General features: G+C 38.7%; 1 protein-coding gene and 2 long non-coding RNA genes across 7 annotated transcripts; 1 reads left to right on the plus strand and 2 right to left on the minus strand.

Annotated features, from left to right (window-relative positions):
• The first annotated feature begins 17769 nt into the window (after positions 1–17769).
• LOC125305425 lies at positions 17770–18453 on the plus strand. Its single transcript, XR_007195418.1, has 2 exons — positions 17770–17827; positions 18334–18453. It is a non-coding gene; the product is annotated as an uncharacterized LOC125305425 (long non-coding RNA).
• Positions 18454–21650: 3197 nt separating this feature from the next.
• On the minus strand, positions 21651–47798 carry etv1 (ETS variant transcription factor 1). 5 transcript variants are annotated; one of them, XM_048261321.1, is made up of 14 exons: positions 47598–47798; positions 47114–47232; positions 46677–46755; positions 46441–46488; positions 45683–45922; positions 43144–43191; positions 39375–39504; positions 38035–38160; positions 36748–36995; positions 25963–26031; positions 24927–24995; positions 22926–23095; positions 22504–22605; positions 21651–22406 (listed from the first exon to the last, which is right to left on the minus strand). In XM_048261321.1, exons 5-14 carry the CDS (start codon positions 45741–45743, stop codon positions 22185–22187), a joined length of 1245 nt encoding a protein of 414 aa, XP_048117278.1. In that variant the 5' UTR covers positions 45744–45922; positions 46441–46488; positions 46677–46755; positions 47114–47232; positions 47598–47798; the 3' UTR covers positions 21651–22184. The 5 variants fall into 5 exon arrangements, with proteins under 5 accessions (XP_048117278.1, XP_048117275.1, XP_048117274.1 ...); XM_048261318.1 differs by having other exon boundaries at positions 38035–38223; positions 45683–45918; positions 47598–47796; XM_048261317.1 differs by having other exon boundaries at positions 38035–38223; positions 47598–47796.
• A 3310-nt stretch (positions 47799–51108) lies between these two features.
• On the minus strand, positions 51109–52461 carry LOC125306137. The gene is made up of 3 exons (XR_007195500.1): positions 52438–52461; positions 51718–51748; positions 51109–51189 (listed from the first exon to the last, which is right to left on the minus strand). It is a non-coding gene; the product is annotated as an uncharacterized LOC125306137 (long non-coding RNA).
• Between the last annotated feature and the right edge of the window lie 19628 nt (positions 52462–72089).

Raw genomic sequence — 72089 nt, forward strand, 5'->3', positions numbered from 1 at the left:
ACGAAGTGTGGGTTCCAGCCCCTGTCTGAAGGCAGTAATGAGGGCGGCTTCGTTCCAGCCACTTGCCGCGGCTAGCGTGCGGAACTGGAGTGCATATTCGGTGATGGCCCTTCTGTCCTGTCTCAGGGCATGCAGCGTGGCCTGGGCGGTGGAATGACCCTCTGGGAGACCAAAAACCTCCCGAAAATGGATCACAAAGTCATCCACTGACCGGGTCGCAGGGCCGTCGAGGGTCCAGATGCTTTCTGCCCATTGCAGGGCACGTCCAGTGAGTAGAGATATTATGTATGCAATCCGTGATCGCTCCGTAGGGAATCGGTGAGCTTGCATCTCTAGGGCCAGAGAACATTGCAAAATGAACCCTTTACAGGCCTCCGGTGAGCCAGAGTAAGGTGTGGGGTTTACCACTGGACTGGCAGGACCTGCTGGTGGTGTTGGGTTTGCAGCTCTGAGAGCATGGCGAAGTTCATCCACCAGGTCCTGGAAGTGGTCTCCCTGTTGTGAAATCTTTCGTTCTGTCCTTCTGTCAGGATACCCACACACTCAGGTCAACAGGATCGGTTCCAGCATCAAAGCTGTATTTATTAGAAGAATACGTGTCTCAGTCAAAACTCACAGAAGATCAATCCAAAATGAACAGGGTAAAAAGAGAAGCCTCCAAAAACACACAGAAGATCCAGAAACAGCATAAACGGAAATCCAAAGAGAGTCCTTAAAGAATGTTCAAACGCACAGAGGATAGGCCTACTGACTTAACTGAGGGAGAGAAAAGTCCAAGATCAAGGGTAGAGAGCACTGTGTGACAGCCAAGGGTACCGATCTGAGTCTCTGGTAACAGCGACGAGGACAGACAGGTAGCCCAGGTCTCAGCTGCTTAAAAAGAGTTTCAGTGTGATTACCCACAGGTGTGGGTAATCAGTATTCAGGGGAGAATGATTGAGTGGCTGCCGGCGATTGAGGAGTGGGTGTGGCTGAGGCAGAACCTGGCATGGTTGTGACAATTACATTTAAGAAGAAATATTTATGTTACCAACAAGTCAACATGTAACTATCCCCAACGTGTATCTATCCTCAACAATAAAAAAAAATGGACGGAACATGAAAACTGCAATATCTGCTGCACATAAGCCTACAAATGCGCTGATCATTTCTCAATTTCTCAGTTCTCACCGAGTGCAGTGAAAAGTAGAATGTTACCATAACATAGTGATACGGATAACGCTTAACTCATGCATGTACATCTCTTCTGTTTCCAGAAGCTTGACCTTTTCAGACATTGTGGAGCAGATGTCCATAAGACGTTATTTTGTTCTTACATGCATGTTCAAACAGTACACACATTAATAAAACCACATTCTACCTGCTACAGGGGTGCTGTAAGCTGTGCTTTTTTTACTCATGCATATGCATTTATGGGAAGGTCGAAGGAAAAGCAGGAGTTTTGCACAAAAACGTGGGAGAAGTCTTCAAGGGCAGTGGATTAGGTATTCTGGCATATGTATGAAAACAGCTAACATCTGTTTTGCAGTAAAGAATTTCTGCCTTTTAAAAGCATATGTAATCCAATTTCAGTTAATTATCAATATACCTCAACAGTGGCCACTCCATTTCCAGAAGTAAAAATCATATTCTTTTTCTCTATTGACAATTTGATTATAAGCCATAATATTGCTACCATCCAAGGTAGACTTAAAACCAGCTATGCGACGATGAAGGGATTGTATATGTCCATGTAGACGCCACAAGTTCTTATTATATCAACCTTGTTTCAAGAAAAAAACTTGTTTTAATGTGATTTCATGGAAAAACACACTACCTCAAAGTGTCAAAAGCAGAGACTTTGATTAGTAGAGGTCACCATTGCCATGGTAATGTGTATGACTCCTGCCTCAATGCCATCTGACGAAAACTGTTTTTCTTACATTGAAAGTTAAATTTGCTCAATTTAGATGGTAGGAAGTTAATCATCTTGTTGTCTTTCATTCAAAAGGAAGTGTGTTAAACTATCATTTGGTTGGAAATAGTTAGAAAATGTATCATTTGCAATAGCTGATGGGATATGTAGTTCCTTCGCTTGGAAATGTACAGAAATGTGCCTGGATATCTTTATCCTTCCTCCACGCACAGTAAGGAGGATGGTAAGAGGCAACAAAAATCCATGAGGACCACTTTTGGTGGTGCAGGAAAAAGTAGCATCTTGGGGTTACCAACTTCAGAAGTGGCCTCCAAGTTAGCACACTATTCAAAACCCATGATAGGGAAAAAAGCCTTTCTTGTCATTTAATTACAAATATATCTGGATGGAGTTCCTTAATGCTATTTGGTCTTTGCCTGGAATCATGTCTCGTGGTTAGATGGAATAAAAACTGAGCTTTTTGGCAACATGGTGGATCTGGTGTCATAGAAGGTTAACAATACTGGAAAGAACCCCATGCCTACTGATAGGTGGAGGGTCTGTGAAGTTTGGTTGATTTTGTTTTACAGGCCCTGGGAATCTAATAAGGGTGCATTGATCTAATTGTTATACCACAGATGAATGAAGACCCAGTCAGGTGGTATGAAAAATCAGGATCAGTTTTATTTACAATGTTGCATATAAAAGGAGAGACATCATGACTCTGCATAAAGATCAATCAGCTGCTCTAACTAGACAAGAAAATAGTTAGGGTTTAAGTATCCTTCCAGGTCTATGGGAGATGGTGTTGGTCATCCCATCTTACATAGACCACACTGAATCAGACCATGATTACTGCCAATCTGGAAATCGCAGATAGCTACTGATGCAGGGGACACATCCATTGCGAACAGTGAAACACTTCAAAACCATAATATTCCCCCTTGACTCTAAACACATAGGGCCATATTTTGACAATCAGAAACGCAGTGCATAGTGTATTCTTATCACAACGCTACGTTTATTCCTATCTTACACTCAAATTTGTTGCCATGCCCTTCTCTTTTATTACACAATGCACTCAGGGATGTGGCAATTAAAGACATAAGGTGTGGTCTGGTGCGTGATCTAAAAATCGTTATCTTACATCATCTAAAAAGCATTACGCCACTGACCAAGAAAAACCTGGTCTATACTGAAGCGAAATCAACCATGAAGCACAGCTGAAGATGCACTGTCTTGAGAGATTTGAGCAGCAACTCCTGCAGGATAAATGTCCTTAGGTTTTTTATTCAGTCATTCGAACATTATTGGGGTAAGTGTTGCTTTTTTCAGGCTATGTTTTCGATGGTAACCCATTGTCAGTCAATAGTGAAAGTAATTAACTGTGTATAACTGTTTTGTCGTTGACTATGACACCATGGTGAAGTTAGTTTCACTTTGCCTATGAGTTCAAATAATAGATGAGTGCAGAGGTGTGTAGCCTATACTCTTCTAGTCACAAACAGGTTTTAGTTAAGCATGGTTTAGTGGAATACCTGTCTTGTGTGCAAGCAGATTCTTTCAAATGTGCCGCTGACTATCAAAATTCCGATGCGCTGTTTGAAGTTGCACTGCTTGCTGTTAAAGGGAATGACAGATGTAATTTTCATTTGTTTAATGCCTAAAACACACTCATGAGTGATTAAGAAACATAAGACCAACCTTTTTGCGCCAGGCACCGACGTTTGATAACAAAACCACCACTCAACTGGACTGGACAAACCCCGAAATTTGTTTATGCTATTCACCGGTAACCGTGTTGGGTAACCATGTGTTTTAGATCGCCAAGATATAGCCCTCAGCCATGATGTTTTTATGTGTTCTTAATAAGTATTATAACACATAAAAACACCTAATGGACATGTTAGAAAGTTAAAAAGTTGACTTTTGCCACAGGGGTCATTAAAAAGATTACAGTACCCTCCACAATAATTGGCACCCCTGGTAAAGATGAGTAAGAAGTGCTCAAAGAAATGAACTTTTTGGTGAGTCTCATTCTGAAAAAAATGTGGAAAAAAAAAAACAATCAAAGAAATAATTGTTTGTAAAAAAAATCACATGTTAAGTGATATTTTTTCTGGTCGTGATAATTTGTGAGCACGTTTTCCTTTAATTGAGCCCTCAAATTAATAAAACGTCAGCACGCTTTCCTTTAATTGAGCCCTTGAATTAATAAAACGTGACTCCGTTGTAGGCCTAAATTGAGCTCTCGAAATATGTATTTTTTGCTCACATTTAGTAATTTCCGACATTTTCTTACCGCTCGCTTTGCTGTGGTGGCAACTTTGTGTTACCTAGCTATTGGCACGGACTAGGCCTACTATCAGGCTGTCTGTAACATTACAGTTCATATTGGTATTGTGATGATAACTGTAGGCAGTTAATTAAAGCCTTTTTAGTTTTCACCATTAGGTGGTCAGGATGGTTAGCGGACTTCTGCTCTTTGTAGCAGGGTCACCTGTGGTGTCAACCGCCAGCTATGGAGATCCATAATGGGGAAATGTAACTACTAGGCTACATAGGCTACTCGGGCTCTGTTGTAATGACCGGTTTCCACTACCTCCTTCTAGATTGTTGACTAAAGCAGTGGTTTTCAAAGTGGGGGCCGCGAGAGGGTGCCAGGGGGGCCTCAGCAAGTTGGAGGGAAAAACAAAAGCAACAAATAAATACATTTGAAAAAATTCAAATATACCTATTACTATGAGGGTTGTTATACAATGCCATTATAATAATGTGAAGCATATCTGAACATTATATTTTCCATGATAATGACTGGGAATAATAGTCGTGATAGCTGTCATATAGCAGAAAGCCCCAAATAATTGTTTTACGCACTGTATGCTCCATCGTGAAGTGTTTGTGGCTAAAATAATTATTAGGATTAGCTTAATGTATTTTTACATTTGCCGTAGTATTGTCAATGGGTTTAATAAGGGGGTCCTTGGCCAGAACCTAGTGGTATTTGGGGGGCCTTGTGGAAAAGTTTGGGAACCCCTGGACTAAAGCCTACGTTTTTGTGCACACAATTTAATTTCTTCGAGCACACGTTTTAATTATTCGTGGGTGCGTTTTAGTAGATCGAGATCTCGAATATACTATAATGTGCTCATGTTTACATGTGTCAAGACAATATTGAGTGCATGTTTTACAAATTGTGGCCACGTTTAAGTAGATCGTGCACACAATGTTCTATAACCATGTTCACTAAATTGTGCTCTCGTTTTAATAAATCGTGCCCTCGTTTTAGTAAATAGTGCACTCGTTTTATAAATTGTGCACTCGTTTTAATAAATTGTGCCCTCGTTTTACTATGCTTAAAATGAGAGCTCAATTTAGTAAAATGAGCACACACTATAGTAAAACGAGAGCACAATATAGTAAATTGTGCACACGATTTAGTAAAGCGAGCTTACAATTTAGTAAAACGAGCGTACGATTTAGTAAAACGAGTGCACAATATAGTTAAACGAGAGCACAAATTACTTAAACAAGAGCACAATTTAGTAAAACGAGCGCACAATGTAGTAAAACGAGCATACGTTTTAGTAAAATGAGTGCACAATATAGTAAATTGTGCGCACAATAGAGTAAAACGAGAGCACAATTTAGTAAAACGAGCGCACAATGTAGTAAAACGAGCGCACATTCTCTCAACATGCAAAACATTTTGCGATGACACCTCTAGGGCTCCGTACATTAGAAAATATTATCTACAAAATATAAATGACATATGTAAGAAATGGTGGGTGAGGTATAAAAAATAAGGTGACACAGATAAAATGCTCCAGTCTTCAACGTGAGAAAGACAAGAGAATACACAATTCAAGTTCAAAAAAGTATGTTATTCTCTGTAAATCAGGGAATGGCTCAGGAAAAATAGCCATTTGTCTGGAAATGACACTAACTACTCACACACAGTCAGGAGGATGGTGAAAGAGCCAAAAAAAAAGGATCACTGTTTGAGATTTACCAAGTTTCCAAAAACATTATATGCAATATCCAATCTTATTATACGGCTCTTTACCATGCTAATAGAACGCTCCATTAACTTGAATGGGATTTCCCAACGTTCCACGGTAAAATAAATGCGGACAGATAAAATGGCAATATTTGGCAATAAAGACTCAAGGTGAGTTTGCATAGATAGAAGAATAACTGAAAGAACCCAGTGCCTACTGCCAAGTGTGGTGAAGGGTATATTTTCCTCCAAAAGCACACCTCATTAGTGTGCATGGTGTCAGGAATTCCATGAAATACCTGAACATTGTTAATCAAAATCTGTCTGTCTCTCTTAAAACAGTAAAAGTTAGTCATGATTGGATTATCCAGCAGGTCAATGATCCAAAACATGTATCCAGATAAACAAAACGTATGTATTGAACACAAAATCAAACTGCAACGGTCATCTCAGTTGTCTGACAGTTTAACAAAAACTGTAAATACAGGGGTGCCATGAATTGTGGCACCTTTGTATTGTTTTTGCTCCACGATAATCACCAGAAAACATTTTTAAACCTCTTTTTTCTCAATTTCACCATGTACACCAATAATTGTAGAGGGCACTGTATATAGTCAAACATGTGGAATTTTTAAAATCAGTTCACTGTTCTTGCAGTGAGAGATTCTGTTGTTGAGAATAAAAGACAGAGGTCGGCATGGGTTTTGAAGTTTTTCTTACAATGGAAATTCACTTAATAGAAAAATTAAGTAAATAAATTGTGTGTCGCTTTGGACAAAGGCGTCTGCAAAATCCCATAACCATAACCATAACTAAATAAAGGGGCTGTTTTACCATAAAGTTTATACATAAACAAGGGGACAAAAGGCACCATTTCAGCAAGTTGTAAACATCTTGGTTTTGGCACAAATGTGTGATCACTGCCTGCTCTCTCATTCATTTGTTTTCACACAATGCAGAAAAGCCATATTTGCAAGATTGCAGGTGTCTGTGGTGGCTATGGTGTACTTCTCAAGCAAAGATTTGGCAGGCGCTTGGAGTAACAGTATGCTTGGCCTGCTCTCCTTATGTTCACCAGTGCATCAGAAGACGGCAAACTGAACTGTTGCTCACACCCCCAATCCTGTTGTTGTTGGACTTAAGCCACCAATAGGAAGCCAACTGAGTTAACAGACACTTCCGCTGAACACACAAGTAACCATCTGTTTTAAAGGTGACACAAAATAAAAAAAGAAGTTTCTTTTTAGATGCATGCATTTTTTTCCCTTTAGTACAATACTGCTACCGTTATTCTCCTCTGCTACAATTCAACAGAAATTCCAGTGGCTGTGATAATTGGCTGAATTTGTGTCCTTGTGTACCAGTCCTATTAGTCACTTCCTAATCTATTACCAGACAGATCAACATCTCCTAGTGTAATCCTCTGTTTTCTGTGAAAGAAAGAAAAGAATGATGAGTTAAAACTTTCATGTTCAATTTACAGATAAATAAAAAGTGACAGCATGTATTTCAAAGAGTGCATTCAAACTTTGAAATAGTATTTACCTGTAAAATGCACTTGTCAGTTTGTTTCATGTTTTCTAATGGTAGCATATTTCTTGGATTCTTTATGAGTTGTGTTTGGCTATTCTGGTGAAACACTATATCTATCACTCAACCAACAAAATATCTAAGGAGTGACATATTTACATCCCTGGACACAGGAAAACCTCTCCTTGGGTGTAGGTCCCTGAGTCTCAACCATCGTATCATTTTATTTGCTAATGCCATGTTTTTAGCTTAAATATTTCCCTTAAGAGAGTCATTCTTAACATTGTTTTGAAATGGCAGCACCACTCTAAGGTATATTAATTCTTTATAACAAAACTTTTGCTTACAGCAATAGATTGGCATTTTTGTGTCCTTACTTGCTCTTGTAGTAATATTAATTTCCTTTAGGGTTTCCAATTGTGGTAGCTTGGCCTGAAGACATTACAATAGCATATTAATTTTGTCATCAGGGAATTATAGTGCAATGCAATATATTTATTATTAAAAGCATCACACAAATCTATTCCTTTGAGAAAATGTAGGTAATAGCCAAAATGAACATATTATTCACAAGAACCATTTCTTTATTTATTATAGAGGCTATTTCAGGAGGCATGGGAGTTATAAATGTGTGTCAACCTAAATTTACCTCGGTAACATTTATCACCCTTATGACTGGATTGGTGTTTTTTCAGGCTGTGTAATGACTTTCAGTATTATTACATATAAATGACTATATCTTTGATAGCAAGTGTAACTGTTCCTTGCTTTTGGGAAAGTAGGTCTAATTGCCCTTACGACGAGTATGTATAGTCGACAGTGAGAGTGCTAATGATGTGAGTTAATGAGACAGATAGGTGTATATGTGTGTGTGTGTGTGTGGGGGGGTTGAGGAATGTTGAACAGCTGGTTTATCAGCTGGTCCACAAAGATGTTCAAGGTCCAGATGTTAAGTGTAGGGGTTTTGTGTCTCTTGTAGGCTGCCATAATGACAATACTACATTAACCTTACCCTCTTTACATACAAAGAAATATGATCAGTCAGCCATTGTAATGATCTTTTTCTGTTTGAATTACAATGGCTTTTACATACAGTACATAGATGAATTGCACATTCAGTAGATGATAATATGACTCAGGACACCATTAGATAGATAGATAGATAGATAGATAGATAGATAGATAGATTGATAGACACCACATACACCATTGTCTGATGATATATAAATTATAACATAGTATAATGATTTATTTATTGTTGATTTAAATGTATTGTTGACGGGAGCTTTTGAAGGCATATCCAATTCATATGTCAGTAGGTACACATTCTCATTATTTCCTCTCATGTGAATTTATATTCACTCTCTTTCCCATTTCTATTTAATGGCTGTAATTCAAACAAAAAATAATAATTATGAAAATTGAATACTAATTTAATTCTTAATAATTTAATTCTTGACTGTTTTTACCTCTAAAATCAATCAATCTGCATGATTTATGGGGGCTAACCAAACACATTTCACTATGTTCAATTTGTGGCAGTTGACAATGAAGAATGGTTAATTTACTAATATTTACTTCTGCTGCTTGTCAGATTAATTTAATAATCTGATCAAAAGAAACACATTTCGAGTTTGAGGCTTTGAGTTGAGTGTACATTTTGAGTTCTGACACTTTTGCACACATAAGGATGGACACCAGACAGCGAAGGTTGTGCTGGCAGGAAACATGGAGAAGCAATGGTAATTTTCTTGATGGAGTTTTGTTATGACATCTCATTTTTTAGAAATAGGATTTCCCTTTTCAGTTATTTCAGCTGTTATGTTGACAACAATCCCTGACATGTTTATTTTGTCTATGATTGAACTAGCCAATGTCAATTTGTTGCATCCTAATATTGTACATGATGTTCTTTCAGAAAGACTTGAATGTCACAGCATACAGTGTGTCATTGTCATGTCCTTATTTGCAAAAGATACTTCACATATTTCACAGTATTTGCATTGTACATTTTTATCTTGTTTTATATGTTTTTTGTCTACCATCAATACAGATAAATATATATATATATATATATATATATATATATATTTTAAATGCAGGCCTGCATTGCTTACCGCTTGCTTAAGTATTTAAATCCTCATACCCCTGAGTTTCAGATTAGGTCAGGTCAAGTCTAAATAACCACATTGTTCTGTTAATAATAATCACCTTCAAATCTCTTTAAAAATGCTACTAGCTTCTATGGCACATGCTGGGCCTTTAACAGTCTGCTGAGCTTGGTGGAACCATCATTATGTAGGCAAGACACAATAATGAGGGAGACGATACCTGGCGATAATATTGAGATACTTCACCAGGCGATAATATTGCGATACCTCACCACAGGGCAGACCTTGTCGTCACTTGAATACACATTCTGTTAGTAGACACAGCAACTCCAGGACCACTGTGAGGCTCTTTCCAATGCACTATAACAGAATTACTCCAAAGTACCATCCACAGAAGAGGAGAGGAAACCCATCGCTGCAGGGGGGGCTTAGCCTTAATGCCTACCTGGGGGTCGTTTCTAGAAAAGTTAGCAACGACGTTTCTCAACCAACGTGGTACGACGCAACTTGCGAACAAACAACGACATTGTTACACCTGTTTCCAGAAAGCATCGTACCTGTGTCCCAATTCGCTACCTCCGGCGTTCGAACACTGTAGTTCCAACAACGTTGTTGATGATGCAGCGATTCATATCATTGGTGAAAACAGTGGCAACGTGTAATACCATTAATAATACATTTTTCTAATTTAAACCGAGTGATTAATGCTGGCATTGCATGCCATCAGCAAAAACCTAAACCTATTGCAAGCATATAAAACAGTTAACTTAAGCCGACCAATATGAGTCATTATTTGTGTTAAATATCCAATATATTGGAAAAAATATATAGCCTGGACAAATTTCTAGGTATCGCAAAATTTATCAACTGTCTCGTGGCTTAATGGCAGCGCGTCGGTGCTCTGTGCGCTCGGCCAGAGTTCGCATCCTATCTCTTCTTTTCAACTCTGAGTAAGAGTAGGCCTATGAGACACAACAATAGGTTTTGAACATATATGTATATAGTTACTCTACATCGAGAGACCAATAGGTACAAGACATCAGTCAAAAACAATTGAATCTATGGGTCACACTAGTTCACCTGCAGGTAGCGAGAAGTAGGACAATCTCACATCATAAGAAAATCGAGCCTACGATGCTGGGATAACAAGTTATCACTGTGCTGATTTTAAGAATCTCTGAAGATTATAATACTAGCTTATCAAAAAGCAAGGCAATACTCAAATTAACATAAATAGCAAGGATGAGCCAAGTAGGGGAGTCAGTCTCTTAATCAAAATAAAGCTACAGGATAGATCAATCATTGATTCACGAGATAAACATCCACTTCGCAATTTTTGGTTAGGCAGTTGTGTTTTTTGGTTAGGCGCTCAGGCCACCAACTGGAACTACCAAGGAAGGACACAAGTGCGACTGCCCAGGGGCAGTAGTTCAAACGACCAAACTTTGCATCCTTGTTTGCGATTGAGAGTTCCAACTTCCTTTTTTAGAAACACCAAATCCAAGAACGACGGAGCGAACTACACTGTACCAAGGTTGCGACGCAAGTTAGCAAACGGCGCTTTCTAGAAACGAGCCCCTGAGCCTTTAAAGGGCTTCAATTAATTGAAGGATATAATGGTACAATAGCATGAAGAGAGACACCATGTCATTAGTTTTTACTCTCGCAATATTGCTGATTATATGGCTGATTATAACAACAGTCTGCGGTGACTTATATTGTATGTTGCCAGTGCCGTCCCGAGAAAATTTTAACCAGGGGTGGCCAGATGAGGACATTGCTGTCCTCAACCCCATATCATTAATCATTTGAGAGTTAGGGTTAGGGTTTTCAGTGTAGTTTTTACTGTTAAACTCTTATCTTGATCATTGTGGGCCATCTATGAAGAGTTTGATTCCAAAACCCTACACTAGTGTAAACCCTAAACAGTTCTACTAGTATTGTCGTACAAGTATTATCGGTGTTGTACTTAAAACCTGGTATTTAGTTAACCCAGCAAGAAACTTTTGCATTGTCTTAGTGAATAGTGAGGTTTTAATTGTATTTGAATATATGTTTTAGAGTAAACATCAGTAGCGTGCGGTGACCATACATTTTGGTAGGGCAGAAAGCCTTGTCTGACTTTTTTTAATAGCCTATCATTTTTGGCTACATTAAAATTGCATATTTTACAGGACTTTGCTGTATGCTTAAATCATGTCACAGTCAGAAATGTAAGTGGATTAAAATTGTAGATCAGTAACCCATCAGTTAAGTTTGCACCGTTCTCATCACGTTAAACCAGCGAAGCATAGCAACTGTTGTTGCTATGGGTAAACAAAACTATTTTTTTGTGTTCTGTCTGGCCTGCTAACTATCTAATATTTTTAAATAGTTGGGTTTTATAACTGCAACTCAAAACAGTTGGGTGTCATGGATAATTGTCTGACCACTCGCTGTAGAACTAGGCCTATATTATAGGCTATATATATATATATATATATATATATATATATATATATATATATATATATATATATATAGCTCATTCTGAATGCAGTATGTGGCCATACCTTTGAACACTGTTGCCTTCTCGTGGGAGCCAAACTGGAGTGCATCACTTCAATATCAGATAAAAGGACCCTGAACAAACTGATCAACATCTGGGACAATGAATGTCATCCACTCCACAGCACTATTACAAAGCAGAAGAGCTTGATCAGCTGGAGACTTCGCTCACTGTCATGCACAACTGACAGACTGAGGAAGTCATTTGTCCCCAGGGCCATTGAACTGTTCAATGCTTCACTAAAGGGAAGAGGAGAGATAGACTTCTCTGCATAGTCTGTCTGCCTCTCCACCCTTTCCATGTATGTGTACTGACTGTCCACTAGCCTACTGTTTTACTGCTACACTGTTTACATGCTATATTAGCACATATGCACAACCCTTCCCTCCCTCCGACAGCCTGGATTGCTTAATACCTTATACTTAATACTACCCTATTACCTATTAATACTACCCTATTACCTCAACCTATTCTTGCACAGATATAGTTTTTTTATATATTACATTATACATTATTCTCTTATATGTCCATATCTATTTTATGCTGGTCTCTAGACTTTATTCTTGCCTTGTTGGGTTGATAGTTTAGGACAGCGCCCCTCCTCTCCCCCACCTGACGTGAGCACACTACTCAGCACCAGGGTAACTTTAACACAGCTGCATAGTTATTTGAGAGTTCGGGGGAAATCGTTATTCTTTCAACCGTCCATGCAGTCCAGCAGCTTTCAACATGCAGTGGAAATCAGGTGATTTTGGAAGGTATGTGTCTGCTTTTAACTTTTTTATTATTATTATTCAGACGGATTTTAAAAGTAGCCTACACCCAGAGATACCTTTGTGACATGAATGGATATTCTGCCTGCCAATTTCGTTCAGCCTAAGCAGGTTAAGAATTGTGACATTCAAGCCAGCTAACGTTAGCTAACATTAATTTACAGTCTTACAATTACTGCTCATGTTAATGTTAAATCTACACAAAGACAGACTCTTAAAAACATAGTTCTGTGTTGACTGGGTATGAACTGCTGAACAGAAACAAAACAAACTTTTACAAAGAACTAAAATTAGCATACCAACAGCTGGCTAGGTTAACGTTAGCAGACGGTTGGTATGCTAGCTTCTAGCTCTAACAAATGCTTCGTGTTAGTGCAGCATGTGTGTCATCTAATGTATACAGTCGAAGTAGTCTCTTTACGCACGGTAGATATTTAACTAGTAGTTCTGTTGATATAACCCAGTGGTTTGGGTTGAATCTATACCCAATATACTGTGTGAATTTTACTCAACATTTATATAGTTATAACCCAGCACATTGGTTACCTTTACCCAGTCTATTGTGCCAATTTAACTAACGTTGTGTTGATATAACCCATTGTTTTGGGTTAGAATCATACCCAATCTGCTGGGTTTAATAATGTACCCAGACCATTGGGTTAGGATAACTCAATGTGGTGTTGGTCCAATAGTTAACCAGCGGCTGGGTTATATTTGGGTTATTTTTAACCCAACATTTTTTAGAGTGTATCTATCTATTTTTTCCACGTTTGTCAAATTGTGTTCATTTCCTACTTTGTTCCTTATTTTGTGTTTGTGTGGTTGTTTTTGTGTATATGTGTGCTTCTGTGTGTGTTTATTGAGTGTGTGCCTGCATGTAAGTCAGTTTGTGTGTGTGTGTGTGTGTGTAGGTGTGTTTGTATGTGTGGGTGCATGTGTGTGAGGTGTGTGTGTGTGTGTATGTGTGTTTATGTGTTTGTGTTACGTAGTGTGCGTGTTTGTGCATGTCGTGTGTGTGCATGTATGTGGGTGTGCAATCGTAGTGTGCTATTCAACTACTCTACCAAAAACCTAGCCCATCTGTTACAATAATGCATACAGAACTGGTAACAATGTTAACAATCAAATGTATACTTTACATTTGATTGTATATATATGTACATGTATATACATTTGATTGTATGTATTGATGAAGTATATATAGCACCCATCTAAGTGATGCACAACAGCCATTATGTGCCATTATTTTCACCACACACTAGTTTCAGGTGGAGAGTGAAGGAGTGAATGAACCAATTACACACTGGGAGGATGATTACAAGGCCAAATTGAATGAAACAGGTTGGGAATTTAGCCAGCAAATCAGGGAACCACTTACTCTTTGCGATAAGTGCCATGGGATCTTTAACAACCATGGTGAGTCAGGACCTCAATTTAACATTCATGCAAAAGAAAACATCTCCTGCAGTACAGTGTCCCTGTCACTGCAATGGGGCATTGGGATTGATATGTGTTTGGTGGTTTTTGGCCAAAGGGAAGAGTGTCACCTACTGCCACCAACACCACTTCCAGCAGGTACCTACTCTTCCAAGGAGGTCTCTTATCCAAGTACTAACTAAGCCTGCTTAGCTTCAGTAATTCAGCAAAGTCAGGGTATCTGCTGGTCTGGCTAAAAACAAAAGGTGAAAGGCATATAGGGCATCTATGATTCTAACTGTCTCACTGAATTGCATTATGCACACTCAATTCTCACTGGTATCTGCTAGACAACAAGTACCAAAACATGATTAGTTCATAGATTTCACATGAAAAATACATTTTATACAACCCCACCCCGAATTGCCTGTTCATAATTCTGAGAAATTGTACGTGTTTATGTTTATGTGTGTATAAGTAAGTAAGTATAAGTATATATACTCTTTTGATCCTGTGAGGGAAATTGGTCTCTGCATTTATCCCAATCCGTGAATTAGTGAAACACACTCAGCACACAGTGAAAACACAGTGAGGTGAAGCACACACTAATCCCGGCGCAGTGAGCTGCCTGCAACAACAGCGGCGCTCGGGGGGCAGTGAGGGGTTAGGTGCCTTGCTCAAGGGCACTTCAGCCGTGCCAACTGGTCGGGGTTCCAACCAGCAACCCTCCGGTTACAAGTCCGAAGCGCTAACCAGTAGGCCACAGCTGCCCCCTGTGTGTGTGTGTGTGTGTGCGTGTGCCTGTGTCTGTGCCTGTGTGTGTGCATGTGCATGCATGCGTACATATGTCTGCTGTGTGTGTATGTGTCATACGTATGATTACTGTGAATGTATGTGTGTGCGTGTGGATCTGTTTATGCACATGTGTGCATATGGAATGGGTTAACATGGCCCCTGGAGGCAAAAATACGCAAAAAATTGGTCATCCTAGGCTCTACGGTTCTCAAGATATTCACAGAAAACTCTGTTGGTGTACAGTCACTAAATTTATTTAATTTTACATTAATTTATTGTATTGCCCCCCATGAGCGAAACTCCATGAAACTTGGCATGCATTCAGAGGGTGTCATAATGATCCTACACTTTCAATTTCGTGCAGTTCCGTACAACACTGTACAACACCTAATTTTTGCTTTTTAATTTTTAACTAAGTGGCGCTATACATAAAATTAATGGTTATTGAATGGGTTGACATGGCTCTTTAAGACCAACATACAAAAAAAGGTGGTCCTCCTAGCCCCTACGGTTCTCGAGATATTCACAGAAAACTGTGTCCGGCCACCTACAGGCCACTTGGTGTACAGTAACATAAATTACCCAGATAGCAGTAGACTCCGGACAGACTCCGCCTTCAAACTGGCAAATCCGTGTAACTGTCACCTCTGTTTTACTGTCGTGATGGAGACATTGACCCGGATCAGACACCAGGGTGCGGGAAGCACAGTCACAACTGATCTGACCAGCCGTCGTGAAACGGAAGCCGAATTTTTAGTTCTCACGATTTAAATTGACGACTGCCTTACAGCTGCCAGAGCTGAGTTAGACATTAACGGAGGCGGTTGGTGAACATGAGAGCTAGTGAAAAGAAGAGTTCGTTTGATTTGTTTCAGGTAAGCCTATTTGCTTCAACTATATTAGAATGAAATATATAATTTTTGCTTTCATATAATGTTAATGGCTCCTTTTGACGTTTACACTACTTTAAACTGGTCTTGGACAATTAGCTAACGTTAGCTTTTGGGGTAAGCAAGGATTGGGTTGGTCAAAATGTTCATTTTATCCATGTACAAATTAATTTAGCAACGCTTTTATCCGAAGCGACTTAATTTGGTCAATTTACTTGTTACTTCAGGGCTAGTCTCCCTTAGAGCAACTTAGGCTGAGATTTTAACCCACAATTTCCAGGCTAGCATGCTAGCCTGATTCCTTAACCGCTACCGCATCCTCTGTAAGCCAGAAAATAATTGAGATGTAGTGAGATACGTGTTTGTATGTTAAAATAATGATTTTATACAGTTAGGCATGTATCCAAGTATCAAATGAATCATGCCTTCTCCCTCCGCCCCGTCTCTTCAGCCCCAGGACCGAGGCGTTCAGGTGGCGTGACTGGCATGCCCTGTCTGCAATCCTCCCTTTCAGTAAGGTAAGTGTTAAGTCTTGTAGCACTGTTTAGCCTATGTTTCTGACATTTAAAACGCAAAAAACAAAATATATTACATAAAGGTGTTATCAGGGATTAAAAATCTCATTTGTACGACGGACAATCGTCATTTGGAAATTCGAATCCCCGGTGGTGCACTCGTAATCAAAGATAACGGTCTCTCTAAAAGCTGAATGTGGAACGCTGGATACGTGCTTCACTCTAGAATCTTTCGCCCTCAGCGTGCGCCATCTTGACTAGCTGCTACATAGCGGGAGGGAGCATTTTCAAACTCGTGGTAATCGTGGTTGAAAAAACTGAAGCAGCCGCGGTATGAAAAGGCAGAATCGGGACACACCCTTTCTAGTGTTTCACGCACTGCTTTGCAGCTTACGCGGCCGCAAAAGCAACCCGCATCTCCCGCTTTACTTATCGGTAGCCTACGTTGTCCAAAAACAAATAAATAAATAATAATTTCATACCTCTCCTTGCTTTCATTGTAGACTATGTGTGCAACTTTACCAAACAGTATAAAAGTAAACCCCCTCTCCTTGCCCGCTCTCTCTCGCACTCCCTCCCTCCCTCTCCCTCCATCTCCTGCTCAATGAACACGCGCGACTTAAATAAAACATTCACAATCGTGAAAGCAAGGACGCATAGAAGACGGCTAACTAAATTACTATTAAATCCGCTTAGCATCATTAGCTATCATTGCTGCACATATTTGTTTAAAACTCTTGCATTGAAGTTGACTTATCATCTCAATACCAACGTTTCCCAAAAGGGCCTGTCCCAAGGAGAACAAGTATTATCTTGAAACTTAAACACACATGGGGAAACTGAACAGTCCAATCAGTAGACTATGATAGGCTAAGCTAGCCAACTATGCTACTTTGTTTACAACATTTCCAGGCTTTAACCAGACAGCTGAATTAAAGAGGTAGAGTTGTAATAAAAAATAGTAGGCCTAGGCTATAGGCTAATCTGCATAGTGTGCTGTCATAAATGTCAGTCATTCAGAAAAATATAAAGGAAATAAAATATATATTATATTGTAATTGTAATCTTCTGGTGTTGTAAGGGAGGCCATCTTTAAGACAAGTTCGATCATTTTAAAACATTCGATTACGTCTGCCAATGGAACAAATTGGGATGTTGGCGAGCTATCTATGTTGTGAGATACAGTACGTGTTTGTATGTTAAAATAATGATTTTATATTGTTAGACGGGTATCCAAGTATCGAATGAATCATGCCTTCTCCCTCCGCCCCCGTCTCTTCAGCCCCAGGACCGAGTCGTTGAGGTGGCGTGACTGGCGTGAATTCGGCGTGCCCTGTCTGCAATCCTGCCTTTCAGTTAGGTAAGTGTAAGTCTTGTAGCACTGTTTAGCCGATGTTTCTGACATTTAAAACTCAATAACCAAAATGTATTACATAAAAGGTGTTATCAGGATTAAAATTCTCGTAAAATTCTCGAAATTCGAGTCCCCGGTGGTGCACTCATAATCAAAGATAACTGTCTCTCTAAAAGCTGAATGTGGGGCAGCTTTTTTTTTTGTGGGGGCTTAAATTGTTTGAACAGGGATAGAAATAGACATTCCACTTTGTCTTCTAATTTGTACCCTCCATTTTCACAGTTTTCAAATGTTCTTGTTCCAAGACTAAGACTTGTCATCTTTCTCAAACAAGATTTTTACATTTCCAATCTAGTGGAAGCATTACACACTGCATCACAAATCATTCATTCTCAAATTCAACTCAAATCATTAACTATCTTGATAATGTTGAGTAATGTCATTTTTGTACATGAAGCATTTGCCAAGGATTGTCATGTGTGCTGATTGCCTTTCTTGTCTCAACAGGGGCAGTAAGGACAAGATCCACCCACCACCCAGTGCATGCTACATATGTGTGTGTAATAAATTGAGAGGGAAAGTGTGTGTGTGATATATGAAATGTAATAAAGTAAGTAAAATTTTGAATTTGTGCTTCTTTTCTGAAATACATTAGCACAAGGTTTTGATTTTTAGATAATTTATTCCAAGATGTTGATAATTTAACACTCAATATACATGATCAAACGACTGGCTACTGAGTTCAACTAGAGGTATTGGATGTTACTGTTTAAAAAGCTTTATTAATAATCCTTTATACATTTGACAATCTTAACTTTTTACAGCTTGAAATTCTGAACAAATACTGTAACTCCTTGATTTGTTAGTGACATTGACTATATAGTACAAATGGGTGCCAGACGTAAAATGAGCTGGTCCGCATTTGGCCCAAATAAGGGCCACAATCGCCACTATCGAATACTCATCTGGTCCGGATCTGGCCCAGAATCATTATGATAAAGTGCACATTTGGCCCAAATAAGGGCCGCAATCGCCACTATCGAACACTCATCTGGTCGGATCTGGCCCAGATCATTATGATAAAGTGCACATTTGGCCCAAATAAGGGCCGCAATCGCCACTATCGAACACTTATCTGGTCCGGATCTGGCCCAGATCATGACGATAATTTACACATTTGGCCCGGATCCGCCAAATAAAAAACACATCCGGTTCAGAGCCGTCCCAGAGCTGGGCCAGATCATAAAAACGGATGCGGAACGGTATTGGTCCGTTGTGCCAAAAGACACTGGCCCGGGTCCGTTTTGCGGATCCAGCCCAGATCTGAAGGTGGATCTGGGCCGGATCCGGGCCAAATACATTTTGCTATCTGGGTAATTTATTGTATGGCCCCCCCCCATGCATTCAGAGGGTGTCATAATGATCCTACACTTCCAATGTTGTGCAGTTTTGACCATGTCAGGTCAGAGAGACCTGCGATTACAACATCTCATTTCTGCTTTTTCATTTTTAACTAGGTGGCACTATACATTAAATGAATGGTTATGGGATGGGTTGACATGATCAACATACAAAAAAGGTGGTCCTCCTAGGCCCCTACAATTCTCGAGATATTTACAGAAAACTGTGTCCGCCCTACCCTCCTTTCAGGGGATCCAGTCCGGCAAGATGTTCTGCGGAAAGTACAACACCACACTGACCTACCTACGGTCGAGGAACTGAATCCAAAATTCGCAAATGCAAAGATTTTCAGAAAGCTTGACACAAAAGCAGGATACTAGTCAATATATCTGGATGAAGACTCGCAAGTCCTGACACCGTTTTTGCATTCCGTCTGGTAGATACTGCTGGAAATGTCTGCCATTTGGACTGAGTGGATCTCAAGATTTCTTCCAGGCCAAGATGGACCAAATTCTGAAGGGGCTTTGTGGTGTGGTCAGTATAGCTGATGACATAACCGTATGCAGAAAAAATGAAGAAGAGCAGAACAGAACAGAACTCATTCTTCGGCAACCTGTACACAGACAGTGGCATAAAACCAGACCCTGCAAAAATAAAGAGATATTCATGGGAATGCTAACTTACCTTGCTACGTACATACCAAAGTTTGCAGAGAAAGTGCACACCTTGAGAGGAGTTGGAAAAAGAAGTGCAAATATACCATTTGTTGGCCCAAAACACATTCAGTCATTTTTCATATTCAGCTTAATTCACCACTTCAACACATTATATTAACAAAATGTGCAGAAAACTGGACCACACTAGTACATTATGTGATATGGTAGCATTGTGATGTTGAAGATAGATAGATATATAGATACAGTAGATACTTTATTGATCCCCAAGGGGAAATTCAAGGAAAGCAGAGAATTATCATCATTTAAATGGAAGTTAGGGTATTTGAAATACGGTCCAAATTTTCGTAAAAATTTCCTGACCTGGTTGAACTTTTTTTAACAGAGGAAATTCTTCAGATATGCATCAAACCAAATAACAGCCTGACCACAAAATGTTAACTTTCTTAACCAGTCTTGCTTTCACAGTCTTACTTACTAAAATTGTCTATGACCAGTTGCCATGAAACATTTTTTTACCCTTTTAAACAACAATTCAAAAATTACAATAATGAAATTTCAAGAAGGTTTAATTTTTAGGCATTGTGGAACAAAGCACTTACTCTGATTGTGAAACTACATGTATTGTGTTATTTTGATGAAAACAGTCCTGAGGTCAATTTTCTTTGAGCACATGTCAAAAGTTCTTGTCCCTGTATCATACCCTACTCTGTCATGATGAGAGGGGGCCAGCGGCAGACACAAGGGTTTCTACAAAATGGAGTTCACTCTTAACAGAGTGGGAGGACGTAGGGTAGAGAAGGGTAGGGTAGAGAAGAGGGGAAATCCCATGCTCATTGTACTATGTAGCTCTAGTAGTTGTTAAATCAATGTATAGCCTAAATGCGTTCAAAACTCTCATAATAACCAAAAGGAAGAAATGAGGATGGTCTCTTTCGGCTGTAATAAAAAATAAGCTGTGTTTCCACTTGATTTATCCACTGTCATGCATATTGTGTTTTGTTTTATTTGATGAACTTTCTTGGGAAACCTTTTTCACCCTTGATGAGTTTGCATACCTATAGACAATCCGGAAAGAGTTAAAGAGACATACATGGAGCAAGACTTACTGATATCAGTGCAGTAAATGAAAGGGGATAAGTCCCCCTTCCCCTTGTCCTTCTAAAAATGGAATTATTGTGGCTCACATTCCCACATGAGTCATGGCAAAAGATTGTTGTTATTGTTGCTAGGTTGACAGTGGATAAATAAACCGTCTACAGTATGAACAACATTAACTCCCACTGTCACTTGGATGCCAACACAGTTAATTAATACCCCCCTTTTCTCTTTATACAGGTTGGCGTCCGGCAGATGGATCCCCTTTTTTGAACTGGGTTCTCAAGGTTTCTTCCTGTTAACATGGATTTTTTCTGGATCACACTGCCTACATGCTTGCTTTAGGGGCTTACTATAGTGCTCTATACTTAAAGAGTGCTCTATACTTAAAGAGAAATTGAAATGGATAATGTGAATATTAAACATTACTTTGTGTATTTACGTTAACAATATACCCATTTGCTTCTATACTTCTTTGCCCTTGATCAGGAGCATCATAAATCATATGCACTCATTATTCATATTACTATTGAATAACTCCAGGAGAAATTATTAAACTACTTCTGTGACCATACTGACTTAACAAAGACTAGAATTTTGTACTGGGCATTTAATTTGTAACACTGTCACACAACTTCTTTGAAAAAAATATATTTTTCAGTAGTTTTATTTATGTAATTATATTATGGAACTGACGCATTCAGTTTACCACAATTGATTTGAACTCATTTCACATAATGATGAATGCAACTTGGACCACAGCAGCGCATGACAAAACATATTATATTACACATATGATACAACTAAGAAAATCAGAAGAGAAAACACTAATTGTGAAACAGTGAAATAAATTTGTGTGAATGCTTTTCTCTGGGATGGTGGGAGTATTTTCTGGTGATGTGGCGTATGTGGCATGCTGTAACAGCTGTCTTGCTTCAGTAACCTTTTAATTCCATACAGACAGAAAGATTGAGTAAACAGTTTGTTCTATGTGTGAGTTACACCCTCACAGTCACTGTTTCTAAAGTGCTTGCTGAGTCCTGGTTGTCATTGTAGAAGGGATGAGGGAACAGCACCAGGGCAGACATAGAGAGAGACAGTAGAAAGATTTTGTGAATGCTCTTTTGTCTCTCAAATGGTCTTAGTCATCATAGCAGAAAAAAAAATGTTTGTGGTCAACAGGCATCAGTAGACATAGCCTTCGTTGTAGGGACGTGAGCTGCAGTATGTTCCTTCCTGCATATATGCCATGCTCTCATCAAAGTGTGACAGTGGCACAGTGTCTTCCTCATTGATCTGTCGTTCCACTTCTGTTTTCAAGACAGGCCGTTGATTGTCTGGGAATGCCATAGAGAATAGTGCCTCTGGGTCACACACAAACTTGTAGACATATCTCTCCCCAGCCACCTGTAACCATATAACAAAAAAAGAATAAAAAATCTTGTGTATATTGTTAAATTCACAAGTATGTGAAACAGAACAGAGAATTGAGACAATCTCAAACCTTTTGCATGATCCCTTTTTCATAGTAATAACGTAATGAACGACTGAGTTTGTCATAATTCATTGCAGGACGATTTTTCTGAATCCCCCATCGTCGGGCAACCTTTGAAAGGCACATACACAAAATTATATGTAAATCAGTTTGACTATTACAAATTGAACAAACTATTCTCCAACAGCCTTGTTTCCTGACTAGACCAGGATTAAATTAATTATAGAGTTCAAGTGATTTTATGATCTCTATGATCAGAGACGATTTGTGTATGTAATATGATGACATGATAACATAGAAATATGTGCATGATAACGTAGTATGTATAAAAAATATGTGCATGATAACATAGTATGTCAGTTGACATCTAAACAGATATCAAAGAGATGTGTCTGTTGAAAGTATGAAGACTAATTTTCTCCAACTGTTACCTCTTCTGGCTCTATGAGCTTGAATTCCATACCACGCCCAGTCCAGGCAATAAAGTGTGAATTTGACGGATCATCCAACAGAGCCACCAGAAATTGCCAAAGTTGTAGAGAACCACGGCGCTGGTAGGTGGGTCCTTCACGATACAGCCCTACCTCCTGCTTGATATCACCTAGGGATCAATTGCAGTTTCACAAAACTAAACCCCTTGTCCTTCATACAAAAATGTCCTACAAACTTCAGTTTATTTGATTTCAAACGATCAGGTCATTGTAATGAAGCCTACAGGGCCTATAAAAAGTATTAACCCCCCTGGATATGTTCCCCTTTTATTGCTTTTTGAATGGAATCTTAGTCAATTTAATTTGGCCTTTTTTTTACAATAATTTATAAAAAACCCTCTTTAATGTCAAGTCAAAGCAGATTTCTACAAAGTAATGTTAAATAATACTTTTACAATTACTGAAATACAGATTGCCTAAGTGCAGTGAATGTCTATAATGTGTCTAAGACACCTGTGTCTGGTAGGTCTAGTCGCTGGTTAATCAGTATCCCTGGCTACAATTTCATCATGAAATGTGTAATCTGCCTAGAACAGGCCATCCCCAAAAACTGAGTGACCATGCAATGAGCAGACTGGTGGGGGAGGCCACTAAGGCATATGACATAAAAGCTTCAGCCCAAGTGAAAGTTTTATGTGTGAGTGGTAAAGCGTATGTTACATTTTGACTAAGGTTTGCCCAAAGGCATGTGGTAGACTCAAAATGGAAGAAGTTTTTTGGTCTGATGACACCAAAATTGAGCTTTTTGGCGATCAGACTAGATGCTATGTTTGGTGGACACCAAACACTGCACATCACCACAAACACACAATACTTTTTGTCCTAGAGGACAATCTGATTCAGTCTGCAAGAGAACTATGACTTTGGAGAAGATTTTCCAGCAAGAAAATAGCCTGAAGCAGACTGTGAAATCTACACAGAAATGGTTTAAAGACAAGGTGAACATACTTGTGTGCCCAAGACCTCTCAATCCAATACAGAATATGTGGCAAAACCTGAAAAGGGAATTGGGTTCACACCCAATCGATGTGTTAACTGACAGAACTTGAGCAGTTTTGCAAAGGAAAATGGAGTAAAGTTGCAATATCCAGATGTCCAAGCCTAATTGATACCTATCCAAACAGACTCCAAGCTGTGATTGAAGGTGCATCTATTCAATTATATTAAACTGACTTGAAGGGGGTGAATATTTATGCAATCGCTTATTTTACATTATATATTATTAATCAATTGACATTACTTTGTAGAAATCTGTTTTCACTTTGACATTAAAGAGCTTTTTAATTCTTGTAAAAAAAACAATATTGACCATGATTCCATTTGTAAAATCAATAAAAGGGGGACATGTCCAAGGGGGTTAATATTTTTATAGGCACTGTATTCTTTTGGATATAATGTCAACTTCAGACATTTTAAACATCAGTCAAAACCATCAACAGTATATGCAGTATATAATGTTTTTAACCAAGTCATACATCACCCCTCCTTGAAGCAATGTACATTGGTTGAAATAATTTATAGTTGGGTCCAAGCCACTATGCTTACTTCCCATGTCTCACTGGGAATAACAAAATATACTTACATTTTCTTTTCAGCTTGATGGAAACTGTGACAGTTTGGTTAACGGGTCTAAGATTAAATAAACTCTTAGAACCTGGTTTTCTCTGATTTTTCAAATTCCCTTCATCTTTTTTTTTTTTTAATTTTTGTTCAGGTTTTAGGTTATGTAATCCTTTCCATCATTCTTCCCTGTTATGTTCTGTTATGTTTCTTTCCATTGTTCTCTTTTATTAATCATTTTGTACTGTGCTTGCATGGATACTTAATCAGTGCTATTTTTGTGCGCTGCTGCCAAGTGTGTATTTGTGGACGTTCAGTTCCGAAATTACAAAAAGAAAGATAAATATCAACAACCATGAACATATATATGCAAAAACTCACCCTCTGTTTTTTCTGGCACCACGCATGTATCGTCATAGAAGTGTCGTGTCACTTTATCGAACATGCAACCTGTGAGAAACAGAATATTGAGGAAATATCTGCTATGAGATAAACAAATTCGTCATTGTGTGTGTGTGTGTGTGTGTGTGTGTGTGTGTGTGTGTGTGTGTGTGTGTGTGTGTGTGTGTGGTGGGATTAACCTAACTGTGCAAATTGAAAATATGATTTAACACACCCATGTGGAATATTAATAGCATTAAACTAATTTTGGAAAAGAAAACACACAAAATCACCAGGTATTCAGGTAAAAAGTCTTAATTCAAACAGAAAATATATGGTCAGTGCATCAATTTATTTTACTTGTACTCATGAAACGACTACTTTAAGGTGCTCTAAGCGATGTTGGGTAACGTCACTTCTGTTGACATTCAAACAAAACAGAGAGCTATCTCACTACTCTCTCCCACTCCCTCCTGTGCAAGTGAAACTCTCCTAAATGCGCATCTCGTCTCGTCGGTGATTGGCTGGAACAATTTTGTTATTTTTTTATGGTGCAAGTTGGACCAAGTTGTTTTTGTTGCCATTTTTGGAGCCTGGGCTGTTCACAGAGACCGCATTGGCATTCAGCTAGCAGATAGTGAGGTGATGTTTGCTGTATGTGGCAAAAAATGTTTTTGCTTAGAAACCGTGTAACATTGCTTAGAGCACCTTTAAACATAAAGGTACAGTATATGACATAAGATTAATACCCGGCTAAACGGGGCCATGAATTATAAACAGGGTCACGTGAGACATCATAAAACCAAATAAACAATTGATAAGGGCATGATAAAGGTTTCTGATTTTTTGGCAGGGTCTAGTTATATGGCTATTTTTTTCTATAATTTGCTTTGTCTTTTTTAATTAAATTTTTAATTTAATTTAATTACATGTTTCTTATAAAACACTCTTTGAGTTATCTGAGTTTTACAGTTTCTCTGTCAAGTGAGCAGGTGGAGACGATAATTTCATTTGTAAAATTGAGTGTTACAATTACCTTCAGTCCTGTTAGGGTAAGACAGATACCCTTCATGTCTCAGACATACAGAATGACAGCTGGGAACTTCTGTAGAAGCCATAACAAAGTGTGAATTAAAAACCTTTATAAGTCCAGGACATTAACAGTTGCCACCTGTCATAAGGCCTTTCTTGTTTTTCTCTGCAGATTAAAAGGGAGGTGGCATGCTAACACATTGATAATTCCAACACTGACATTTTACACAATATTGTTTTTCATCAACATTTCAATTATAAACCCATATTTCTCAAAAGATTTATTTGAAATAACAAGTGTCCTTTTATTGTTTACCCTGCTTGGGAAACAATCGTGCTGTCAGGATTCCAAGAAATGTAAACATTATATTGCATAATACTTGATAAGTGCACTATTTCACACTATATTTCTCGATAAGACCACTGTTTACAAAAACAACATATGACTGTGAATTGTGATCTCCATACCACAAAACACAATGAACAGTTTACTAAGTGAGTAAAATGATAATGCCCTTCTCATTGACAGAGGGTAATTTCCATGGTTATTCACCATAATGAACATGTCAGAAATATTAGTGGTAATCTAATCAGCCTTAGACATGCTATCATTTCCTGTGAACAAAGGCTGGAAAGACCAAATCAACCAAGTCAGCAAAGATACATTCAGTTAACACATCAAAAGAAACCAATCAGAAAGAGGAAAAACAAACACGTTCTTCACCTTTAATGTCCTGACTTCCAAGTCCTATTGTAGGGTTACAATGACAATGATGTTTTTTTTGTTTTGTGGGTCTAATTGTACAAAAGAAGTATATGACAGTAAGCTTGCATGCTATGTTCTCTATCAGTCAATAGTATTTCAACATCACATTTTGGCGATGGCCACAGGCGTGACATCAGATTTAACCATATTCCAGTGTTTCCCAAATATCTTTATCTTGTGATACACTATTTATTAAGAGAAAATGATAACACCAGTGCACAGCTCTTTTACTCTCAAATGCTAAAGGGACAGATAAGTGGTACTGCAGCCTCAAAGCCCAGACCTGCAGCCTTCCTAACAATTTCCTTTTGTTTCCACCAAGCAAATGGACAATAAGGGCCTGTTGCCTGCCTGTCTATCTATAAATCTATCATCACACACATGCGTGTGCACACATGTACAGAACATATGTACAGCACACACACACATACACACACACACACTTTGACGCTCACCTCGGCACATAAGGAGCCGAAACCCTAGCCTGGAAGCCAGCCCGAATTTACCCTGCTCACAAAATTAGAGTTCGGGAAATTTAGTGAGTCACACAATTTACATTTACATTTATTCATTTAGCTGATGCTTTTTTCTCAAAGCGACTTATGTTAATTATATTACAAACGCCATTGTCCCCGCAGCAACAGGTTAAGTGCCTTGCTCAAGGGCACAATTGAACACAGAACTTTTCAGGCTACTACATGCTAACCCAGTTCCTTAACCACTACGCTACCACTGCCCCGCCCCGAATTTAGAAGTCTCTATCAACGACTCAGATTTGTTGATTTGTCAGATTGAGTCGTTGATTGTTTGTCCATTGGAAGTTTCTCCTATTGACACATTTAATCGCAGTCTGGATTACACTTTCTTTTACAAGGCAAACATTTTTCCCTGTAGTTTTGATACTTCCAGAATACCTAATCTATCACTGTCAGCGCTTCTCCTCCCATGTTTTCACACAAAAACTTCCACTTTTCCCTCAACCTTCCTATGTATGCATGTGTAAGAAATGTGCAACTTGTCATTCTAAACTGCTTGTGAGGAAACTAATGAGGTGTTATACCCAGTAGCTAAGTACCTGCCCCACTCATGACTAGATCCTCCACCAATTTGGAACAGGTTGGATGGAATTTCTTTAATTGAAAGCCCATATAACATTACTGACCACTACCAGTGTTTCTGGACATCCATCACAACATAATGATGTTGATTTGACTATCGACATTTGATTTGTGAGGAAATCACTGGATTGGAATCACTGAATCACTAGGAGTGACCACTTCTGTGAAATTTCAATGTCATGAATAAACACAAGCTGAGAGGAGATTTATTAATTAGCACTGGGCTGCTGGCCTTGACCCATGGGAGACAATTAGTTTCCAACTCTTCAGAAGGACCAAACAAAGCCTGGCTTACAGGAAATTAAGATCTAACAGAGCCAAAACAATAAACAGACCCCTTGTCCAATAACGAGTCTTAATTTTATAAATGAACTCATCTTTCAGTAAAAGGCCATCTGACTTTTAACTCAGAAAAGGCTTTCATAAACTGGAGACAAGATTTTCCGATTAAACTGTTTTTTTGTTTTCAATGTCAGACATACAGACATTCTTAAAAATTCAATCAACAGGTTCAGATTTGTCCAAATCTACTGGCAAAGCATATTTTGTAATGGCCTCTAAGCAGCAATATCTGCATGTTGCTTAACAACCATTGTCACTGAAGAACTACATTGCTTGGAGGAAGAATAACCATTCAATTTCAATAATGTGTGCTTATTTTGTGAACCTTGCAAGTGTATGTAGTAACTGTTTCATAAAAGCAATAAGCCCTGCAAGGTTGAAATAGGAATAGGCCACGGGCCAGAGGGGGCTACAATGCAAGTTATGTGTTTTTGCTGGTTAGCTACTAGGTGATGCAGTTTGTACAAACTGTTTTGACAAATGTCAAACAAATGTACCAAAGCGACTGAGAAAACATATATTTTTTCAATTTAATTTTAGTTTGCATCAGAAATGAGTAAACAGTTTTATTGCCAACATGACTAGCATTGACTATCTTGTTTGTAAACAATGGCATAAGGACTTGTCATTCTTATGGCACTGACATGATTGTTGCTTTTGAGACATAAACTAAGCATTTTGAGCAAGTTACATACTTTTGCAGGTAATCCACTAGTGCAGTTTGTACAAATTATTTTGAAAAATGCACTTACTGAAAAATGCACTTACATGTACTTTATTAAGATATCAAATGGCGAGAAAACAGTGGCAATGGTGAAAGCTGTATTGAAATGAGGGTTTTGCAAGTTGTATTGGTCTCTGACATGGTCTGAATGGATAGCTGACTGACTTCATATGCAAAATGAAATTTGTCAGATTGAATTAGAGGTGGAAGAGGTGGCAAAAAAAAATATTTTACTTCAGAGGAGATTCTGAATGTTACCACTGAATAGTGATTGTATTTCGTTCCGTTTGGCTACACATAGTTACATTTAGAAGTATATAAACATAATTTATGTATGCTATAAATGCATTAATGTATAGCAATTGTGGTGTTTTTCTGTGTTATGATTGAATGAAAATATGTGCATGCCCCAAACCATATTTAGCCATAATGTTTGTTTTGATAACTCAAGTTGGTTTATGAGTATATGAGTACAGTCAATTGAGATATTACATACATAAAAGGCATGTTTGGTTTCTTTAAGTGTGTACCGAGTGCCAGGGCCGGAGTGGGGCCACTTTTCAGCCCGGGAGTTTCAGGCCCAAGGCCCAAGACGTTTTCCATAGTGGTGGAAATTTGATAAATGAAGCAACATTTCAGCTCTTACTATCCTGTAGTTTTTATTAGTACCATGGTTCAACAAATGTGTAAGGGTTATAATAATTCACTTCAACTCAGAAGTTAACAAAAAATATTCCACTATTCCACAAGTTAACAAAAACAGAAAGAAAGAAAGACAGAAATAAAGAAAGAAAGCCTTTGAAATGTAGCCTATCCCACACTTCCACAAAGAGGCATATTGAACTAATGTTTAGGCTACATGTTTTTTGCATGGGTAGGCTATATTGTTGTTTGGTGATTTAGCCTACTCCTTTACTACACCCTCTTCTAAGCAAACAAGGCATATAGGTTCATCATGTAGCATAATTGCTCTTTCTTACATTAAATAACTTTAATTTATCCTCTCTACTTGTCCCTGTAGTCATGGCCTCCTCATCACTAATTTCGGGCTCATCATTTTCAGTGGTCGACTGGTTGATCTGCTGCTCAGAGGCTACAATTTTTACCGCATAGGCCTACACAGATCAAACTTCAGTTTTGTTATTAATATTTGCATACTGCAAAGTCTATGAATCGGATACAAAAGTATAATATTTTAAGTAATTTAATATGTTGCTTGCAAATAGCTTGACAACGCTACAAACGTCCAATATTAGCCCAATAACTGCTAATAATCATTGCCTATAGGCTATCTCTCTTTACCAGTTGTCACTTTTGTCTGTAGGCCTAATCTGGAAGTTTGGCACATTTAACAGCATCTACCTGGCCGTTTCAGTCCCTCCTGGCCTCTTTCTACCATCCATCCTTCCTGACGCTTATGGCTACTGTAGGGCCGGCCCGGCTATCCGTATCAGAGAAAACTTTTTGGAAAAGACGGGCTATATGGACCCAACACACTCTTTTTGGGAGGGGAGAACTCCATCACACGGTAGGCTACAACCCATGCAGAGGCAACAGTGCCATGCACAGAATGCGGAACGTGTAGCCTACTTTAAGAGAAGTTAGACTAACGTGACAAATGTCAATATTTTTTTTCCTCGACCGGCCCAAAAGTGAAGCGGCCCATCGGGAATTCTCCCGATTCTCCCGATTACCCACCCCGGGCCTGCCGAGTGCCTGGAAACCTTATTTATGCTACCTGCCTATTCTGTGTAATGTGACATTAAGGACTTGGAACAGCACACCTGAAAAACACAAACATTCTTTTCATTCAAAGTCTCGCTTTGTGATTTCATGATGTGACATTTGACAGCAAGAGAGAGAAAATGGAGTGAATGGAGAGTAGGGTGAATGTTCAGATTAGAATGTAACATGAGGACAAGAGAGCATACAAATTATGGTGCACATGGCCTCTCTCTTGGCTGCAAAAAGACATTTTCCATTGCTTGGCAACAGTAGACGCCATCACTATAGTTTGGAACTATTTTTGGGGCAGGGGATGAACAAACAAAAAACAAAATGAATGATAGAAAACATAATTTGATGTTTTTAAACTTGATTAGGTCTAAGTGGAACTGTTGCATAAAAACAATATGGCACTCGTGATCGTGGCCTTGGTAAAGGGTATACCCATGGCTTTGGTTCGGCTGTGAGGCTGGGGGCTGCATGCCGCATGCTGCAGGTAACCACAGCCATGGGTATATCCTCTACCAAACCCACTCTCACTCTTGCCCTCTTGCTTTAAAGTGACATTTAAGGCAAGCGACTAAATTTAGCAGAGCAATCAACATTTAAACTACTGTAAAAATACAGTAAAAAATTTTACTCAGGTAAATCTACTGTACATAGGATAGTCAATGTTATATCATATCAATAATCAATAATTATCAATACTATACAATCACAAGTGTCTAAATGTTAAATCTTCAAATGTCATCATTAATTAGGGTAGCTATGTCAAACTTTACCTTGGCCACTAAAGTTAATTATGCTTAATGAACATTAGCTTAATTAGAGTTCAACATATAAGCCTATATTTGACTGCCAAATAGAACAACGAAAAAAGTACAGCTTTACATGTAAAAGGTAATTCCCATATATCTAGAATGTGTACACAGTATACACCCTATGCACTTTCCACTGATTTATACTTTCAGAGCATTGTTTTGTGATTGACTTCCTGATTTCTTAATGTGGTGGTGGATGTACAAAATAACATATAATTTATTAATATGACAAATTATCATATATAATGAACACTATACATATATCAACCTTGTTTTCCTAGAAAAAATCATTATGGATATAATTTGACAACTATGGGTACATAATAATACATTTCTGAATAATATCACATACAATTGTTAGGTTTTTATTTTCTACTTTTCCTTCATACTGTCCTACCTCTAAGCAGATACAATAAGATATTATAAATAATGGATTATTAAGGAAAACATTTAATTATATGAAGAAGAGGCTATAAGTGGTTCGCACTCTGAAAAAAGTAACTAGACAAAGTCTTGCAAAAGGAGAAACTAGTTTTAATAGAGAGCAAGATAAGATATTTCAGCCATCCGGCTATTTTCAATGCTCTACCTTCAAACATTAAATGATATCCATGCTGCTGTTCTTGCAGCCACATACAGTAGCTGCATTCATATTTGACCTGCAACATTGTGTTCTTGCATTGTAGAGTACATATGTCTCTCTATTCAGCTGCATGTGTGGACAGAGATTACAGAAACTGAACAGTTTTCATTTTTGTAATACTGAATGTTGATATTATAGGAATGACAAAAGTTAGCTGAGAATGAGGAGCACTAACATGTTAAAAACAACATGTTATACACTGCAAAAATGCCTTTCCAAAAATAAGAGGGAAAAAATACAATTTTGGGTAAAAGTAACTTATTTACAGAAAATGTTTCTGCCAGTGCAGCAAGAAAATGGCACTTGTTAAGTTAACTTGAAACACGAGAAAATATCTAGGGGATCAGGGACCTAAAAAGTCTTAATTTAGGTAAGTTAATGCTTATTTTAAGTATTTATGTTAAGATATTTAACTTAAGTTAATAATTAGATTTCCATTCTTTTTTTTGGAACATTGATGTCTAAACAGGCTAAACTTGCTCATAACAAGTCAGCAAGACAAAGTTGCTTGAATTAAGCATTAAATAGACATCAGAATAAGATTATGATTCTATAATCAATATATATGTTAATAAATAATGTCTTGTTGTTAGTATCTACAACTATATTTAATTATTGTAGATACAAAAAAAGAAATATCATATTATTGATTATTTCTTATCTTGATTTAAAGAGGCCCTATGCAACAATTTTAGCAAAATTGACCTTAATTATGCAGGTTGAGAGTCATTCTGATGGTTCTACAACACTTTTTGGGTCGTTTGGTGGGTGCTTCGTCTCCCCCTAGTGCTTCTCCGCGGAAAAACCGAATATGCAACTTTCTGTTCCCGGACCGAAGAAATCTGGATGTGACTCGGCGGAAGGCCTCGAAAATGTAGTAAGATTGTAGTTTCTAAGAAGACTGCAAAACGGACTCCGACTTGGCTTTGTTGCTGCTGAAATTGTAAGTAGCCACACTTGGGTGAACTTCGTTTTTGTAATGTGGTTTGATAGTCTCTTGAACAATGTGTTTGCTCGACCGTTTTATTGTGAGCCCTGTATGTGTTTAGCTTGGTTTCTTGATGGCTAGCTCGCTAGCTAGTGGGGGTTTAGCGTAGCAGTCACTTGCTACCGAAGCTGCAGGGGGAAAAATGTCGTGAAAAATGCGAGCCAAAATCAGGCGAAAACCCAGAAACAGCGAAGGAATAACCAGACTTCTTCTTCTGCTTCTTTAAGCAACTTTGTCTTGTTTTCATCTTTTTGCTGATCTGTTATTAGTGACGGACTGGCCGTGTGGATTTTGGGCACATGTCAGAAGGGCCGCTCATCAAATGGGCTGTTCAGAATGCCGGTGAAAGTAACCTTCTATCGGCATGGTGCAGGAACATATTGCATCCAGCTGTAGGCAGACCCTCTTTATTTACACACAGGCCCTATGACATATTTCCAAACGTCATCTATCAGAATTTTAGCTCGATCTGGTAGTTCATTAATTACTATAAACTGTTTACATTTTATCATAAATGGACGGCTTACTGCTACTTATACCATTCACCTATCCTTTACATTACGGTCATGGTCCTTCTCGACTAAGTAGACTAATGCATTTTTCATTATGTTTTAATTCTTATTGAGATGTTCCGAAAAGGAGTGTTCAGTTGGACATAAAACATTCTACCTGAAACTTGTTTAATTTGGTTAGTTTGTTCTAATAAGTTACAGTGGAACAAGGCCTGCTGTGAATTGGTAGGCTTAAATGTCAAATGATCTTACTTTCTGTCATTAGTGCTGGAATGTTTAAACATTGTCTGCCTGTGGTTTCTGGATTGTATTGGAATTAGACATTAGCAGCCTAATGTTTAGGAAGTGTAAAAAACGCAATTAACTAATTTTGTTTACCTACTTCCTTTGTAGGGGCTGATGTCACGGAACGGAAGCCGCAAAACCTGAAGCCGTAAACCTGAGAGTTTAGTTTACTGTCTATGGAGTTAGCTGAAGATGGAGAGGAACAGTGAGGGGCTTGTAGGCAAAAAGTTTCGATTTAAAAGTTGCCTGATGTTAAAAGCACAGGAGGGACCCACACCAAGGGACAGAGGAGGGACCATTTAGCCAATAAATAGTGGTTTTACTCAGTGCTCGAATTACGTGGGAGCCAGAGGGAACCGAGCTCCCATAGAGTGAGGACTGGCTCCCATGAAAGCAACAAAGTCAAAAATCTGAGGGGGTCTCTCATATCTGAAGGTGTCTGGCATTGCAATTTAATCTTAAACAACCGGCCATTATCTATCCCCAGCGATGTCTTACCATTAAAGACGTTAAATTAAAATATAGGCTACTACGGGACGTAGACCTACCCTACGCTCTTGAACGCAGCATGACACTTCACCACCACACCACTAGACTATATGAGCAAACCGTATATGATCGTTTTGACAGCACTCGCTAATCTGAAGAAGTCACCCTGCTTTGATGCGAGTGTTTTGTCTATTTATATAGGCGTTCATTGGGCTAGCCAATATGGTTTGATATGTGCTTAAAAGTCCTATCACCTCCACCTTCACCTCTTCTATGTTGATTGACAAAGCCATAAATTATGGCCCATAATGCAGCCTACAATGATTGTGTTGCCTGATGATCTGTAGCTATCCTCTGCCATTCAGAGTTCCAGAAAGTTCTCAGATATTTTGAAACACCTGTTAGCAATCTCTGATGTCGGAATATTCAATGGCTACCCGACAACATCTCAGTGCAAACTCTAAAATTGTTCGTCTATTAATTTTCCACGGTTCAACAATACTAGAACATAGTTTGGCTGCAATGGCTTATAATTTCTGCCAGTTAGTGCTTTTCCCTGTGTATAAGTTATACTACATGCATTATTGTGTTTGACACTGAGGATAGCCTATCTGAGACGGTGGTCTGGTTCAAATGAGTCACGTTGTGAAATTGAGAATGGCACAGACTAAATCGTTTAGTCTATGTCTTTGTATTGTAAAATTGAAATGAAATATGGACTATTACAATCAATAATATGTTGAAATGAATTAAAAGCAATCAATTTCTATGAAAAATCTATGTCTGTTGTGTGTGTGTGTCAAGGTAAAGCCTAGGCCTACCGTGCGCATATATTGTACGCCTAGGCTATTTCATCGACTTGTTAGGCTATGCACGGGGTGTGCCAACTTTTTATGAGATAGAGAGACCCCCTTAAAGACAAAAAGATAATTCGAGCCCTAGTTTTACTGCAAACTGCTCACTATTGTTAGAGAACGTTTACGATGTCAAAATACACTAACAGCATGTTACATAAAGATGATACATTTTGGGTCCTCTCCATTAAGATCCAACTTGAACGTTATGCTACTCCATTAAATTGGGAACACGTCACAAGAGTGAGAGAGAAAGAGTGGCAGGTTCCAGCTGGCTTGTCGTTGTTGATAATTGGGTTACACTTTACTTGACAGTATCGACATAAGAGTGACATGACACTGTCATGAACGTGTCATAAACAAGTCAGAAACGTTTATGACATAACGCTTCTGTTATTCAGTGACATTCGTTTTTTGTCATAACAAGTTAGGTTTAGGGTTAGGGTTAGAGAATGTGTGGACACAATGCGCTTAAACTGACAGTGCACCATTTATAAATAAGTTAAACAGCATCAAATTAGTAGTTTCTTATTTCTTAAGAAATGAATATTTTAAAACAAAATTACTGTGTCATTATTATAATTTAAACAATATAAAACTGTTTTACTTTTACCTTTGTGATAACTCATTATTTTTTAATTTATGTTGTATTTAACTCATTCCTTCCCATGCGTTGAGTGCCAAAAACGTAATATTACGTTTTTAGCTTTTTTTTTTATTACGAAACTAGACACTCTAACACACCTTATATGTGATTTTGGGAACTCTGTGATTAATGGAAATGAAATATATGACGATCGAAAACTCATGAAAACGCACAATCTGGACATTTTATCTGGACATTTTATCATAACTCGTTGCCGCTTTGGTCGAATCAGTGACGATGCACGTCAGGTCAAAACCAGGCCATTTTTGTGGGTCTATCACTAGGTGGCAGTCTCGCCAGGTCTCGCTGATCACTTCCCGGAAGTTTACACAAGTAAGTAACAGGCAACACTTCATATTTCATGAAAGACGTTATATCTCCATTTCTAGAAAAAAACAGCGATTTTGATGAAAACTAGCCACTGTTTAGCTTGGGATTTCTCAGGAACAGAGGCGTGTAGAAATTTGCACCCACCGAGAGCTTAAAGTCTCACCTTTTAAACGAGCCATTGTATGTGTTCATAGCTATGACACAGAATATGCTGTGGCTGTACAAAAATCATCAACAATGGTCTAGATTGCTGGCACTCTAGGACAAAGCTCCCGAAAACAGCTTGGCATTCAATGAGTTAATATGCCCTTTAAGAAGCTTTAGTCTTTAGGGAGAATATATACTTTTCAATCGCAACATTCCTATTATTTATTATTAAATACATATGCAGGTAACAAAATATTAGGTGAGAATTGTAGGCTATTATATGAACATTATCATGGTAAGGCAATGGAGTGATAAGTACACAACGACTGATGGTGAATACCACAACGGTAAAAACTATCGTTGAGCAGCCTTAGTTGGATGAGTAAAAATATATAGTACCTGAGTCATAAGTGAAATCTTGTGGCTCTTGTTTTATGATCATAGAAGGATGATACATCTGTGGAAGAGGGGCACCTGCCATGATGGGATGTTCAAACAGGGAATCGTGGTACTCCTGCTTGAAGCCCTGGGGGGCAAACAGGAGACTGGGTTCAGATAGCTGCCGATGACACATAGGGCGCCCATCACGAGGCAGACTTTGGGGTGAAGGAAAGGAGTGGCATGGTTCTGAAAGTTGACGTCGGAACCTATAGTGGACACAGAGACATACTAGTGATAACCTAATAGAGGCCTACACACCTGTATTTGACTCTATACAGAGCTGGCATATGTGAAAGATATTGCACAAGTGAGTCTTCTTCAGTTAAACAACTTACACTATTATGTATGTTTGCAGAGATGTAAGAATAAAGTAGAGACATATCCATGTGTCTTCCATTACATTACACAATTCCATTTACATTATTCATTCTTGGGGCAGCCGTGGCCTACTGGTTAGCGCTTCAGACTTGTAACCAGAGGGTTGCTGGTTTGAACCCCGACCAGTAGGCACGGCTGAAGTGCCCTTGAGCAAGGCACCTAACCCCTCACTGCTCCCCTAGCGCCGCTGTTGTAGCAGGCAGCTCACTGCGCCGGTATTAGTGTGTGCTTCACCTCACTGTGTGCTGAGTGTGTTAATTCATGGATTGTGATAAATGCAGAGACCAAATTTCCCTCACGGGATCAAAAGAGTATATATACTTCTACTTATATACTTATACATTGTCAGTAGTACAAAATCAAGTCTTAAATACCTCCGTATTACCTGTTACCTAAACATGCTATTAACAAAAGTAATGTTATCTGATGTTATTGAGGTATTTCCCCTTGGGGATCAATAAAGTATGTATGTATCTATCTATCTATCTATAATTAATCATACTATAGTTCATTTGATGTTCATTTGATGATATACTCAAGTATATATATAAGTATACTCTTTTGATCCTGTGAGGGAAATGTGGTCTCTGCATTTATCCCAATCCGTGAATTAGTGAAACACACTCAGCAGTAAACACACAGTGAGGTGAAGCACACACTAATCCCGGCGCAGTGAGCTGCCTGCAACAACAGCGGCGCTCGGGGAGCAGTGAGGGGTTAGGTGCCTTGCTCAAGGGCACTTCAGCCATGCCTACTGGTCGGGGTTCGAACAGGCAACCCTCCGGTAACAAGTCCGAAGCGCTCACCAGTAGGCCACGGCTGCCCCCAGTTTACTTGGAAACCCAAACAGAAACATTTTAGACAGACCTGTGTTCCATGGTATATGTGCTGTCAGGAGTAGGTTGCGTAGTTGCTACGTGAGGGAATGTCCTGTCTGACTTAGGGTTGGATGGGACTGTTAAGGGGGATGCATGATGAGGGGACACTGGAGTGCTGCTGGGTGGAGGCACAGGATTAGACGCCTTTATGCCTGCAATATGCTTTTGCTCACAGGCACTGTGGACAGAAAGATAAATTTATAATCTTTTTTCAATAACATACTGCTTGGAACATTACAACATTATCCTGTAGGACAACAGACAAATCAAATTAACCTCAGAAGATAATATCCTTTTAAATTTGTGGATTTCTCTTTTTTGCATACCTCTCTCACATTGCCATTAGAGCAAAATTTGCTACAAAAACATTGTTAAATATTAAGAAATATTAATAGTAATATAAGGAGATATCCGCTATCTTCAATTAGTAGTTTTAATTCTTTCCCATCCAAATGTAGTTAATTTTCAAGTATTGTTCTGTGCTGGCATAATTGTAAAGTCTGAATTCTTATGCCCATGACCTCATTTAAACAAACATAGCATCCATTTGGCAATGTTAAAATGTTATTATTTCACCTAGTACAAAACAAAACAAATTACTTGCAAAAAAAAAATATATTCACACAGTATTTAATAATGTCCAAGTGGAACTTCAAAAAATACATCAAGATTATTGTGGAATGAGAACGAGAACAGAGAAAGTATAGAACAGCACAGGGAGGACAGCTAATCTAATCAATGAAAATAAAGTGTGCATTAGCAACCACAGTTGTGTTTAGGACTATTTGATTCTTCTGTCTAGTGGATTATTAGATTCAGAGCTTAGTTTCACTGCTTCACGTGCTTGTTGAAATTAGAAACGCACTTGCCAGTTTTTTGAAGTGAAATGCTATAGTTACATATAGTATACAGTACATGATAGTCACATTCTACTATAGGACTGGAAATATCACATTATGAGCATACTATTCTATCGCTGAAAGAGATCAATAATGTGGTGATGGGTTTGTGTCCGCCATATTAAGAAAGTCTTATTGAAATTGATTCTATATACCCAAATTCCAAGCAATCATTTTTTAATAGTTTTATATTTCAAGATTCAAGTCTTTATTACATCTCATTATAAGAGAGTCAAATTCTTGTGTTTTTTTCCAAATAATAAATGAATAGTATATGTTATGTGTGTGTGTGTGTGTGTGTGTGTGTGTGTGATTTCATCTTTCATCTTTACAATATGTTTTTGCTTCTACAACTTGTGTCTCTTACAACTAAAAGGAAGCGCCACTGTAACAGAGAAAGTATAAACTGTATTACATAAAGGTTACCCACCTGATATTATACAGGCACTTCTCCCCATAATGCAGCTTGTACGATGGCTCGTGGCTGCAGGATGTACTGAGTTTTGCACAGGGGCTATGTGGCTCTGTTTTAATTTTCAGATGCAGGTGGTGGAATGGCACTGTAAGCAGAAGACAACAAAATGAAACTAATTTGGAAAAAACAAGAAAATCATGTTGAACATTAGGCAGAAAAAGTCTTCCATAAATGTACAAGAAATATGAATTTACACAATACAATTATACAATTATGATTATAAGTGATATAGTGTTATTAGTAGCACAAGTAGCAGTATATCTCTCCATGCATTGTTTTGTGAGCCCACCGAAACTGAATTTGAGTCCCACCTGCAGTCATTTCCTGATCCTACCCCCAATCTCCCTCCCACTTGTTCCCTGTCTTTCTACACTGTACTATCCAAATAAAGGATTAAAAAGTGGGTGAAGTAGAATTGATGTTATATGGAAAGCGCGAAGGATGCTGGAGCCCATCATACTGTACTCTCAAAAAATGTCTTCTATTCTAAATGTGCAGCATGCCAATTCCTCCAAAGGGTGTTCTTCCAAAGGGTTAGTGTTGTTTGTTCCTATATACAAATCTACTTTATCACCCTATGCTGAACTTCTACCCAGTACACAGAATGCTGATGAGCCTTTGTGATGGATGGAGCGAATTGATGGAGTGAAATGAAATGTAAACTATGACAATTGATTGTTTTTTTTTTTATAATAATTTCATCAGTCTCCATATTTACCACAACATGTAATATTTTGTTTTAGTAGCACATTGTAAGTATTGGTCTATAGCCCTTAGAGCAATTATTTCAACATACTGGGTACCTTTTTAGTGTCATTTTTTAACATGAAGGGTTCTATGAAATACTATCGGACTGCCCTGTGTGTTGAAAATGATGCTACGGGGCTACCCAGTGTGTTGCAAACTAACTAACCTGATTCTGTGATTCTGTGGTATACTTCCAGATCTTGTATGCTCTTGGAAGGCAATAACCATTCTAGATCATTGACTGCGGCAATGGCTTGCACAGAGACACAATGCCATACTGTCACAATGACAAGTGAAAGATACAGAAAGTGTAAAAGCACACTTAAACATCTAACTCAAAACAACTTAAGGACCACAGCAAATAAATTTTCAGACAACTACATTACAAAGGTACCTGACCTTAAGTTTACCCAGTGCCATCCTGCCAATGCGTGCCACCAAAATATTTTAATCTGAATATTTTAAGTTTTACAATAATCTCTAAATGAAAATGTAATGACAAGTATTTGAATATGCCCAATTTAAAGGGAAACTGTGGTCTACAGTAACAACAACCTAGGGTCTATTTTTGGATAATAATTAGTGTAAATTTTCACTTGGGACCAAAACATTAATCGGTGCAGTTTTGAGATTTACAACTGAATAGCATACTGCCTTTGGACTGCCAACTTAATCGCTCTTTTTAGCCATTCTCAAAAAATTACACATCTATGCAGAGGGTCTCTAAAGACAAACTTAAATATTTTTACCTTTTGTAAGTGTAAAGAAAGGGTAGGAGAAGAGGCTTGTTTAATACCCTTTCTTGCACAATGCCCCTGAATTTACCAAGGGTGTTGGATATTTTTGTCAATGTATTATTCAATTAATAAACTTCCAAATATGCAAGAACCATGTTTAATATAAAAACATCTAAATAAAAGAAGACTGTTTATAGTTTAGATGTTCTATTGGCATTATGCATTTTTTGATGCTCCACTGGCTGATTTTTTTTCGTGTAATGTAAAATTTAATTATAATGCGTAATAGTCTAATATTCTTGTGACACTGGGAATTGTGAGGTAGATCATATTAATGTGGCAAAACTAACAGTAGATATTGCATAATGCAATTGTGCATGGTTGATTGTGAGTAGTACATAAAAATATGAAAACTAGTTTCATTGTTGATGAAAGGCAGAATACACTATCAGTGTGTGTAGGAAAGCAAGTATCAAAGAATACAGAGTGAGATGAATATGTGGCCTACTGGTTAGGGCTTCGGGCCGGTTCGATCCCCGACCAGTAGGATAAATGTGGGTGGGGGAAGTGGTCGAGCACTACTCTCCCATGCCCACATCCATGGCTGAAGTGCCCTTGAGCAAGGCACCTAACCCCTCACTGCTCCCCGAGCGCCACTGTAGGAAGGCAGCTCACTGCTCTGGGTTATTTACCTCACTGTGTGCTCTGTGTGTTCACTAATTTACGGATGTGATAAATGCAGAAACCAAATTCCTTGTATACGCCTAGAACCCTGATACCTAAACTGATTGTGACTGTATAACATCTCAGCCCCTGCTTGCAACATGACTTGCACATATGGGAGTGCTGAGGCTGCCCACTCTGAAGCCTAAAGTGTCCATCTGCTCTTGACTGTCCCACCTGTGCATACATGCTAACATTGCCATACATGCAACGACATTGTATTGCAAACACCAACATGGACATTACATTACCATGTGAAAAAACACTAAAAAACAATGTAAGCAAAATTGTTTCATTATTCTGTGCCTCACTCAGTATGTGCAGCAACCATAAAATGACTCGCAAAATTATGTGTGACTAAACAGTGGTAAACACTTTCTCCCTGGAACCATGTGTCTATTCTGAATACAGGTAAAAAGCCAAAGTTAAAGTAAGTGAAATGTTATTTCATTACGTTAGCATGGTTCTAGCTAACTAGAGCTAATAAGTACATGATAGATATAGGAATAATATAATAATAGCACAGCAGAGATATATTATATTATAATAATATATATATATATATATATATATAATATAATATAATATAATATAATATAATATAAACAAAGTCCTGATGCAGGGTATTCAAACCATTGCAGAGAGAGAGTAACACATGATGCATGTGAAAGAGAGCAGAGATAGGATAATGTTCCAGAAATGAACAAGCCAGACCCTGTTTTGATGAGGTGTGCAACATGCCCCCTCTTGGCTAATTTTTAAAACATAAGCTCGCATTGCACCCTGCCACGCCATTCATGGTCCTTGCCACTTCCGATGCTGGCACTACCATTTTGCAGCCTAGAACTATGCCAACTGCACTTCCTACAGTATGTCCATTTTAAGAAGATAGCATACTTGGACAGGCGTGTATGTATTAACACATAAATAGCCAACTTCGATTAAACATGCAAATAAATGGTCTAATAATTATGATCTTAATTGACTTAATTAATTGACTTAATGTCTCTATTAAGAGACATTATATGCTACAGTTTTCAACATCTGTAGAAACATGAAACTGGTATAATTATTTCAAGACTGCAGTGGATTTACATTAGTGTCGTTATCTGTCAAAATGTTTTAAAGCTTTCAAGATAACACCTTACATCAAGAGTTTTAAATTACAAATTTATAGTACCATTTAAGCTGATGCTTTTGCTTTTCCAGTGATCTACAGAACAGATTTACAGAACACATACATTTTCACAGGAGGTACGCTCCCACAAATTTTAACACATTTCTCTATCCTTTACTCTGCCAGTTGAGCTACAGGATCAACAGGATACACCATCCTGGATCATGCATATGAGAGTTAAGCATCAGAACAGTGTTTTACCAAGGAACTGAACCTCCAGACGGAGCTGTAATCCCAGGAAAATTAAGTGATAATAAAGAATACTCTGTATATCTCTTTGTATTTTACAAGATACCATGTAAATTAATTAAGTCTTATGAAAAGTCTGATCAATACTCACAGTTCTCACTATGAAAGTCTGGAACAAACTGTTCATCATTCTCCAGAGCTAGATCAGGAAAAATGAGAGGATAAAAGTAATGTTTGAATAAGGGTGAAATGTCAAGTGTGAAATGTATCAAAAGACAGGCTTCTGTAAATACACCACATGTGAAGGAAAACCTCAGTATGAATACAGCAACAAACTGTTATGTTTCTGTGACTAAACATTTAAGGGTTAAATAAGGTGAAGCACACCCAGCTTTAAAATCAGCATTAATCAAACCACAAACTCACGAACGCAAAATAGTCAAGAGGTCAATCCTGTCCTTAATTTGAGGACAAAAGTCGAAAGCATCTGCTTTTTAAAAAAAACCATTTGCTTAATATTTGTAACATTTGTTTGTAATCATTTTTGAATATTCTTAAGTTTTGACAGAGGCCTGTCAAAGGTATGTTTGTTGACATCACATATTTATACATATTTATACACAGATATTTGCAATGTGCCTTCAAGTTCAATCTAACAAATGAAAACTATCTTGAAGAGAGTTCCATCATGGAAGGTTACTATAAGTTTTATTTATACACATGGGTTTTCAAAAACAAGTTGAGTCATGTTCCTATGTTCTGTACCATATTGTTTATATCTCTTGTCATATTTTCCCAGGACATTTGTGAATGGGTTTGATTTAGATCATCATTCATTCAAAAGAGTAAAAAGACAACAAAACATTTTACAGTGCTAAAAAGAAAAAAAGAGAATGTAATAAGGAAACACGACTGGAGTTGGTTTCTGTGAGTGTTGAGCTGAAAAGCATGTGAGTGAAAATGTGGTTCGGCAGAGGACACAGAGAACTCCTTCCAGGCTAGGTGGAAGGGGATACAGTATGTGTCAACATGTGAATGAGATAGCCAGCCCAAGAACTTTGCTGCCATTCATAAAAACGGGAGGAACAGAGTGAAAAGAAAACTGTTGGGATCCTGGTATGGGCTATGATAGTCTACAGCAATTGCTGCATTATCTCGATATAAGCATTATAAAGGTGAGGATGATGGGCAACTGTCTTAACAAATTTGCTTGTTTAAGGTAGTGGTTTCAAAATATGACCTGATTATGAACTGATATCCATTAACATGTTCGGTGTAATTTCCAGTTTATCTTTTCCCCTTGCCAAATTTAATGTCTAAGTCAATCAATTGAAGAACCATATGGGTCATGTTAAATCACATCTAAAACACCAGATGAGAACAATAGCCTACCATTGTGGGACATTAAATCATCCATTTATTTTTTAGCTATTTTTCATTTCTTGCCATTTTAAACCCAAGACTAGAGACCTATCCACTACTACCATGCTATCAGAAGAACAATCTGTCTCCTATAATGATCTCTTATTTCCAATTACTAGACCCAATCAATCTTACACATGGGTGCAGCAATGTAGCTCTTTCCTTTATTTTAATAGACAGGAAGTCATCTTTTAAAATTACACAGTTGAGATGTTCATCTCAGTGATATGAGCTCGGCAGGATTATATTTCTTTCAGGAATATCTACATAGAGACACTTCTTCCCTCCAGAGAAACTAAAATATTTAAAAGATGTCTTATTCTTTAAGATGCCCCCTGGTGATAAGGTTTTACTATGTACAGCTGAAACAGAGCATGAAAAATGTCCACCCAAAATATTTTTGAGCAGCACACATTTCACTTTAAATATATACCTAAATCAAATTGAAAGTATTCTAAGTTCATGAAAAAGGAAATAAGTTATCGGAATAGTGAGTGTCCCTCATTTATCTGTTGGTATTGGTTAAATATGGTTTTCAGACACTCAAAATACAATAATGGTATTACAAAATGCATTACAGTAAGTAAAATACTTACAATATCAAAATTAATTTAAAACATTATATCAAAGTTAAAATGTAATAATTACTAAATTAAACAGATAAAACACAAGCACCAAAATATGTATTGTTGATAGAATATTTCACCTTAAAATTTGGATATGGTCATAAGTACTTATACCATCATCATAAGATTTTAAGTTTGACAACCACTTGCAAAAGTCAGCACTAACGTTAGTGAAACCCAGCAACACTGCATTGACGTATTACAAAAATAGGTATAACATAATTTCATTCTATCACTGCATGTATTTCTGCTTGAAATATTTAATGTACAATACATCTAAAAAATAACAAAATGTGACAAAGTGGAGTCGGTATTTGAAACTGCTATTAATTATGTTAAACATAAGATACGTGTATCACAACACAGTGAAGTGATATTATTCAACTATCAATATGTTGATTAACTTAACTTTAAACGTACATACATAACACGTATGCAAATGCTTCACAATATGATAACTTTCATAGAAAGACACAAAATGCTTTTTTGCCTTATTCACTGAAACTAATATATATATATACCATATTAACATGAGTTTGTTCACATAAGCAAATGAGCATTTATAAACATATTTTACAGCTTATTACAGTTTGTAAAAGATGAGTGGAATTAAACTTACAATGGGAATGAGCATTCACTAACCTACGGGTCTGCGCTGCAAGCTGGTAGGAAAGAAGACGCTCGCACTTATGTCCTGAAGCATCTTGTTCGTATTACCCAAAAATCAGCCAATCTTGCCATTAGAAAATTAATAAATGAAGAAAAAAGTCCACACTGTTGCCAAAATGATGGACTTCCAACTTCCAATCCAAACTTATCCAAAACAGCAAAAGGGGTAACGGAAACAATACATCTTCAGCACTGGAGAGACCTTAAAACTGACTTACAGTGAAAAAGGAGAAAATAAGAAAGAATAAGACAGAGACAGAGAGGCAGAGATATACAGAGAAACAGAAGAAGAACAAAGGTGAAGATTAGAAGAAGTACAAGGTGGTAGTCGGTGGCTGGCTGAGATGCAGTGTTTGCAGAAAGCTAAGAGGGTATATAAACGTGCTGCTTGGTAAGAGGATAATATGTAATGACACTCTGGGTAGTCTTCTCAGTTGCCCTCTCACAGATTGAAGCTTGAAAAGTTCTATAATGCATGCATGACACACAAGGTGCCTATACCAGTAAAGACATCAATTGGCTGAAACACTAAGGCAACTTGAGGCTCATCCTCCACAAAGACACAAACCTAACATTTAAAACACCACCCCTCTATAGCCTCATCACTTTCATTTTCCAAGTGCTTGAGTGCTCTTCTGCTCATTTGACCAAACATAGCTCCTCGTCCTACTGTAACATGTAGACTGTCTGCCTTTACATTTGTCTCTATCTCATGCACCCAAGACACCTACCTGAACAGAGCCAGGTCTCCGGCAACTGATAAAGGTCCTGAAAGAGATCTGGAACAAAATAGAAACATGTGGTACATTTGACTTTGGACCTCATTGTTGAAGCTCTGAGAGAGCATCTTCTGTGATACTTGATCAGAAACTCAGGCTGCTAAGAGAAAGAAATCAAAACATCTAAGTATACTGCACGTCAACTTGTAAATTGAACTTCCTCTGGTCCATCCTAATTCCAAGCTTACCCTCTGTGCCAAATGGCAGGTTAGATTGAATGTGTTTTTGCTTTCTGTCATTGACTGGTTTCTCACCAGAAGTCTTCCCCTGTGGATTCAAAGAAGTGGGGGGTGGGGCATAGGGATACAGAAGAAAAAACGATGTTGGCTACAACTGCTGGAAGTGAACAGGCAGAAATTACTCTAAGCCTATGTTACATTTCCGGAGGGGGGAAAAAACAGGACAAGAGCTTGGACCATATAGTCAACAGGCCCAAAACTATTGAGGTAATTTGGCTATCATGTTTCACAGTAGGTTATAGAATTGGAAAAGAAATCAATAGGCCTAATCATCCACATTCCCCCTATGAATCTACCCACTTGGTCACATACAATTTCATCATACTCATTATAATACAATCAATGATATTGTCAACATTGTTGCTTGTCAATTTCATCTGACTCACATGTGGTTTATTGAGAGGTACTTTTTGGTCGTAAAATCCATCCATGTTCTTTGTCCCATCTAACTGTTTAGCCTCTTCATCAGCGATGTTGTCCCATCCACCTTTAAACCGATCAGAAGCTGTATTCGCCATGAGGAATAAAAACGTGGATTAACTATTGCAAATTAATTACTATTAGCCTTCGTTTATGCTGTATTTGGGTAAGCTATTAATGCCTATTAAACCCCGATGGAGCACGTTAAAAGGCGCAACAAGCCCGCGTCAGCCGCCCGAGAGAAAAAGGGGTTGATGTGTCCCTGGTTTACAACGAGATTATATTAGGGTACTGTTTACCCTGAAACAGTTCTGAACACCACAGTCAGCTTTTGAAGTAATTTAGGTTTATGGGGGACGCGACCCTTAACTGTTAATTGAATGCATCATAGCGAATTAAACCTGTAAATAGGCTAAATCGTGTATAGTGCAAGTGAAAGTGTTAACTTACCAAGGCTATATTTTCAAGTGAGCTCCACCTGAGTTACTTCAAACATGATAACCTGTGCATAGATTACGTGCTCGCTTAATGCTTCATCCTCTGTTCATGCTGCACTGTATTCACTGGAGTATGTTATTCCATCCATCCAAACAGCCGGAATCGTCTCCGATTGGTTGGCTTATATTTGTTGAGTCTCATTTGACTGTCAGTCAGGCTTGTGCGTGATTCCCAAAGGTACATACACTGGCTACGTTCTAAGGGGCTACAAATCACTTTATTTGTCCTTTGTTTTCCCAAGGTAAGACAATGTAAATTTAGCACTACCTAAAGTGACACATTCCCATGCTTAATTATGTTTGAATAATAATCCTTGTTTAAGCACGTTTAACACCTAATACTAATAACAACGTAGGGTCTATTTGTGGATGATTGCGAGGGTATGTTTTTTGGGGAAAAATAACATCCACTGGTGCAGTTTTGAGTAACACAGAAATATGCATTTACAACTGAATAGCATACTGTAGCATAGCCTGTGGGGGCAAATTCGCTAAGCCAATAGCGAGGCAAAAAAATCATTAACCCTCTATGAAGGGTGCAATTACCTATTTTCTGAGGGGTATGCAACAACAATATTGCCAATATTGTTTGTGCCACATTGACAACACAAAGTTATTACAAGTAGCCTTCATTGTTAGGATATGGAAACATGTAATGGATAGGCTTTCAATCGGCATATGCTTCATGGAAATGCTTAGCTTAAGGGAAATTCATTATTGAAGACTTACCAACTCAATTCTTGGTGGCAAAGTAATAATCTTTATATTTTTGGCCATGTTAAAATCAGTGAGTACAGCTGTGGTAGAAATGTTGGAGCACTAAAAACATCTTATGCAATATAAGTGATTACTAATAAGTTTATATGTATTAGAAGTGAATACCTATCTACATTTATTATAGAGGTGACTAACATTACATTTCCATATATTATGTGTATGCTTTTCTGTACTTCTGTATTCTGCCTGAGGCAGTAATATTAGGAATATCCTGTGAGGGAGTACTATGACAAGAAAATGCTGAAGAATGTATATGTATTGTATTGACCTATTATCTTACTTCCTTGGAGTAGCCACATGACTTAGTGTGAGGATCACATGCTATGTCCAAGAAGTCCATATATTGTTGTTGTATTTCTGCATGTTAAAGAGCCCTCTCACCATCCTGAGCTTATAAATGGTGAGGCAGTGGGAACTTGATAACTCTGCCACATCTTCTTGTTTTCCCAATCTTTGTTGAATTCATAATAAGTGGGCTTGATCAAGCCCACAGCATCGCAAACCGGTGTATGTTGCTTGTAGATTTGGGGTGACTGCCCCTTGTCGTTCTTTTGATATTCCTGTTTTTCGTCGCTTTTTCCCACATTTAAATAAATGGCGGAATGTTGGCCTATTATGACATCACCGCTCTAGCTCCCAAAGTCTTTATAGAGTCAGAGACGGTTGATAAAGCGAGACGATTCACAGAAGGGTTCTTCCTGTTCCCCTATGACGTATGGTTCACTAGCGCCACGCCTTTTTAGGAGACTAGCGAGAGATTCTTTACACTGTGGCCCTATGGAAGAAATCATTTTTTTCTCGGATTATGCCCCAGCCCTTAATTATACAGCTCGAGATTGGACATTTTAATGCATTTTCTGTAATTCACATGTGTTCCTTACATTCTGACACCGACATGGCGTTTTTCAGATGAACAGTTAAGGAGAAAAACGACTTTGTTTGCCACTTGTCTGTCTGTTTCTGTAACCCACTGGCACGCGATCTACTAAGTAGCCGAAGGTTCTCTGGAATAAGTTACCGTTGCTTACCACTTCGATGTTGATCACTCAATCGCGAAAATGCCTAAACTTTGGGTGCATAAACAGACACCTTTCTGTCTTCTCTTTCCCTAAGGACGTGAGACATGTACATACCGGTCATATTGACTGATCAGCATCGTTTTTGATGTCTGGATTATGTTCAAATAGGCTGTATAGCAGACGGCCATACACATAAACTAGGGCAGTGGTTTCTCAACCTTTTTCAGTGATGTACCCCTGTGAAATATTTTTCAGCCAAGTAGCCTTCCCCCTAACCAGCGCAAAGCATTTTTAGTTGAGAAAAAAAGGATTTAAAACAGAGCACTGTGCCATCAGTGTCTAATTTATTAAACTTTGGAACTAATAAACACATACAAAATTCAAACATTTGGAACATTTTAAATTGTAATAATCCATGACTACATTTATTGCTAATTATTTGTATATTTTAAAATCTCACGTACCCCCATTTGAGAACCACTGTACTATAGTATTGCATATTATTGTTTAACAAGTAGGTCATATCACATAATAATCTGGACAGCCAGGGGTGCGTTTCCCAAAACCATAGTTTGCATTGCAACCAACAAAGTAGCTAACTTAGTTAGCAACTATGGTTATGGGAAACGTGCCCCTGGTTAACAAGTTGCTAACTAGCAAACCTAACCAGACATCTGCTTTCTCAATTAGCCTTACCTCTGATGTTTGATAAAGTAGAGCCAATCGATGTATCCCACAGCCGCCACGGCCATATCTTTTAGGCCTACTACCCATGAAATTACAATAGAAATACAATAGGCCTACACCACTTATTTTTTTCATTGAGATAAGGCTAAAATATGATGAACACTGGCATTTCTCTTTCAGATACCATATTATTGAACTAGTAGAAGAAAGAGGTAGCTTGTTAATATAAGGAGTGCCGACTTGTCCATCCGATCCAAACAAGTAAACCTGAGGAAAGGAGGGTATAAAGTGTGTGAGGCTAACTTTGAATGGTAGGGTTTTATTTGAAATTCACATTTTCAACAAATCCCACAATTTAACACCTGCATACATAGCCACATTCTGCAGTCTACCCACAAGGAAAAGAATAGCACAACTGCCCTAAACCCCTCCATCAACTGCCAGTAGATGTGTCCTGCATTGAGTGGTAGTTAAGCATTTACAAAACTAAATACTGTTATTGTCTTTGAATTAACTAACATCCTGAATGGAGTGTAGGAAAGCAGGATCTCTTCGTTTGGTTGGATGAAGGTTGAAGTCATATGGCCAGCATTTACAGCACCTAAAACAGAGACAACACCACACAAAGTAAAAAAAAAAACATCATGAATTACAATTATGTTCTTATGTTCTTGAAATTAAGTTACTACACCTGCACATTGCTTTGCTTAATATGATCCTTCCTACTATAAATGCTGTGATAACACAATAGGACTGAAGACTATGATACATCTGGAGAGGCTGCCAAGTTAGGCAAATACTACGACTGACTTCTTTGAGGCCATGAACAGGCTTTTTGATGTCTTAAATTCACGGTATAAATGTCCATTCAAATACCCTACTCCAGTTTTAGCATCAGTCAAATTGTGATTACAGCACTTGATTACAAACACAAACACTTACTTCTCAGGGCATCTCTGACCCCATTCCATGGCTACCGTCCCTATAGGACCACAAAGCAGACATCAGATCCACCATCTTACGGAGAGCCTTCAGTGGATTGAGTCTTGGACCTTCAGGTTGCTAGAGAACAATACATATAGTGCAGCAATCATTCTCAGTGTGTTAACTAATGTTGAATAATAGATCTTTTTTTTCCATACAGAGGGAAGTTTAAATCTAGTTACAGAGTTTCATAGTGACAGGCTGTTGGTCGAAACATGTTGGCCAATGCAGCCAAAAAAAAGGCTTTTCCTTGGAGTGCCTTTTTGTAGAATTAGTTTCAACTTTATTTTGGTAGTGTTTCATGAAGTCTTCAGGTCTGATTGTTAGTAGCCTATATGAAATTATATTTGATATGTTTAACTTTGAAAGTCTGTAGCTTGTATAGGGCAATTCCATAAAACTGTCACATCCATAATGCCAACTAAATACCATGGCATTGTGTTGGTGTTATGGATGTTACAGTTTTGCGTGGAATTGCCCTATACATTTGAATGGCCACAAGAGCGGACAGTTACAGAACACAGTCTATGTACATAGCATTGACTTATCCTCTGAATAACACAGGTTCAAGTTCATTCCTCCCCGTCATCGCGGGTTCATCCTCACCATCCATAGCGTCCTTCTGCTCGTCCAACAACTGGGGGAGAGAATTAGCAAACATGACGTTCATTTTAGTGCTGCTTGATAAGGGTCTGTGCAAGACCATCCGAGAAAAACTACTCAGAACTGATGTAACGTTATTCAACACAATCGTTGAGCGCCACCCTGACTACACATTTGCCATCAGAGACAAACTTAATACAAAAATATGTAATGTGCAGGATCGGGGCAGAGATCAGTAGAGAAAATCGTAAGCGTCATCGGGGACAGACAGAGAATATGGCGTAAAACTAAATGTTTCACTACGCTAAGCTGATAATAAAATTCAGTGCACCAACAACTGTGTACATACGGTACTCATTTTTTACTAGCAGCTAAACACATTTCAAAACTGCTAAATCAATGTCGCTTGCAGTAGATCTGATCCACAAGCTATAGTGATGCCGATTTAGGTAGAGCAAATATCAGGTTAAGTAAAATTATCTTTGTAGCCTAACTACCAAATTAATCTGGTAGCTAGTGCCTCAGCTAGCTCTGCTATAGGTATCAGATGGTTAGCTAACGTCAACTAACGTTACTCCTCAATGAGCTAATATTCATGACGGCGACACAAGATAATAATAATGTTATTACCTAAACTACGCAGACATTTTACTACATAGCTAACTCGTTACACAGACACAGACTAATCACAAATACCTTGCCACATTTCAAACTGCCACTTACCTGGAAATCAGACCGCATCTTGCCCGACGATGTACCAAATTCAGTCACCCAGGCCAGCTCCAGTTGGTCACAGCAAGAGAGAGGGCGAAAATGAAAAATCTTTGGCGTTTTCATCAGCGAGGTAGCGGCCAGCGCATTCTGACCACGCCTTTTTAGGAGGCAGGAACTGTGTACAATTCCATTCCATTGTAGAAGCCTGTGCTGCTTTATCTTTGTATATTAAGGATCTTTGATAGAGTACTGAAGCCATGACGTAGCGTTGCCAAGGGAGCAATTTCACTGGATCTAAACCAAAGATTCTAGAGCGCTACGCGCAAGATGGATTACTGGCTGGAAAATACATTGGATATGTTGAAGTACGTTCTATGACTCCATGGGCGCCATTTTAATAAGCTCAGGTGGCGTCACAGACGCTGGCCACCGTGGGAAACATGTGGCGTTATCCTGACATCAGCATGTTTACTAACTTTTTATCGTTCAGAGATATTATACGCAATTAAATTAGGAAAAAACTAATTATATATTATACATATTTGTTATACATCATTTATCTACAGGAATAGTTCTCTAATAATTTTCGGTAACTTTATACTGAAGGTAAGTTGAGCTACATTCACTGCACTAAGCTCCCGTAGCCTAGGGCTAACATAGGATTTTGACGACTGATTATAGACTAAATTTGTCATTCAACATAAATGTGCTTTCTTGGATAGCATAAGCAGTAATACAGAATCATATTTGGACCATTTTAATATCTGGTCAAATAAATAAATGAACAGTGTTAAGTGTTGGTTATAGTATTTGTCCAAGCGATAACGTTAACGTTAGTACAAACTCCAGAAACGTCTTGTTTATTGGCAGGAGCGGTTACGATTTTAGACCTATATTAATCTATCCTCGATGCCGTCTTTTTTTATTTGTTATCAACGGAAGCACCGTCTCAGCTGAGGTGCTTTCCAGAGATAGCCCAGCAATTTCGAGTGAGAGGCTTAACGTTAAAGTTGTCAGGCGTAATTCAAGCTTGGGTAAGGTAATTTAATAAAATCACTCTAGAGGCATACATGATAAATGTGCTTTCTCGGAGACTGTAAGCAGTAATACAGAATCGCATTTGACCATTTTAATATCTGGTCAAGTAAATAAACAAATAGTGTTAAATTGCTAGTATTTGTCAAACGATGACGCTTTAGATCGCAGCACGGGGGGGTAGCGTTAGCTAACGTTACTTCCCATGGGGTGTAACGTTAGATGCACAAACTCCAGAAACGTCCTGTTTATTGGCAAGAACAGTTATGGTTTTAGACCTATAATAGTCTATCCTCGATGCCCTCTTTTTTATTTGTTATCAACGGAAGCCCCGTCTCAGCTGAGGTGTTTTCTAGAGATAGCTGGGATTGCTGGGCTAACACACAACTAAACAGCCACGTTGCCTATAAGTTGCCAGTTGGTCACGGCCAACTAACCTTCTGGCAACTTTCCTGCAACGTAATACAACGTTTGCCACTATGAAGTGGCCATTTTGGTGACTTGAACAAGCGTTGCCTGGCGTGGCGCTAAGGTCATTTGGTAATGTTGCCGTTTGGTGGTGTAAATAACGTGGCCCTATGGTCATTTGGTAACCTTGCCATTTGGTGACTTAAGCAATGTGGCCCTATGGTAATTTGGTAACGTTGCCATTTGGTGGTGTAAATAACGTGGCCGCAACGTGGCGCTTTGGTCATTTGGTAACGTTGCCATTTGGTGACTTGAGCAACGTGGCCATAACGTGGCCCTACGGTCATTTGGTAACGTTGCCATTTGGTGGTCTAAATAATGTGGCCGCAACATTAATTAATTAAGATTAATGTTGACCATCCAGAACTACAATTTTCTCATTTCCACAAACTCTGACCCAGTTGAAAAATAGCAATCAAATATATTCAGATACTGAATTGATGAATCATTTATTTTAAATGCATGTAGGGAACACATTAATAAATCACACTGACAATTCTTTCTATTAACATATGAAGTAAAATTCATGTGTTTCATGAATTCAAGTGATGTGTACAAACAAACCACGTTGCAGGGTAGGCATTGGTCAACCAGGAGAGAGCATAAAGACCTTGGAGAGGCTGAGGTGGAGAGTAGCTAAACCACTGACTGCTAATCAGAATCCAATCCAAACTATGCTTTATAGTCAAAATTTAAGTTATAAGAAAATAACAGCAGTGCACATGACCCACAGGATAACTGACAATCAACCTGAGTTTAATTTTAGTATTCAGTTACCAAGGCTGAAAAGAGGTTAAGCAATTTGAAATTGTGTGAGTAGGAGTGTTGGGTAATGATATAATCACAGGTGTTTTGTTTGGCTGTAACCTGGAGGTTCTGAGGCCGAGTGGCGAAGGTAACAACCCCGCGATCACAAATGCTGTGTTGATTCAATACATTAATTCTGCCGCCGACTAATTAACCTTAAAACACCAGATTATTCTATTGACCTGGGATATTCCCACTTTTGGGAAAGCTGTCTCCTGTCCAATAAGAAAACAAATAATTCCATAGAACCCAAATGTTGTATGAAATCATAGCATGAGAAAATAATTCTACATTACAACACCAGCTTAATTATAATTCAATTATTATTGTATTCACCAAATGATTCAATCAGCAAGTAGGCTAAGTGGTGCCAATCCAACATCAGTTCATATGTCAATTAAGTGTTGCAAGTTTTCTATCAAGCTGAAGTTGTCCTTAAGCCATAGAGATGCTGGTTCTGCTGTCGCAACTGAGTCAGGGTTATCAATGTTGCCTCTGGTTGTCTCCAAAATGGTGGATCGATCCCTCTTCAGTTCGGTCCCTGGAAAAGAAAAAAAGGTAAGAATGTCTTAATACTTTCTGTTCACACACTCACAGTTTAATAAAATATCAAGCGAAATAAAAAAGTGTGCAAAGACAGCTATACAAGAACAATTGTGTCTAGCTAGCTGAGTTTGACTGATCCAAAGTCCTTTTAGGCAAGTCCCTCCACTCGGCATTCATATTGCAACGCTTTTTGGGTACTCATCGGGCATCCTATTCGGCAGAAATGTGCGTGCACAAGGCTTCACGACACCAGTGTGCTCCAGTGGCGAGTTCACAACACATGATTGGCACGATGTCTGCACAACACAGCACATAATTGGCTCAATGTATACACATGTCAACATTTTGGCGAGGAAGGGGTGGGATATGTGTAGACAACAGCCATATTGCATTACAAACTAACCCCATGCATTTCTATGGAGGATTTTTTGAGTGCTGTCTCCTCATTAGAAAGTCTCTGACTGATCTTGTTTTTATGCCTGTAACTCTACTCTACACCAGATGTGAGGAGTACCACCATGCTGCCCTCTGCAGCCTGTGCATTGGCAATGAGGAGACCAAACATTGTTAATTCGAGCTTGCCTTTTAGATGTAACATTAGGTTAAGAGTCAATTGTCTATGCTTACCTAAATCTTATTTTGCTTTGACATTTTTATGTGCACGCACAAAGTCGATGGAGAGGGGTGAAGGTGTAACCCACCTAAGCACTGGTTACTAAATCCAAAATTAGTTGCCAATGTTAAATAAATAGGTACATAAATTTAATAAATAACAAAATAATTAAAAATCCAGAAGAAGAACATACGATTTTCTAGCCAACGGGAAATGCTTTTATTTTGACAAGCGTGTTGCTTGGATACCAGAATTCATTTATTTTACGTTCAATGGACTCGATAACGTTACACTTGAATGAATAGACTTTGAATCAAAACCTTTTACCAAAGATTCTAGAGCGGAGCAAGATAGATCAGTTACGTCATAGGCATGAAGTACGTTCTGAGCCTGACAGGGCGCCATTTTAATAAGCTCAGCGCAAAATTTCATATACAGTTCCAATTCTATGAGCCCACCTGAACAGCTGTTTTTAACGTTACCAGCTGTTTTTTTTTCTTTCTCGGTAATGAACTGCAAGAACTGACAGTGTGAAAGGCCCGATTGATCTTTTTCCAAGGTTACACTGAATAAGGAGAGGTAAATAGGCCTATTATTTAGACAGAAGTAGCTATTGCACTGGTAAACAGATCACATAAGTTCCCATTGAGAGACTGTATAGCCTACTGATAAGCTAGCTAGCAGGCAAATTTTTTCTTTTTTCTACCTGTAGGCTATAACTTAACCCTTTGTTCACGGCCTGCTTAAACACAGCGCATAAGATAGGCTATATCAATCACTAATAAGGTCGAGATTTCACTCAAGGGTCTGATGTTCATAACTTAAATAAATGCAAATGGCCTAGGCTAAACACAACTGTGCTTGACACTAGGCTATTGTATCGTTTCCATGCAGTAAAAAACTCCCAAATTGTCCTGCTTGCCTATGTCAAATGCATATGACCACAGAAGTTCGTTTTCAAAAATCATTAGCCTATTTACAGGCTGCAGCCAACTTAAAACACGTCCAGATGAATCTAACCGTTGGACTTAATTTGTGCAATTATATGTTAATAAAACAATTTGCTTGAGTTATAAAATAGCTGTAGTCCTATTATTTAGGCCTACTCATCTAGGCCTACTGTAAATCCTCAAATTATGGCAGGGGTCTTTTCTTTACTTATAGGCTGCGTAAGCACATCCCTTTATTTAATTAAGCATTATTTACTTTTTATTATAGGCTGCGCAATTGTGCATCTTAAGCCTCTCGCAAGCTCAAAAGAGGGCAGCACGCGACTGATCTTGAGAGCAACGTGAGACCCGTTGTGTAAATATTAACTTTCAGTGTCTTTGTAAATTAGGCCTATGTTTAATTAAAAAGTGTTTCTTGCGTGCGTTCATTCTCTCATTCCCTCTTCAAAATGTTCCTGTTGTAGGCTGATCAAGTGCATGAACCCAGCATTGGTGTGCGCATCACATGAATCACAATTGAGACAATAGATTGACCATCTTGGACAACTGCAAAGCCTCATCATAGGCATGTTACATTCATGACATGAGAAATGGAAATTATAGAACGAAAATGACAAATTAGGCAGTTGGCTAAACGTTTTAAACTTGAACCCTGCATCGGTTCGTCGCATAAATCAAAACACAAATTGAAGCAACACTGACCATTGGACAATCCTACCACAAAACCTTTCCATAGGCATTCAACGTTTATGACATAAGAAGTGGATTATGAACGCATTTCATCACACCTGACAATTAAACGGAGCTGTGGCTTTTCGCGATTTGACTGATTATTGAGGTTTCAGCGCAGTGTTGACTTGCGCGTCTTTTTAAGATGGTGAGCGTAAACGAAGGAAAGCCCTCTAATCGGACGGGCAAGACTGACAAGTAAACCGTGCCGTCCGTGGCTACGCGTAGGCCTATGTCAAATAGATGCTTTCTCTTCGATCTCCACAAATTAAGCTACAGTTAATTCCTTAGCCGTTGACAATGTTGTGTTAAATAGGGTAATACTAACTTTGACGATTAAAGTTGACTTTGCAAAGTTGTGTAGGCTACCGCGCCAGTTGAAATCTGCATGAACAGTTATTGCACAATCCACCTTTTTGATTTGCTTAGGGGAGATGCAGGCTGAACCCGTTTGAGGGAGAGAGGCGCAGGGAGAAAATTCGTGCTGTAGCCTACACGCACATCTCTATGAAATAATGTAGCCTGTCAAGGCTATCCATATTTTAAATAAGCAATCATGGAGACAAAAATAGGCTATATGAATAGGCCTAGGCCTAGGCCTAATGCAGGAATGGACGTTACAGTTATTCAGTAACTGTCACGAATTAATGAAATTTAAATGTAGGCTACCTTTAGACTAGCCTACTTCGTTTCCCAATAAAGTAACGAAATTACATTAACGACGCACAACATAGGCCTATTGAACTTAGTTTTGGTAGATGATGGACAGATGTCAGTGCCCTAGCCTAATTTAGGCTACCCTAAAGAAATAATTCGACATTGCCTTTATACAATATATTTAACTGGTCTAGACATGGTGTGGTCTATTGGGTTTCTCGTAATTTCAACATACAGCTTTAAAGAACAAATATTGATAACATTTTAGGATCAGCGCCATAGGATTCCCACGGTAGCCAGCGTCTGTGATGACACCTGAGCTTATTAAAATGGCGACCATAGTCATAGAACGTACTTCAACATATCCAACATATTTTCTAGCCAGTAATCCATCTTGCGCGTAGCGCTCTAGAATCTTTGCTTTACTCCTTGTCACCATCGTGAATCATTTTTAATACCTCTTAAGTAGTTTTACTATTTCTACTTTGTCCTTAATCTTTCCTCATTTTTTTCACGTCTTTATCCACTTCTTTTGAACGCCGGTGAGTAATTTATCTGCTAGCAAAGATTGTTAAGGCTAGCGAGTGATTAGCATCGCGTAGCAGCAATTGCATTAGAATGGGGCTAGCATGTAGCATGCAAGGATAACTTTGAGCTAATTGAATGATAAAAAACCAATCGGAGATTTATGTTTACTGTACTGCTTTGTTACTGTACTGTAATGTTAGTGTTTTAATATTAATATGATATGTGAATGTTATTGAATATGACAAGTGTAATTAGTAGATGGTGTGCTATGATTTTATATGAGATATATGCAGTAGAAGCAGCGGACTCCCCAGAGAAGACGTTAGTTTGGCATGTTCTAAGACACAAGCTAATAGCCTGTGTGTGTGAGATGAAAGTGGAACCCTTTCTCTCATGGTTGGTTACAGAAAACGTTGGCTATGTTGTGCCTCTCTTAATTTAAATGTTGTTTTCTGTAGCTCACACTACTAAATTTGGAGGCAGCAATCTGAAGGGGAAGAAGAAGCTGCCACTGCTCGGAACCCATGCAGCACAATAAAACGTAAGTAAAACTTCGGGACAGTCTGCACAAATTCAAAAAAAGTGCAGCTCTTACCTGAAAGCTAAATGTTGTCTTCTTTGCTTGCAGGCCGGGCAGCAGCAGTAGGAGGAGGGGGAGGATAGCAGCAGCACGTCAAGTCATCGGCAGGAACTCTCAAATTAAATTAATTTAAATAAATGGTGTAATCAAATGTAAAATGTCGCTCTGTTCTTCTTAAACCAAGTGAGTGGGCAAATGAGGACTGCATCTGCAGATTCGCCCAGAGCTGTTTTTTTAACATCCTGACAACATTCTGGCGACCTCCAATGTTGCTATAACGTTGTGGTTACGTGGCCATTAAGTTGCAGGAAGGTTGCCTGCATGTCGCCGATATGTCGCGGTAATGTTGTTAAATAACGTGGCGGCAACATCACGGCGTCTTTCACTTTTCCGGTTGCCGCCACGTTGGAAATTAACGTGGCGGCAACGTAAACATTGGTTGGAAAATCACGTTGCGGCCACGTGATGGCCACGTTAGTGTGTTTGCTGGGATTTCGAGTGAGAGGCTTAACGTTAAAGTTGTCAGGCGGAATTCAAGCTTGGGTAAGGTCATTTAATAAAATCACTCTATAGAGGCATACATGATAAATGTGCTTTCTCAGAGACTGTAAGCAGTAATACAGAATCGCATTTGACCATTTTAATATCTGGTCAAGTAAATAAACGAACAGTGTTAAATTGCTAGTATTTGTCAAACGATGGCGCTTTAGACCGCAGCACGGGGCTAGCGTTAGCTAACGTTACTTCCCATGGGGTGTAACGTTAGATGCACATACTCCAGAAACGTCCTGTTTATTGGCAAGAACGGTTATGGTTTTAGACCTATAATAGTCTATCCTCGATGCCCTCTTTTTTATTTTGTTATCAACGGAAGCCCCGTCTCAGCTGAGGTGTTTTCTAGAGATAGCCCAGCAATTTCGAAGGAGAGTTTTGGCTTATAAAGCTTAAAGTTATCAGGAACTGACTCAAGCTGAATTCAAGCTTGGGCCAGGCGATTTAATAAAATGACTAGGCATACACAAGGCAGGCACAGACACCCAAATAGTCAGTGAGGAGTCAGTCAATCAAACATTTATTACATATTATTACACAAGTATTAATTCTAAATATGAAATAGATTGTACAAAAATATCTTGACATATTTACAGATTTAATGAATTAGAAACATGAAAACATGACATCTTATTCATGAGTAACCTTTTTAAGTTTTCTGCACTGTTTTTATACATTTTTGTGGCTTAACTCTCTATTTTTAATTTCAGTGCATACTGCACACGGACACTGACGAATGTACAGACAAGTTTTGATTTTACCGCATTACTGCAGAGTGGTAAACTTTTGAACGTTGCTTGACTGTGAATGGCCTGGTTGATTTTAGAGCATATGTTCTCTCTTGTCATTTTTTTGTCATTGAATTCTTTCCTAAATACTTGTTCACATTCATTGCAAAATTGCAGGAATAGATCTGATGGAACTAGAAGTGAGCCGAAATCTGATTGTGTTGTGTCGTATGCCTTGTGGTGGATAAATACATGTGCTGGGTCATTAATGTGTTTTTCAGGGGACAGGAGTACACTTCTGCATGTGTCACACTCATGTGCAGTTACACAGCGACGACACAGATAACCAGCAATGTAGGCTAGAGTGTTCTGCTCAGGGATGTCGAGGTAGACACTGGTGTATGGCGTGCTTTTTGTTTGTTGCAAGATAGAATTTGCAGATTTTAATTTACACTGTGGTGTCTTGCCTTTGTCTTTCAGTGTTGAAACATATTTTTCAGTGTCTGGGACACAGTTGGCCCCAACAACTGGTCTGATTAGTTCTGCCACCATGACCATCCTCAGTGCACACCTGAACTCCTTTGCTGAAGGGTTATCACGACCTTTCCTCCTCACTGTAGCAAACAGATTTTCTACGATGTCCTGATTTAATCTGGAGGTGAACATATATTGCAGCTTGTGAGTGGACTGTAGGTGGTCCCACAGCTGAGTGACAGAAGCTATAGCGAGTAACCATCCTTTGATGAAAAGGACACTTTTTGATCCCACTACCTTTACGTTTTTAAGGACTGGAATGCATGCCTCAAAGAATTTCAAATGGCCGATTTGTGCGAGAGTGGGCGCTTAAAGCCTGTGTTGCAGGTTAAACACCACTGTTGATTAATGGGTACATAAAGCACTCAATATATGTATATCATTTTAAAAATGTCTCCAAATGGTGTTAAATGCCAGTTTCTGTTGTTTTTAGCATTAGCGGGTTTTTTGTACGCAATTCGGTGATGACGTCACTTTGGGGACTACTTGATCTGCGCTTCATTCATTTCAATGCATTTCAATGGACATCGCGGTTACACTTTCAACATAAAGTTTGTATATTTACACTTCGAATTTCGTCACAGCATTTATATCACAGCTACCCTATGATCTACCAATGGTAATAACGGTGCCTGATATCAATTTAGTATTTTTTCTGAATTTCGGGAGGTCTCGTTTTGGAGGGTATATGTTTTACATTCATTCCTATGGGAAACGGTCGCGGTTACACTTTCAACATAAAGTTTGTATATTTACACTTCGAATTTCGTTACAGCATTTATATGACAACGACCCTATGGTCTAACAATGTCTTCCGATTTTAGTTTAATGCAATTTTCTGAATTTGAGAGGCCTCGTTATGAGGCTATAATGCACCTATTCAGTTCAATGTATTATCGTAACTCCCCCTATTTCCACCGGTCCCGTATTTCCACCGTCTTGCGTGTATGTGTCACTTAATATCCATTTCTATACAAACCAAGCCAGCGGACTCCTACAGAAACGCAACCACGCACAACATAGGTGTATCTAAATTAGCTTTGTAACAAAAATGATATTTTACCGTGACTCGAGGAGCTGTAAACAGTGTTGTAAGGCTGCGTGTACACAACCGCTTGGAGCTCCAGTGGAATTTTAATTTCACGATGAGAATTCTCGGTCTAACCGTCCATGTGCCGTTGAAACGGTGTAAATAGGCGACCCATCAGGCCAGCACTATAACTCCGAGCGTGGTAAACAAAATCGGATATTTCAGGCAGTAAATGCTCCCGTTAAGAACCAAACCAGATATTGTTAAAATCTACACAACTATGGCTACTGAAAAATGTAAGGTTCATTTAGTAAATGTTATTTTGAAGTGTTAAAAAACATCGTTGTTTTAGAATTTCTGAACAAAAGTGGTGATAATTGGGGGTGTTACGATATGCTTATAACATTACGACACTTTTTTTGTTACTGTCAGTGAACAGCACCGAATGAAAGTCAACATGTTCTTTATATCTAGTGATAGTGATCATGTCGTTAGTTCAGATAAGTAGGCTACCGGGCAAACTTAGTCAGAAGATCAGAATATGAAGCATCATGATAGCTAGCTGGGCTAACTTTTTAGTCCCACCTGTGAGCCACCCCAGTTACTTAGCTTCTAGCCGCCGCCGATTAGGCTGGTCGTGTCTTCAGCATGAATATTTTCGATAACTACTGCTCGTGATTGATTGCCATTGACATCGTCAGGGTACGGCTTACCAAAGAGGGAGATAATATGGGCAAGTCGCAGTTTTGCAGGTGCTTGTGTGGGCTGTGCCGTCCGATGGAAACTGTGGTGGAGAGCTGCAGTAAACTAGGGAAGCGAGTGCATTTTGGCCGCTGGTCGAGGAGCTCCCCTGTGACCAGCATAATGACATGATCTATCTAGCTATCTATCTGTCTATATACATATCTAGGCTATCTATAGCCTATATATTTATCTATAATCTGCGCTATCTACTGCTGAACAATACCTTACTCGTCTCTCTTTACTCCTCTCTCGTTATTCTCAAGGGTCTCAAGGTGGGCTTTGGTCTGTAGTCTCCCCAAGGTGACGTAATGCAATGCATTGTGGGGGAAAGGAGAATCACTTCAAATGCTGTGAAATATTACCTGCTTTTTCGTATTATATTCCGTTTTGTGATACCCAACAACATCAAATACAATGGATAACAGTTTAAATGTTTATTATCAACAAGCAAATTGTGCAAATTCGTTGGAAAATGAACCCTGCAACACGGCCTTTAAGTGGTTTTGTGTCCCTGAAAAACCTGCCATTAAAGGAGTCGAACAAGCTATCTATGAGTTCTATAAACTCGGCTGTATGAACAGCTTCTCCAGGGATTTTGTCTAAGGCCACGTAGGTGTAAAGACCTGCTGCAACTCAGTACCTGGGCTGCTTTGTTTACCCTCATCTTTGAGAAGCTGTTTAGTTGAAAATGGCCTTTTGTTAATTTTGGTGTCTTTCGAATTGGCAATTGGGAATTGAATTAAAAAAACTTCCGGAGGTACGACCACTTTACAGTTTTGGGTGTTTGCTGTTTAATTCTAAATGTATACTTTTCAAGATTTGACCTTGTGTTTTTCAGCAGGTGTGGTGGATCATGCAATGCAAAGATTTTTTCTTCAGCATGTACAAAGAAAGGCTGCTCAGGGGTGATGCCTAGCAGCTTAAAAAGCGAGACATTACCTGACCCCTGGTCAGAGACGACAACTTTTGGAAGTAGGCCTATTGCCCTAATTTTATCCAAACACTCTTTTAGAAGAGCCTGAAGAGCCTGGTAAAGAGAAAGTGCAATGACTTTGTCGGAGTGTGTCCATCTCCTCCCTTTCAGTTTACAGCTACGGCCGCCAGCAGAGACGGTTGATAAAGCGAGACGATTCATAAGAGGGTAAATTCTGGCACGTTGTGACGTGGGGTTCGAAGCGGCCACGCCCATTTAGGAGTCTAGCGGGAGGTCCAGTGTCTATGTATTCCTATGGGAGAAATGAACATTTTCACGGAATATGACCAATCCCTTAGCCCTACATTCAGCGATGTAAGTTTTGAACCCATTTTCTAGAAGCCACATGTCTCCCTAACATTCCGACATTGAAATTGTATTTTATATTCCAACGAAACAAATAAAGACAAAAATAGCTTTGTTCGTGATCTGTCACTGTCTCCTCGTGATCTGTCACTGTCTCCTCAAAGCTCTTGTGCACAGCCACCTGTTCTCAGAGGCTCTAAACTCAGAGATGGTTGATAAACTAACCTAACATATTTTTTGCTATAACTAGTAGACTACCACAAAGTTGCTGAACATATGTTATTTCAGGTTTGTTTGCAACAATATATAAGTTTAACCAAAGTTCTTAACTGCTAGCTAGCTAGCGAACATTCCCATTCACTTTCCGTTTACTGTGCTAACGTTAGCTAGCTCGGTTAACGGGGCAAAATGAAATTATTCATTCCGTGTCCGAAAGAGTGTTTCATTGGCATCACACACAAACAATGACTGTAAAATAGTATACAAAATTATATGTATATGTTATTATTGCTTATTCAGAGAAAAGTTTTGACACGCCTATTTAGGAGTCCGGAACTAGTGCCATTTCGTTCCATTGGTGAATCGTCTTATTATTCATCTTAGTTAACTATAGAATCTTTGCCACCAGTCTTTGAGAAGACGTGAAATATACACTGGAATTTTGTTTCTTTATATTACACCTGCCAGGGAATCCGTGTTATGTGCCTAGCAGGTATAGCATGTTTAAATGGCTATAGCCTACATTTAAAACAATTTATTAGCTAGAAATGATGCCACATGTCTACATTCAATGCTATTTAAGCCACTTCGAAAGTTTGTTTAGATCCAGTGATTCTGCCGTCATGGAAACGCTACGTCAGACTTCGGTACTCTATTGACCAAAGATTCTAGAACAGTAGCTCTGTTCTAGAATCTTTGCTATTGACCCTTTGCTAAGTCCCACCCCCCTTAGTTACTAAGTCCGACAACCTCAGACCGGAGTTGACTAAAACTTCAATGGTAGCTGTCTGTCTGTAAAAGTTACATCCCAAAAGACTCCAGTATGACATGGAGACACATGTATAAAAAATCATATCTAGCTTTGTTGGGTGACAAACTTAGACGGGAGGCGAGTGTGATTCACTGATACTAATATTAGCTGTAGCCTACTAGACTTGTTAGATAAACTTGCATGCATGTTACACTGGACACTGGGTCACATCATGTAAGGAACATGGTGCTGCAAATAAACGGAAACATAGCCTACATTGCAGCCCCTCTTTAACTTTAATAATTTATGGTAAATAAATATTACACTAGCCTACTGTGCACAGCCGCCCCATGCTTTTCTGATGTGATGATGCTAGCACGTTAGCAGCGGTTAGCTAACTATGCTAACGTTAGTTATTGTCCTCCAAGTGACAATCATATTATACACAATGCTGGCAATGCTGAGAACAATACACATCCTTGTTTATCTTACTTACATTGAGTTCACTGTGTGGCTTAATCCACAAATGTGGTGGAGCACTGTTTCATTATGGTTTGCTAAGGAGTAAACATTTGCCTAAAATAGGGGAGAGGAGGAGAGAATTTAAAGGGACACTTCACCCATTTGCATTAAGCTTTATATGGTTAGAAACCCAGCAATGTTTTTGAATAGTCGTGCATCATTCCCTCATTTCCCCCTGAGACGGGAGAAGTATGGATTTCAGTGTTGCAGTTCCTGCTTTCAATGATGTAAAAATCGTCATTTTGTGTCATTGAAAGCAGGAAGTCCTATATCTTTGTCGAGGCTACACACACTCCTTCCTAATTTTTCCAAGGGGTGGGACCCACTCACGTTACAGACCTATTATAGATCAGTGGGTGGGACTTCACTTGCAGAAACCAAAAGATATGACCGCCATTAGCTAAGCTAACAGGCTAGGCTCTCGCTTTGTGGAGAAAGCTGATAAGTAACAACGATGGCGGATGGTAATTTTGATACTAATATGGCAAATGGGGATTCTGAAGATCTGGTGTGCGAATCTGATGCTCGTGACTAGCTGGCACTGAACAGTTGATGATGATTGAGGAACTAGGAGGCAGCAAGACCTGCCTATCAGTAGAAAGCCCGGACTGGCTTGGTCCTCACGAAACCGGCTGGGGAAACGGCAGTAGGCTACTATGCATTTGGATGTGCAGTGGCCTTACCCAGGTGAAAAAAAAAATTGTACTAGAAACATTGTATAATTGGAAACGTATTATACTGGGAATGTATTGTTCTAGCAATATAAATGGCATAGTAATGAGTGCATGGTATTTCCATAACTGTAAGTGTTTGTGCTTGTAGTTCAGTTAGGCTTCCAGGGGGCTGACTTCAATTATTTCCCAGGTTTTTTAGGAGTTCCCAGGTTTTTTAATCAGTTATATGGGTGTGTTTGGAGCGTAACATCATTTAAACCAATGAGAATGACATCTGTCATTCCCTTTAACGGCGCAAAGTGCGATATGTCAAATAAATGCATCGGCATTTTGACATTCAACAGCGTATTTGAAGGAGGCTGCTTGCGAGACCGTATGGAATAGTCATTCCTAAACCATGCTTTTGGGCAGCCGTGGCCTACTGGTTAGCGTTTCGGACTTGTAACCGAAGGGTTGCCGGTTCAAACCCTGAACAGTAGGCACGGCTGAAGTGCCCTTGAGCAAGGCACCTAACCCCTCACTGCTCCCCGAGCGCCGCTGTTGTTGCAGGCAGCTCACTGCGCCGGGATTAGTGTGTGCTTCACCTCACTGTGTGTTCACTGTGTGCTGAGTGTGTTTCACTAATTCACGGATTGGGATAAATGCAGAGACCAAATTTCCCTCACGGGATCAAAAGAGTATATATACTTATACTTAACTTTCTCGTATTTGAAAAAAATGCCCAGATCCGTTTATTGGGTGCCACGGATGTCTATCAAATGCGTCTGTGCATAGCTCATCATCGTCTTGCTTTCCCCCCTGTTCTGTGATTGGTTCCCTATCTCAGGCGAAAATTTGCTCCATGGTCTCCAGGCTGCCTTAGCAGCGTGAATCAAATCGCGCGCAAGGCAGCATGGGAACACCCAGGCTATCTTAGTCTAGTTTTAGTCGACTAGATATCATAAGAGTTTAAGGGCCCTATCATGACAGTCTAACGTGCATTGTCACTAGTCAAAAGCTTATTCAAATTGGCCCCAGCCTTGGCGCAACTGGCTGGGCCACCTGCACCGTACGCCGGCGACCCGGGTTCGATTCCCGCCCCGTGGTCCTTTCCGGATCCCACCCCGACTCTCTCTCCCACTCACTTCCTGTCACTCTTCACTATCCTGTTGCATTAAAGGCATAAAAAAAAAAAGCTTATTCAAATTTAGTTGGATGTCTAGTCCACATTGGGAGTGTTTGTCGTTGCCAAACGTTGAGCGCATGGCGCAACAGGGTGTTTGGGGCGTAACATCATTTAAACCAATGAGAATGACATCTGTCATTCCCTTTAACGGCGTAAAGCGCGATGTCAAAGAATGCATCGGTATTTTGACAGTCAACGGCGCATTTGAAGGAGTCTGCTTGTGAGACCGTATGGAACAGTCATTCCACTAAACCTTTTTTTGCTTTACTAAAACCTAGCATAGCCTTTACGCGTTTGCACTCGTCTATTATTTGAACTCATTGGCAAAGTGAAACTAACTTCACCATGGTGTCAGTCAACGACGCAAAGCGCGATGTCAAAGAATGCATCGGTATTTTGACAGTCAACGGCGCATTTGAAGGAGTCTGCTTGCGAGACCGTATGGAACAGTCATTCCACTAAACCTTTTTTTGCTTTACTAAAACCTAGCATAGCCTTTACGCGTTTGCACTCGTCTATTATTTGAACTCATTGGCAAAGTGAAACTAACTTCACCATGGTGTCAGTCAACGACAAGACAGTTATACGCAGTAAGTTACTTTCACTATTGACTGACAATGGGTTACCATCGAAAGCATAGGCTGGAAAACGCTTACCCTAATATTTTTTGAATGACTGAATAAAACAACGTTTATCGTGCAGAGGAGTTGCTTATATCTCGTGATAGTGCATCTTCAGCTGTGCTCTCGCCTAATCACTTTTAACCATCATTACCGATTTGCAAATGCATTGTGGGATGTATTGTAATATTGTTATTCTAATTATGTTTCCCATTGTAGCCTAATCGTGTGATTTCTAATGTTGTGCATGGATATGCGTTGGTGCGCATTCATGGAGGATAAAAGGATGGTGCGTTGACAATGACTGTTGACGATGTGCTCTTAAAATAACATATAAACAATTTGCCATAGACTTCAGACCAGGTTTCTCTTGGTCAGTGGCGTAATGCGTTTTAGGTGGTGTACAATAGCGATTTTTAGACAATGTGCCAGGCCACTCCCTAGGTTGTTAATTGCCAAACCCCTGGGCGCATTGTTTAAAAAATAAACGTGCAAAATAAGAAAATAAACTTTGCGCCAGGTGGAAAACGAGTTTTACGCAATGCGCCAGGGTGCAAGATAGGGCCCTATGTCTTAGTCTAGTCTTAAGTCTTTTAGTCTTAGTCTAGTTTTAGTAGACCAAATATTAGCAGATTTTAATTGGCTAAATCTACAGTGGACTAAATGTTTCTCCATTTCCGGTCATTGGAAGTATCCATCAGTCTGTTATGGAATCGTATTAAGGTTTGAATATGCAATACAGACAAAGATTTAACGGTCCACCACTCTATCCCGTTTCGGCATCTCATCTGAGACCATGTCTACATGAAATAGTAACAAAATATAATCTATGTGTTAATCACAAAATGTATTTAAGGTTAAGGGAGCTTCACTTTTACCCCAACTCAATGCCGGCGTTGGCCGTAAGGCAGCTGGAGCTGCTGCTCTGTCGCTCATTGCTAAGAGGGCAAGGACAGGAATTTTTCTCCTTTAAATGTCTGGGAGTTTTTTTGCCTTCCTCTGTGCTCAGAGTGCCAGCTTATTAAAGCCCTTCCCTAGCTGACCAAGGGAGTACCTAAACCTACACCGCGGTTAGCTACAGTATTTTAATTGCTTATATTGCTAAAATTGGGGTGAATTAGATGTTGAACTTCACCACCACGTGTTTTGGGCTGTCATTTTCAACATTTACTCTCTCCTGCAGCCCTATACAATTTTGGCTAAACTGAGGTAATATATATTTTTACATTGTTTCTAGTTATGGTTAATCTTAATTTGTAGTCATAAAATCATGTTATTTGACAGTAATATGCTTTCTCATCAGCGTCAACATTATGGCATAGAGGGGGCTAAGTGCATCGTCATGTAACTTTAGCTAGCTGCATTACTCTGAACTGCTTGCAGTATTCTCGTTTGCTTTTGATATCAGTTATTTTCATTTGACAATTTCATTTAAAAACCTGTTAGTATATAACCTGTAAGTAAGTTTTTTTTTTCTTGTACCAATTTGCTTGTTAGGTAAGCATTATATTGGCAAGTCAGTATAGCATATGTGGTGACTTTTTGTAAAGTTTCCTGATAAGATATGCTGTAGTTGTATTAAAAGATGTTCTATACATTGGGCTACTGTTCGACCTTTAAAGTGGTAAAAGAGCAGGGGTAAATATAGTTAAGGTCAAAGGTCCTTTGTAGAAATAGAATAAATACCTAGGCACATATGTATCACCAAAAGAGGTAAGAAGGACATAGGAGCTCTGTTCTATTCTGAGTTGGTAAAAACAAGTGATGCTACTGAAGGTAGAGGTATATAAGCTGTGTAAAACAGAATGCTAGTAGCTGGCTTCATGAACCTATGCTCTGTATTGGATTAAAGCTACACCTTCTGCAGTAGTCTGTTGCTTTGTCACAATTCTTCTGAGTTTGAATCAGTTAATTATAATTTGACACCACATAATTGGCGACCACGAAGGGACCTGGGAAAGGACAAAAAAAAAACAATAAGGACAAGACGGCTGTCGGGGGCCAGGTGGTCAGGGGAGAAAAGCTGAGGCGCCATTTAAAATAAAGTAAGCAACTTTTGCTTAAATAGCAGCTAATCTTCTCTGACCAGACTGTGCTCTGAGCTAGTTGTCTTGACTTATAAGTCCTCCAGTCAAAGAATCTTTCATTAAGAATCTAAACTTAAGACAAAGTGATTAAATACTGCAGAGTGGGGTAAGGCTTTAAATTAAATGTAATACTATGTGCATGGAAGACCACTCTGAGAGAGAGTTGGTAAATTAACTGTAATACTATGTGCATGGAAGGCCACTCTGAAAGAGAGTTGGTAAATTAACTGTAATACTATGTGCATGGAAGGCCACTCTGAGAAAGAGTTGGTGAGTTAATTGTAATACTATGTGCATGGGAGACACTTTAAGAGAAAGTTGTCTAAGTTAACTGTAATACTATGTGCATGGGAGACACTTTAAGAAAAAGTTGTCTAAGTTAATTGTAATAATATGTGCATGGGAGACACTTTAAGAGAAAGTTGTCTAAGTTAATTGTAATAATATGTGCATGGGAGACACTTTAAGAGAAAGTTGTTTAAGTTAATTGTAATAATATGTGCATGGGAGACACTTTAAGATAAAGTTGTCTAAGTTCATTGTAATAATATGTGCATGGGAGACACTCTAAGGGAAAGAGGTCTGATTGATTGAAATACTATGTGCATGGAATAATCACTTCAAGACAAAAGTGGATAGTTGACTAAGAGAAAATGGTTGAGGCCTGGTGCCTGGAATAATGTGTAATAATTCTGTGTAAAAGTTGTGGATGTAAAGTTGAAATAGAGTATAAAGTATTGTTGTGTGGAAGTATCATAGTTGTGTAGTATATGTTGTTGGTAGAGTTAAGTACTAGAAGTACATGGTAGAGTACTTGTAAAAGATTGCATATACTGGCACACTTGCATAGTGACTGAGAAGAAGAGGCTGTCTGTCTGTGTGTGTGTGTCTGTGTGCACAGGAGAGTGAGTGGGGGCCCTGTGTAAAAATAGCAATGGAATGCTTGGTGTGGATGCTGGTCAGGGACAGAGGATGTATGTCTGAGTTAAATAGTTACCTTTAAATGGCCAAGCAATGGTTGAAGTTGACTTTTAAAATGGGAAAAATATTGGAAAATATTTCAGTTTGACAAACTTTTGGGAAATGTTTAATGCTGCAAGTGTTGTTTTAGATGTCTTGGTCTCACCTGATCGAGATATTAGAAATGGTTGATAATGAGTGTGGTAGTTGAAAATTGTTTTTCCACTTGATACCTGCTAAGTTATGTTTGTGTGGTAAAAGGTTGGTAATGGCAAATCAGAATTAGAGTTCTAAAATACAGTGGACAGCTGTCGCAGCGGCTGCTTGATGAGGTGTACCTCAAGCTAAAAGGCAATGCATTTGTGAAGTTAAGAGACAGAACAGTCTGAGAATTAAAATAATAGGAATTGGAGATTTTAACTTAAGTTTCAGTAACCATATAAGCAAAGCTAAGCTTAAATAGCATATAGTTGTAATAATATTAATAATAATAATAATGATAAATAATAGTATTTATATAGCACTTTTTAAGCACTGAGCAGAAAGTGATATAACATTGTCAAAAGTAGATTGGCAAAGTGAAAGAGGAATGGCTTCATTGCTTTACACTGGAACTACCGGGGTGGTCATCTTGACCTTGTACAAATTGAATTTATACAATAACTGTGTTGTGAGAGAGAGAGACACACAGTTCTGCTAGTTTTTGAAGTTTACAGTTTCATGTTAAAAGGTTTTCATGATACGGATAAAAGGCATAGATATTAGTGTTTTTACATACTTTAGTCATATAACTTGTGTATAAATAATTCACTATTGCAGTAGTTCCACAGTTTATGAAGTGTAGGCTATTGGTCGCTTACCGGCTAGTCTCTTTAGGTTTTTG

This window comes from Alosa alosa, chromosome 13 (assembly GCF_017589495.1).
Source record: "Alosa alosa isolate M-15738 ecotype Scorff River chromosome 13, AALO_Geno_1.1, whole genome shotgun sequence".
Lineage (NCBI taxonomy): Eukaryota > Metazoa > Chordata > Actinopteri > Clupeiformes > Clupeidae > Alosa > Alosa alosa.

What these genes read in the sequence shown, in the direction of transcription:
- etv1 (XM_048261318.1), bottom strand. Translation starts at nt 45,743, where the DNA reads ATGCTTCAGGACATAAGTGCGAGCGTCTTCTTTCCTACCAGCTTGCAG. An exon ending in ACATATACCATGGAACACAG is followed by an intron (nt 36,996 to 38,034) that starts GTCTGTCTAAAA and finishes TGTCCACTATAG; the next exon opens with GTTCCGACGTCAACTTTCAG. An exon ending in AGATTTCACTTATGACTCAG is followed by an intron (nt 26,032 to 36,747) that starts GTACTATATATT and finishes TGGCTTCTACAG; the next exon opens with AAGTTCCCAGCTGTCATTCT.